General features: G+C 37.1%; 3 protein-coding genes, 1 non-coding gene and 1 pseudogene across 4 annotated transcripts; 3 read left to right on the forward strand and 2 right to left on the reverse strand.

Moving 5' to 3' along the window:
• Window positions 1-10,124: 10,124 nt before the first annotated feature.
• LOC127685580 (olfactory receptor 5W2-like) lies at window positions 10,125-11,063 on the reverse strand. Its single transcript, XM_052182886.1, has one exon. It carries the CDS (start codon window positions 11,058-11,060, stop codon window positions 10,125-10,127), a length of 936 nt encoding a protein of 311 aa, XP_052038846.1. The 5' UTR covers window positions 11,061-11,063.
• Window positions 11,064-18,067: 7,004 nt separating this feature from the next.
• Window positions 18,068-39,620, forward strand: LOC127684827 (olfactory receptor-like protein OLF2; annotated as a pseudogene).
• A 637-nt stretch (window positions 39,621-40,257) lies between these two features.
• LOC127686631 (U6 spliceosomal RNA) lies at window positions 40,258-40,364 on the forward strand. The gene has a single exon (XR_007978213.1). It is a non-coding gene; the product is annotated as a U6 spliceosomal RNA (small nuclear RNA).
• A 5,952-nt stretch (window positions 40,365-46,316) lies between these two features.
• On the reverse strand, window positions 46,317-47,252 carry LOC127685565 (olfactory receptor 5W2-like). Its single transcript, XM_052182871.1, has one exon. It carries the CDS (start codon window positions 47,250-47,252, stop codon window positions 46,317-46,319), a length of 936 nt encoding a protein of 311 aa, XP_052038831.1.
• Window positions 47,253-67,574: 20,322 nt separating this feature from the next.
• Window positions 67,575-68,519, forward strand: LOC127685578 (olfactory receptor-like protein OLF1). The gene has a single exon (XM_052182884.1). The coding sequence runs from the start codon at window positions 67,575-67,577 to the stop codon at window positions 68,517-68,519; it is 945 nt and encodes a 314-aa protein (XP_052038844.1).
• The last annotated feature ends 3,570 nt before the right edge of the window (window positions 68,520-72,089 follow it).

Here is a 72,089-nt window from a genome sequence, read left to right on the forward strand (position 1 = left end):
CTGTCCATTGGTTGGGTAAAAATATCTGCATCTGACTCTTTCAGCTGCTTGTTGGGTCTTCCAGAATGCTGTCATGCTAGGTCCCTTTTTGTGAGTGCTCCATAGCCTCAACAATAGTGTCAGGCCTTGGACCTAGCCTTGAGCTGGTTCCCACTTTGAGTCTGTAGATGAGCCTTCTATTCCTCAGGCTCCTCTCCATTTCCATCCCTGTAAATCTTTCAGACAGGAACAATTAAGAGCCAGAGTATGACTGTAGGATGGACCCCTCTCCTTCATTTGAAGCCCTGTCTTTCTGCTGGAGGTACACACTATAAGTTCTCTCTCCCTACTGTCAGACATATTGTCTGAGATCCCTCCCTTTTAGTTCTGTGAGTCTCTCACCTCCAAGGTCTCTGGTGCATTCTGGAGGATTCCCCCCTCCAACTCCTATCTCCCTAGGTTGCCTGTTTTCATTTTTTCTGCTGCCTCTCAGAGCTTTAGTACTTTTCCCTCCCCCAATGTCAGATCCGGTTCCCTTCTCTCATACTTTCCCCTGTCTCCCCAGTCCCCTCTACTTTCCCTCCCAGGTTCCTCCAGCCCTCCTCACTTGTGATGCTTTCTTCTCCTTCCCAAATGGGAATGAGGTGTCCTCACTTGGGCACTTCAGCTTGTTGACCTTTTTGACCTTTTTGAGTTCTGTGGACTGTATCTCAGGTATTCTGTAATATATATAATATATAATATATATATATATATATATATATATATATATATATATATATATATATATATATGTATATTGCCAAATATCCACTTATTAGTGAGTACATGCCATGCATGTCCTTTTGGGTCTGAGTTACCTCACTCAGGATGATATTTTCTAGTTCCATCCATTAGCCTGCAAAGCTCAGGATGTCCTTGTTCTTAATAGCTGAATAGTATTCCATTGTATAAATGAACCACATTTTCTGTTTCTGTTTCCAGTTTCTGGCTATAACAAATAAGACTGATATAAACATAGTTGCTGCAGACAGTCCCAGCTGGGAAGAGTAAGATCCGAGGGCAAACTCTGGATTTCAGGGGAGGAACAGCTTTGGTGGGATGACAGACAGAAACAACCACATACAAAGGCAATTTGAATCTGAACTTGTTTTTCTGTTTTGAGGCATGAGCCTTTAATCATGAGGGGTGGACATTTACATATCAAAAGATGTATCCTGTAAAGCAGGCCCAAGGAACAATTAGCATAACCATTTGGTACAAGGAAGTATAAAATCAACCAGGTAAAATGTTTTCCTGTGTAACAAATTTAGAAGCTCAAACACAGACAATATCAATCTTCTTGATAAAAACTTTTAAAGAGACTTTAAAGGACATTTTGTCAAACTCCTTGAGTCCAAATGAGCCTTTTTGAGTAATAGGTATGAACTGTATCCTGAATCACACCTGGATAAGTTAAGAATGTTGTTTTGGCCAAAGACTCCCTAGGTGGGGTCTGCAAGACAAAAACCGTTCCTCACAAGCTTCCATTGAGGCAGCTCTGAGCTTTGCACCAACTCAAATTTAATTATTTCTAATTTACCCAACACCCACCAGGCAAGGACATTGTATAAGGTTCCTCAAATGTAAATATCTTCTAATCTGAGCCTATTGTCTAAGACCAGACCCAAATCTACCTATCCTGCAAGGACATTTTATGAGGGCCAAATAATAAAAGGAACCTGTAATTTTAGGGTTTCTGGAAAAATTCTACTACCTGCTATTAATGCTTTTCCTACCATAGTGTCAGAGCCATACTTCATTTATACACTGTTGGGAGGTAAATGTAATTACATAAACAACGAGCAAAGCATTGCAAAATTTTCTGGCTAGTGACTTACTTCAAGATGGATTCTTTTATATCTTAATTTGCTTGGTTTTTCTTAGTCCCAGCCACTAAGAAGGAAGAGAGTTTAGAAAATTGCCAAGTGAGATTTATGGCTTTTGAATTGGGGTGTTCCAGAGAGCCCCAGGAGGTATTTCTCACTTCAGTCTGTAAAACTTTGTTTTATAGAGTTTACTGGGGCCACTGCAGCACCTAGTGGAACATGCTCCCCTGTGGCATGGTGGGGCATCTTTTGGGTGTATTCCAAGTGTGGTATAGCTGGGCCTTCAGGAAGATCTATTTTCAGTTTTCTGAGGAACTTCCAGATTGATTTCCAGAGTGGTTGTAACAGTTTGCAATTCCACAAGCAATGATGGAGTGTTCCTCTTTTTCCACATCTGCTCCAACATTTGTCGTCACCTGAGGTTTTGATCTTAGCCATTCTAATTAGTGTAAGGTGGACTCTCAGGCTTGATTTGATTTGCATTTCTCTAATCACTAAGGACTTTGAACATTTTTTAGGTGCTTTCCAGGCACTTGAGAATCCTCAATTGTGAAATCTTGGTTTAGTTCTATACCCCATTATTGATTGGGTTGTTTGAATTTTTTATGTGATTAGCTTCTTGATTTTTTTTTAATAAATTTTGGATATTAGCCCTCTATCAGATGTGGGGTTAGTGAAGAGTTTTTCCCATTCTACAGATTGCCGATTTGTCTTATTGTCTACATCCTTTGCCTTACAGAGATCCCATTTATCATTTCTTTCTTTCTTTCTTTTTTTTAACTCAGCAATTAAAAACAATGAATTCATGAAATTTTTAGGCAAATTGTTGGATATGGAAAATATCATCCTAAGTGAGGTAACCCAGTCACAAAATAATACACCTGGAATGCAATCTCTGATAAGTGGATATTAATTTGTGCAGAAGCTCTGAATACCCAAGGCACAATTAGCATAATAAATGACTCCCATGAAAAAGTAAGGAGAGGGTCCTGATCCTGGAAAGGCTTGATCTAGTATTGGAGGGGAGTACCAGGACAGAGAAAAAGGAGAGAGGTGATTGGAAAATGGTGGAGAGAAGAAGGTTTATGGGGCATATGGGGAGCGGGGGAACTGGGAAAGGGGAAATCATTTGGAATGTAAACAAAGATTATAGAAAATAAAAATATATCATAAAAAGATAAAAAATAAAGAAGAGATGTTGGAGTTTGAAAAAAAAATTTTGATCATAGAGGATGAGCCATTGGAGTTCTCTTTAGGAAGTTTCCCATGTGCCAATGAATTCAAGGCTCTTTCCCACTTTCTCTTCCATTAGATTCATTGTATCTGGTTTTATGTTGATGTCCTTGATCCACTTGGACTTGAGCTTTGTGCAAGATAACAAATACTGGTATATTTCTATTTTTCTACATACAGATAACAGCTATACCAGCACCATTTTTTGAAGATGTTTTCTTTTTTCCATTGTATACTTTTGGCTTCTTTGTCAAAGATCAAAGATGTCTGTAAGTGTGTGGTTTTATTTCTGGGTCTTCAGTTCTATTCCATTGATTAGTGTGTCTGTTTCTGTACCAATACCATGCAGTTTTTATCACTATTTCTCTGTAGTAAAGCTTGAGGTCAGGGATGGTGATTTCCCCCAGCCATTCTTTTATTGTTAAGAATTGGCTTTGCTATTCTGAACTTTTTGCCTTTTCAGATGACCTTGAGAATTGCTCTTTCCATGTCTATGAAGAATTGTTTTGGGATTTTGATGGGGATTGCATTGAATCTATAGATTTCCTTTGGTAGGATGGCCATTTTTACTATGTTAGTTCTGCCAGTCCATAAATAAGGGATATCTCTCCATTTTCTGACATCTTCTTAAATTTCTTTCTTGAGAGACTTGAGGTTATTGTCATACAGATCTTTCACTTGTTTGGTTAAAGTTACCACAAAATATTTTATAATATTTGTGGAGCAGGTAAACTATTTAAGCAGGCCTATATTGTACAAGGAAATAGAAGAAGTCATTAAAAACCTCCCATAAAAAAAATGCCCAGGGCTAGATGGATTTAGTACAGAATTCTACCAGACCTTCAAAGAAGACCTGTTGCCAATTTTCCTCAAACTATTCCTTAAAATTGTAACCCGCCCCGCGGGTCAGTTATTCCAGGGTTCCGAAGGGGTGCTACCTGAGGGTCAAAAGGGGGGAGAGAAGGAGGGAGGCCAAGCACCAAGAATGACAAGCCAATCTGGGTTGTGTCAAAGTCTCTCTTAATGTTCTGGGGTACACAGGTTTTAAGGCTTTCAGGAGGGGCGTACCCCAAGGCAAGGACAAAGAAAGGAAGGGCAATCTAGCAGTTTAGCAGGAAGAGATAAGGGTCCTCCGGTGGAGACAACAGGTGTTTGCACAGGGAGCCTGCCGCAGTTATCTCAGGACTTCCTTCCACCGCAATTACCGGAGTCAGCAGGTGATGATGCAGGCAGGATCATTCTGTAGTTATTTTCGAGACAATGGCTAAACCAATGCCCACGGGAAAGGCTCTAGTTGATTGTTCTTATATTTTAGCAGCCACCACCTTAGGGCCATGAGTAAGCAATAGTCCGAATAGCTCAGGATGGCTTCCCACATAAAATAGAGAGAAAAGGCACAAAGGAACACTACCTAGCTCATTCTATGAAGTTGTAATTACTCTGATACCTAAATCACACAAGCGCCTAACCAAAAAAGAGAACTTTATACTAATCTCACTTATGATTATTGTTGTAAAAATACACAATAAAATTCTTGCAAACAAAATCTAAGAACACACCAAAACTATCATTCATCATGATCAAGTAGGCCTCATCCCAGGGATGTAAGATTGGATTGATGTATGAAAATCCATTAATGCAATCCACTATATAAGCAAACTCAAAAAACATCTCATGATCATCTCCTTAGATGTAGAAAAAGTATTTGACAAAATATAACACGCTTTCATGTTAAAAGTATTGGAGACATCAGAAATTCAAAGCCTATACCTAAACACAATAAAAGCAATTTACTACAAACAAATAGCCAATTTCAAATTAACTGGAGACATACTTGAAGCAATCTCACTCAAATTGGGGACAAGTCAAGGATGCCCACTCTTCCCATATCTATTCAATATAGTATTCAATGTGCTAGCTAGAAAAATAAGACAAAAAAAGATCAAGGGGTTACAAATTGGCAAAGAAGAAATAAAGGTCTCACTATTTGCAGATAATATGATACTATACATAAGCGACCCCAAAAATTCTACCAGAGAACTTCTCTCGCTGATAAACAATGCCAGCAAAGTAGCTGGATATAAAATTAACTCAAATAAATCAGTAGCCTTACTTTATACAAATGTCAAACAGGCTGAGAAAGAAATCAGGGAAATAACTCCCTTCATAATAGCCACAAATAATATACCATGTATTTTATCATATACAACCACATTCTTTCAGTAAACTATCTACTTTCCTCCCACTTCTGACATTATATTCTTTCCTTTTCCAATTTTTGATAGAACATCAAGCCACCATCAACTATATCTCTGCTGCTAGTTCTAGAAACTCCTCAGTCTATGCCAGATGTTGAATAACTTAATCTTGTATAAACAACCACATTGTTGTGAGTTAACAATGGAAAGGATTTTGTCACTCCCACAAGATATTGTTTTGTCTATGTCTACCCCTAAAGTCCAATTCCAAACTCTTTTACCTTTTCATAATATTCCCTGAGATTTGAAGGACTGGGTATAATATAGAGGTGCTATTTATTGTAAATAATTAGGATGCACAGATTTCTATCTATTCATGCAATGAGTATATATTTTACTAAAATTAAAAATTTGTTGTTTTACAAAATTAAAACAACTGATATGGATAAATTTGGCTATACGTACATTTTTTCTAGACTTTTATAAAATCTTAAATAATATATAAGAGCAATAATGTTTTTGTGATAACTTTTAGTCTTTACTTCTTTGAGGGAAATGAAAAGAATGCTAAATATTTTATTTGATGGTAGAAAACATCTTAGTGTGAGACCTCAGAAACATATTAGTGTTGATTAAAGTCTCAATGGAGAAACAACTCATAAGAATGTTGATTTTGGTTTAAACCACTAAAATCGAGGGATGTCTAGAATATTAGCAAGCTTGATTTGGACAGATTGGATAGTGGTATCTCCAAGTACACAGGTCATGGAGACCTTGTTTTTTTCAACTGTTAAATCCATTGATAGATTCATCCTTCAGTTAATAGACTGTGTAGAGCACGTAATCCTTCTGGGATGTGGTCCTTGGTCCATAGAAATTGGTGACTGGGAATTATCTCTAACATAAATTTCTTGCTTTGCCACTTAGCTAAACTCTCTCAGCTACTTATCGGCCATGAAAACTTGCCTAATCTTTTTAATTCTGCTTAATAAAAAATTATAAAATGGTGGGCAAAATAATTCATCCTCTCTGATGTCATTCTTGCTGCTTTCATTGTCATATTAACAAAAAGCTGTTGTGTTAAAACCACACTTAAACTTGAAAGAAGAGATATTTCATCCATTTTGAAATATTTTCAGAATGGGAAAATTTAAACACAGAGCTGTGGAGCATGTAGTCTCAGTTCCCTCAGCTTCTATAATGAAAATGACGAGTGTATTGTCTAATATGTATAGACATTATCAATATTTTCTTAAAAGCTCAATAAGTGTTTCAATTGTTAAGAGAAACAAATTTAAGTTTAGATTGAAAATTAAAAATTTTAATGAGAGATACCAATGTGTGATCTTTTCTTTTTTTGGAAATAAATATATAGTTCATTAATTTTTATACAAAATGTTGTGTGTGTCTTTTGAAACTTATAGCTTTCCTAGTATGTAATAAGTCTGAAATTGTTTGTGTATATGTAAATGCTTTTGTACACTCAAAATATTTATATGTGCATTAATGAGTGTGTGTGCATGTGTGTGTGTTTGTGTACTTGTGTAAAATACACTACTTCAAGGTAATTATGTTTTTACAGCTCCAATGATACAACTAAAGTGTTAGGGTTTCTTGCACTATTTATTTTTTACGGTCCCAATTTATGAAAGTGATATTTATTACGTATATTATGCTCTGTCTTTGAGACATTTTTAAATTCTAAAACCATTGAAGATTGAATTCTAAGAAATAAAATCAAATTCCTGTACAATTATAAAATTGCCATCTATATTTTTATGTTACATCAAAATGTTTGTCTAACTTTCAGAACTCAAGGTTTTCGGCATGTGTGTGTGTGTGTGTGTGTGTGTGTGTGTGAGAGAGAGAGAGAGAGAGAGAGAGAGAGAGAGAGAGAGAGAGAGAGAGAGTGTGTTTGTATACAAGAAAGTAGTTAATGCAAAACTCCAAACTAATCAAAGTGTTAAGAAAGAGTATCTGGTTTGTTCAGACATAATTGGGACATGTATATGACACCTGATTTTCCCAAACTTAGAGAACATCTTGGAAGAGATGGAAAACTGACTAGAGCTAGACATTGTGGGAAGAGAGGAACAGCATTATTTTCTGGATAGGAAAGGATACCATTAATTCACAGCACTAGTGGATGCCTGCATTCAATATTCCAGCAGAGAGAAAAGAGTTGTCCAGGAACTCGCAGAATGTGGTAACAGAATACTAATCATTGATATTGATTGAGGAAAAATAATCAGTTTCTGTGAAGTGTATGTCCTCTGGTCAGTCAATCATGATTCAGGCAATGACTACATACCCATGAATAGACAGGTGACGCAAATGGGACTTGATGTGCTCTGAAATGTAGAAGCAGATGGAAGTGAAGAGCTGATGGGAGGGCTAAGAGTGAAGTCAAGAAAAGTGCAGTTATATACACATGAGGAATTTGAAAAATTGCAAAGTAAATGTTGAAAATAGGAAAATAAAAAGTAAAATAGCATCTTTGGGAGGACTAATTTTTGTGAATATTTAACAAAGGTAAGAAATGGGAAGGGAGAATTGTTTGTGAATCATACAGAAGTTATTAATAAGCAATGACAATGGGAAGTAGGAGGAAAAGCTGAGGTAATAATTGGCGGAACTGACGTTTAATTATACTAGAACATAGAGGCTTGTAACCAGTGCTGTCAAAATGTCATTTAAAACTTTGACCAACTGGATTTATTTGACCATCACAGAGAATTAGTAATAAGAATTTTTATCATTATAGTGATAAATCTGACCAAATGGTTTGCTTATGCTACAATTACTTTCTGGAAAGAATGTGTGTTTCCAGATTTATTGTTTAAACATGCTACCACCAGAACATAAACAGATCTTCTATGGTGAATGTGGAAGAGAAGAACTATGACAGAAATGTGGACACAAAACATTGCAATTAAAAAAGATGGTAACATGGATTGGCATTTAAGTCATTTATATAATCTGACAAAGAATTTCCTGTGATCAAAATGTGACACCATGCCCAGGAGTTTACTTTTCAAGGATTTCAACACAATTACAGAGAAAATCTGCTTAGTCCAGATAATATATAGCATGTTGCATTCCCTGCATAAATTATCTGTGAAGTCTCTCTGTTTAGTTCTGATTGAGAACTATCTCATGATAGTAGATGTGAGCAATACAGGGTATCTTCTGAAGAACACTAAAGGCAGTGAAGGTCTCTAGCCTAAGAGAGAGTCCTTGTCTGATGTAAACATGACAGATATCAGGTCAGGGTACACAAACATTTTGGAGATGACACTAGATGCAGGGGATGAAGGTAAAACATTTGGTTTTCTCTTGATGAGCTTTATCGATAACTTGGTCTGTATTTTTCTTGTTATGCTTTTGCATTTGAATTTTAAAATTTATTCTGTAACTTTTATATTTGAAATATATAACAAATCTTCTATTTTACAGATGATAACAGCTAAGAGACTTTGGAATTTTTAAAGGCAGTGGGACTGTTAACACTAAAGGTTTCCTAGAAGATATTCCAGATGCATTTCATTATGAGATAGATGTGAGCACATGTGGAATATGGGAGGACTGTTCTGGTAAAATGTCTAGCAAGTCTCACTAGATTGAACAATTGATTACCAAAAAGAGTGATTATTTGCATAGCTAAAGGTCTTTTCCAACAGCAATGTGGTGGAATGGGTGCCAAACCATGACTTTGAGGTTATAACCAATCCCTAATTAGAATTCTGTTTGTTTCCTGCCTAATTTCACTCAGGAGACCAGCACTGCAGGTCTGAGCTACCACAGAGAGACTAAACAATCTGTATGTGTCTCTCTGTGTTTCATTATTTATGAGAAAACGAAATAAATCTCTTCTTAAAGTTATTTCTGTCTATGATTTTGGCAACCTCAATTGGGAAAAAGAAACAAGAGTATAGACATCTTGGTCTGAAGCAAATTTTATTTGAATACTATCTCAGAAAATCTGTTCAGTAGCTACCTTCTTAATTCTGTGATTTAATAGATCCAGCCAAGAAACTTTTCCTTTACACATTAGGGTTATGAGATTTGACCCCAAGTTTTTTTTTTTTTTCAGTTGTATCTTCAGACTAATGATGATTCATTTAAGAGTCCCTATAATCAATATCTATCATATCCACTGGACACACTTTTATTTTGCTACTATTACCTATTGAATAAAGCTTAACATGAATAAAATAAAATGAAAAGGCTCTGGAGTATAGATGTATACAAGCTTATATGTATACATATATATGCATATTTATGTATATATAAGTTTTTAGGATACATGACTGACATTCACAGGGTTCTGTATTTCATTTCCAGAGCTAAAGAATACAATAAAATATAAAAATAAATTCATTTTTCATAATTGAAATATCACAAAATTGTATTTATATATGTTTTTATTTTTACTGAAAATAGACTACATCTATTTTCATCTCTCATAGAATACATCCTGACCACACTCTGTCCACTCTCCTCAGCTCTTTCCCATCTCCCCATCTGCCAGATCCACTTAGATTTTGTTTCCTCTTCAGAATAGATCAGACCTTCAATAGAAAACATCCAAGTAGGACAAAACAAGATACAATAGGACAAGGAAAAATCCCTCATATCTAGGCTGGAGAAGGCAACCCAATAGGAAAAAGAGAGTTCCAAAACAAGGTAACAATGTCCACATTAACAGCCATAATGTATATGCAGAGGAAATTCTAGAAAATCATCCAGTGAAGATAGTGAAGTATGTCATATATATATATATATATATATATATATATATATATATATATATATATATATATATATATATATATATATAATACAATTATTTTAAACACATTTTACTTCTTATTCTTTGGAGTGCCTCTTTAACATCTTTGTTCCTCAAACTATAAATCAGAGGGTTCAGCATGGGGATTACAAGTGTATAAAAAAGGGAAGTCACTTTATCTTGATCTAGGGAGTAGGAAGAACTTGGCCGGAAATACATGAAAAGCATAGTTCCTTGAAAAATTGCAACAGCAGTCAAGTGTGATGTACAGGTAGAGAAAGCCTTTAATCTTCCAGCAGCAGAATTGATCTTCAAGACTGATGAGATGATGTAACAATAGGAGACAAGAACTCCTGAGATGGTGCTCAGTTCAATGAAACCAAAAACGGTGAATATGACTAACACATTGACCTGTGTATCTGAACAAGACAGTACTAACACTGGAGGAATATCACAGAAGAAATGATTAATCTCATTAGACCCACAAAAACATAAGTGAAATGTCAATGTTGTATGTATCAAAGCATCTACTAATGCCACAGAATAAACACCAGTCAATAATTGGAAGCACACATTCCTGGACATGTCTGCTGCATACAGTAGGGGGTTACTAATGGCCTTATATCGATCAAATGCCATGACTGCCAGCAGCACACACTCAGCATCTATAAATATACAGAAAGTGAAAAACTGCATAGCACAGCCAAGAAAAGAAATAGATGTGTTCTTGGACAGGAGGTCTACAAGCATCTTGGGACCAACTGCAGTGGAATAGCAAAGATCAGAGAAAGAGAGGTGGCTGAGAAAAAAATACATTGGTGTGTGAAGCTGTGGATCCATTCTGATCACAATGATCATTCCAAGATTTGTCAGCAGATTAGTGAGATAAACAACTAGAAACATCGTGAATAAAAACACTTTTACCTCAGGGTTATCGGTAATTCCCAAAAGGAGAAATTCTGTCAGTGAGGAGCAGTTCCCTGTATCCATGATTCTTTGGTTTTGGTCTAAAAATTTACAAAAAAATAACAATGCAATAATACACTAGTTTTAATTTTTACTGTACAAGTATAGAACAGTATTTAATTTAATTAAGCACATTATTTAATAATTAAATAAATTTTTATAAAGTCTGAAAACATTTAGAAAAAATGTATAAATCAGGACACTGAAGTTATAAAAGCAGAATAGGAAGTTCATAGTCTTTGTATCTAAATATTCATAAAATATTTGATCTGTATAGCTCTGATTGTTCTCTTTCACTTATTATTAAGCAGCAAATTTAAATATATAAAACATGTTTCCATATCTGATAGGCTATAGGTGATGTTAAACAATATAATAATAATAATAATAGAAAGTGCTATATGCTGAATAAGGTTCTCAATTGGTATAGGCTATTAGTCATTGCTTTTGCTTCAACAGTATTTGACATTAACAGATATCTGTGATTTAATATATAAAAAGAATTATGGTACTATGTCATTACAAGTATGAATGATCATTTACTGAAATGTCTGTCATTATTTTCCATTATATGCCACATCTAAATATCACTTACATGAGCACAAGTGGCAAAAATCAAATAAATAAGTAAAACAGAAGAGGAATTAGTTGTGACAGAAAACAGCAAACTTTTCTGCTGGTTATTGATTTCTAACTTGGCTTATTTTAAGTTTTATTATTTGTATGTTTTCATTATTTAAAACAAATTTTAAGTTTAAATATATTTTGGTCATATTCTTCTTTTCTCCAAGTCCTTCCAGATTCTCTCACAATCACAATCCAACAGACTTTAATATCTTTCTCAAAAAAAAACATACAAAACCTTACCAAAAAACCAAAATTCCAAAATCAAGAAAACAAAATAAAATATCCTTCCCTATGAAAAAGCAAAACAAAACACCAAAGTGAAACCAGGTAAAAGTAAAGCAAACAACCAGCAGTGTCCATTATCTGTTTGTCATTACTGAACATGTGGCCAGTCCTGAAGTGGTTGATAGACCCTGTATCACTCTATTCAGAAAACTGTTTTTTTCTCTCCCTATAACAGAAATTGACAATTGCAGTGCCCTATTTATTTTGTAGTCTTACTTTTGTGTATTTATCATAGGCAGCTGTTTATCCCATTGATTTATATGAGAACTAGAATGTGTGCTGTGAATGGCATATTTTTACAGCTTCAATGGTTTTTTTGTACAGAGCCATTTTGGGGTGTCATGCCATTGGTAGGAACTTGACATTAGCCAAGGACAAGGGCTTCAGGCAGGAATCTGATCTTAGGGCATAATAGGGAAGTGGGCTACAGAAGGAATTTTTATCCTAGGGTGGAGTGCTCTGAGTGTACTTGACATTGGTCAAGGTGAACTTCTCCTAACCTTTGTTGAGCAGGGAATCCCTTACTAGTCAGGATCCTGCTCCACCTAGTGTGGAGAAGCTCAGAGAGAGGTTAAGCTCATTGTTCCTCCAGGTCTACAAATTCCTGAATTAAGCAGGTGACCCACCCAGCTGTTTGAAGGACAGGCCACTTCCTCGGAACTCAGCCTGGAGTCTGGGGGGAGGGACTTACCCAAACTGTTAAAAGGTCTGACCACCATTAAAGTTGGGGCCTTGATTGGTAAACTATTGTCCTGGCCTCGTTCTTTTTACCCCTTCCCATCTATCCCTCAGCTTCTGTTCCAGCAACCCAGTTTGTAGTAGCTGCAGTCAGCTACGGAATACAACAGTTTTGTTTTTTTTTGTTTTTTGTTTTTTCATGTGGGTTTTGATGAGCAAATATCAGAACCTTTGCTATGGAATGACCAGAATTATTTGAATAAGTCTAGAACAAAATTTAAATTGGCACATGGTGACCACCTGACAATTAGTATGTTTTCCTACAGGAACAAATAACTTGCATTCTGCATTGATATAAAACCATGTTTTGCTCTTAAAATTCTCCCTACTAATGAATGTAGAGATATAACATTTGTTAAGGTTGAACGAAGATTATCACTGACCATTAAATAGAACTTGTTTTCTCTCTCTTTCTCTCTCTTTTTGTCTAATAACACGGGGTTAAACAATTTATTTACACATTAATCAGCTTGAGTTTGATTGATTTCAAAGAAAATTAAATGAAATGTATTTTGTTTGTATGCACTTCATTCAGAAACCTACCTGAGATGAGTGTCTTCTTGTGCTATTCTCTTGTACCTGAGCAATAGATAGATACATTTATTTCCACTAGAGACTGTTGGGACTTAACTCTCTTAAGGCTCTTTCTCTACTCTTTCTCTTAATCAAATGTAATTAATTAGATGTCTGAGTATAGCTTCCCTTATGAGTCAGGAAACCTTTACCAAAGCTCTACATTTTCACCTTTATTAGTGATTTCAACTTTAGTCTTGATTAATGACAGGCATTGAATAGATTACTTTTACCAATGTGCTTTATGGTTATCATGAGCTGATTTGATTTTACTAAAAGTAGAAATTTAAAAAATATGAAAATACTTTGATAATGTTCATATTAATTTGTGCTTAATCTTTTTTAAAAAAATATTTATTTTTAAATGATTTATTTCTTTATTATAAGTAAGTACACTATAGCTGTCTTTAGATACTACAGAAGATGGCATCAGATCTCGTTGCTCATGGTTGTAAGCCATCATATGGTTGCTGGGATTTGAACTCAGGACCTTCAGAAGAGCAGTCAGTGCTCTTAACCACTAAGCCATCTCTCCAGCCCTAAGATATTTATTATCTATCTATCTATCTATCTATCTATCTATCTATCTATCTATCTATCTATCTATCTATCTATCTATCTAATGTATGTGAGTACACTGTTGCTATCTTCAGACACACCAGAAGAGGGCATCCAATCTCATTACAGATGGTTGTGAGCCACCAGGTAGTTGCTGGGAATTGAACTTAGGACCTCTGGAAGAACAGTCAGTGCCCTTAACCACTTAGCCATCTCTGCAGCCATCTCTCCAGCCCTCATGTTTACTCTATTTCTTTAATTTTGGCTGTTTCTTCAATTTTGAGAAAATGTTCCTGACCAAATAAGAAGTATGAGAGTCTTATAAGATTTGTATTGTCTTTGTTTCAATTATTTCCCTATCTCATTATGTCTTTAAAATCTCTTTAGCAAGTAGTATATTTTTTGATCCCTGTTATCCTATACATGTTAATATGCATTCTTACAATCCCTTGAAGAGATACCTGTGTGAGTAGATGATCATTAAAAGTGTATGCAACATATGTTTATATAAGTGAGCTAACAGATGTTCAAAAAAACCCACAAATAGATACACATGAAGTTTGTTTTAACAAAAACCTGAAAAATTTAAAGGTCTGTTCATTTTTCATCTAAGCTCTGGTTGTTCTTATTTCAGAATTTTGATAATTCAGATATACTACAAGCAGTGTGCCTAAATTATTTCATTTTATTTTTAAGATAATGTGGTTAAAACTTCTCCATCAACTTTTTTCCTCTGAAGTCTCCCACACACATAAGACTGTTTTTTTCTATCTCTGACCTTTAAAATAATTAATTTAAGCTTTTTAGTTATTCACTTTTCATTTTGTTCACTGCCCTCCTCTAGGTCACTTCCTGTTGCTGTAAATCTCCAACCCAAATGTGCTCTGGCAAATAAAACACAACTTACTTAATATGAATACATTCTGTGTGCCTAGAATGGGCAGATCAAACACTACACTACCATCTTCCCCATCTATGAGCCCCTTATAACTTGTGGTTTTGGCCAGATGCTTCTGCTCTGCTTTTCTTCTGTCTCCTCCTCTATTGCACTCTCTCTCTCTCTCTCTCTCTCTCTCTCTCTCTCTCTCTCTCTCTCTCTCTCTCTCTCTCTCTCCTTCCCTCCCAAAATCTTCAGCTCCACCTTCCTGCCTTTCTTTGCCCTTCTTTATCTGCCCAATCACTAGCTCTGGGCTTTATTTATAGATTAAGGTGGGAAGAAGGTTTACAGGAAATCACCTGAGTGCTTACTCATTGCTTGTTTGAAGCCCCTCACAGGAGAATTAATATCAAATACGATTCACCCCAGGGCTATCAACAACCTCCTCCAAATATCCTTCCCTTCTCCTGTGAGCAGGTGGGTGCCCCTCACGGGGTATCCCCATCACCCTTTCATTTCAAGTCTATGCAATCCCTCTCCCTCTGAGAGCAGACAGGAAGCCCAGGTAGTAGAACATACCCCACGCACAGACAACAGCTTTTGGCATAGCTCCTGTTTCAGGTATTCAGGATGCCCCAAAACATCAAACATCATTATCTGCTACATAAGAGCAGGGAGGACTAGGTATATTCTGTGTATGTTCTTTGGCTGCTGGTTCAGACTCTGAGATCCCCACAGGGCCAGAATACTTGACTCTTATCGTTTTCCTGTGGAGTTCCTATTCATTTCAGGGCCACAAATCTTCTTCCTATTTGTCCATAGACTCTTCCCAATTCCATCCATTTTCTGTGGGTGTCTGTATCGGTCTGGATCAGCTGCTAGGTGGAGGAGCCTCTAACAGGACAGCATGCTCCTGTTTTCAGGCAAAACAGTGTCATTAATAGTGTTAAGGATTTGGTGCTAGCTCATGCTACAGGTCTCAAGTTGGGCGGGTTATTGTTTGGTCATTCCTTCAGTCTCTGCTCCCTCCCTCATGTCTGCATTACTTGAAGACAAGATAAATTTTGGGTTTAAAGTTTTATGGGTGGGTTGGTGTCACTATCGCTCTACTGGGGTTCGTGTATGTTAGATTCCACAGATTCAAATAAGCTAAACAAGTAGGAAGGTACAGGTGAGGAAGCTTGATTTTCACTTAGAAGGAGAAATAAAATATTCATAAGAGACAGGTGGTGGGGCTGGAAATATGGCTTAGCCAATAAGAGCATCGATTGCTCTTCTTGAGGTCCTGAGTTCAATTCCCAGCAACCACATAGTGGTTCACGACCATCTGAAATGGGATCTGTAATGCCCTCTTTTGGTGTGTCTGAAGACAGCAACAGTGTACTCACCTATATAAAATAATTAAATAAATTATTTAATTAATCTTTTTTTTAATTGAAAAAAATTTATTGATTATTTTATTTACATTTCCTTTTTTAATTTGATATATTTTTATTTACATTTCAAATGATTTCCCCCTTTTCTAGACCCCCCACTCCCCGAAAGTCCCATCAGGCCCCTTCCCTCCCCCTGTTTTCCCACCCAACCCATCCCACTTCCCTGTTCTGGTTTTGCCCTATACTGCTTCACTGAGTCTTTCCAGAACAAGGGGCCACTCCTCCGTTCTTCTTGTACCTCATTTGATATGTGGATTATGTTTTGGGTATTCCAGTTTTCTAGGTTAATATCCACTTATTAGTGAGTGCATACCATGATTCATCTTTTGAGTCTGGGTTACCTCACTTGGTATGATGTTCTCCAGCTCCATCCATTTGCCCTCTATCTGATGTAGGGTTGGTGAACATCTTTTCCCAATGAGTTGGTTGCCGATTTGTCCTTTTGATGGTGTCCTTTGCCTTACAGAAACTTTGTAATTTTATGAGGTCCCATTTATCAATTCTTGATCTTAGAGCATATACTATTGGTGATCTGTTCAGAAACTTTCCCCCTGAACCGATGGCCTCAAGGATCTTCCCTAGTTTCTTTCTATTAGCTTCAGAGTGTCTGGCTTTATGTGGAGGTCCTTGATCCATTTGCAGTTGATCTTAGTAAAAGGAGACAAGGATGGATCAATACCCATTTTTCTGCATGCTGACCTCCAGTTGAACCAACACCATTTGTTGAAAAGGCTATCTTTTTTCCATTGGATGTTTTCAGCTCCTTTGTCGAGGATCAAGTGGCCATAGGTGTGTGGGCTCATTTCTGGGTCTTCAATCCTGTTCCATTGATCCTCCTGCCTGTCACTGTACCAATACCATGCAGTTTTTAACACTATAACTCTGTAGTATTGCTTGAGGTCAGGGATACTGATACCCACAGAATTTCTTTTATTGTTGAGAATAGTTTTAGCTATCCTGGGTTTTTTTGTTATTCCAGATGAATTTGAGGATTGCTCTTTCTAACTCTGTGAAGAATTGAATTGGGATTTTGATGGGTATTACGTTGAATCTGTATATTGCTTTTGGCAAAATGGCCATTTTAACTATATTAATCCTGCTGATCCATGAGCATGGGAGGTTTTTCCATTTTTTGAGGTCTTCTTCCATTTTCTTCTTCAGAGTCTTGAAGTTCTTGTCATACAGATCTTTCACATGTTTGGTAAGAGTGACCCCAAGGTACTTTACACTGTTTGTGGCTATTGTAAAGGGGGTCATTTCGCTAATTTCTTTCTCAGCCTGATTATCCTTTGAGTATAGGAAGGCTACTGATTTGCTTGAGTTGATTTCATAACCTGCCACTTTGCTGAAGTTGTTTATCAGCTGTAGGAGTTCCCTAGTGGAGTTTTTTGGGTCACTTAGGTAGATTATCATATCATCTGCAAATAATGATAGTTTGACTTCTTCCTTTCCAATTTGTATCCCTTTTACCTCCTTATGTTGTCTAATTGCCTGAGCTAGTACCTCAAGTACAATATTGAAAAGATAAGGAGAAAGTGGGCAGCCCTGTCTAGTCCCTGATTTTAGTGGGATTGCTTCAAGTTTCTCTCCATTTAGTTTGATGCTGGCTACCAGTTTGCTGTATATTGCTTTTACTATGTTTAGGTATGGGCCTTGAATTCCTGTTCTTCTGTTCTTTCCAAGACTTGAAGCATGAAAGGATGCTGAATTTTGTCAAATGCTTTTTCAGCATCCAACGAAATGACCATGTGGTTTTTTTTTCTTTGAGTTTGTATACGGAAATCTGTCAATGCAATCCACTACATAAACAAACTTTTTTTTTTTTTTTTTTTGTTTTTAAGAGAGAGGCAAATAGTAAGGGAGGGAGAAGGATGCAGAGAAGAATGAGGGATTCAGGATCTGGTGTGGGGAAGGATAGGAGAGATGGCTAGATAACCATGAAAATGAATGAAATTTTGGAACTGATGGGGGTTAGAAGGTGAGGGACTATTTCCAGGAAGAGACAAAGACCTGGGATACAAGAGGCATCCAAGAATCAATGGGGGTGATTTTAGGCATGACTCACTTACTGGAGAAATGAAACCTGAAGGGGCTATCACCTGTGGCCAGACAGGAACCTTCAGTGGAGAAATAAAGATTTTTTTTTAATATTTTTATTTTCTATATTCTTTGTTTACATTTCAAATGATTTCCCCTCTCAAGGATCCCCCCTCCCCATATGTCCCATAAACCTTCTCTCCATCCATTTTCCAATCACCTCCCTCCTTTTTCTCTGTCCTTATATTTCCCTCCAATGCTAGATCAATCCTTTCCAGGATCAGGACCCTCTCCATACTTCTTCATGGGAGTCATTTGTTATGCGATTTGTGCCTTGGGTATTCAGGGCTTCTGGGCTAATTAATATCCACTTATCAGAGATTGCATTCCATGTGTATTCTTTTGTGATTGGGTTACCTCACTTAGGATGATATTTTCTAGATCAAACCATTTGCCTAAAAATTTTGTGAATTCATTGTTTCTCATTGCTGAGTAGTATTCCATTGTGTAAATATACCACATTTTCTGTATCCATTCCTCCTTTGAGGGGCATCTGGGTTCTTTCCAGCTTCTGGCTATTATAAATAAGGCTTGCTCCAACATAATGGAGCATGTGTCTTTATTGCATGCTGGGGAATCCTTTGGGTATATGCCCAGGAGAGGTATAGCAGGGTCCTCTGGAAGTGTCATGTCCAGTTTTCTGAGGAACCTCCAGACTGATTTCCACAGTGGTTGTACCATCTTATAGCCCCACCAGCAGTGGAGGAGTGTTCCTCTTTCTCCACATCCTTGCCAACACCTGCTGTCTCCTGAGTTTTTAATCTTAGCCATTCTGACTGGTGTAAGGTGAAATCTCAGGGTTGTTTTGATCTGCATTTCCCTAATGACTAATGATGTTGAGCACTTCTTAAGGTGCCTCTCCGCCATTCGAATTAATTCAGGTGAAAATCCTTTGTTAAGATCTGTACCCCATTTTTAATAGGGTTATTTGGTTCCCTGGGGTCTAACTTCTTGAGTTCTTTGTATATATTGGATATTAGCCCTCTATCAAAGGTAAATATCCTTTCCTAATTTGATGGTTGCCATTTTGTCCTTTTAACAGTGTCCTTTGCCTTACAGAAACTTTATAATTTTATGAGGTCCCATTTGTCAATTCTTGATCTTAAAGCATAAGCTATTGGTGATCTGTTCAGGAACTTTTCCCTGTGCCCATGTCCTCAAGGGTCTTACCCAGTTTCTTTTCTATTAGTTTCAGTGTGTCTGGTTTCACATGGAGGTCCTTAATCCACTTGGAGTGAAGTTTAGTACATGGAGATAAGAATGGATCAATTCGAATTCTTCTGCATGCTGACCTCCAATTGATCCAGCACCAATTGTTGAAAAGGCTATCTTTTTTCCACTGGATGTTTTTGGCTCCTTTGTCGAAGATCAAGTGACCATAGGTGTGTGGATTCATTTCTGGATCTTCAATTCTATTCCATTGGTCCACTTGTCTGTCACTGTGCCAATACCATGCAGTTTTTAACACTATTGCTCTGTAGTATTGCTTGAAGTCATGGATACTGATTCCCCCAGAATTTCTTTTATTGTTGAGAATAGTTTTAGCTATCCTGGGTTTTTTGTTATTCCAGATGAATTTGAGAATTGCTTTTTCTAACTCTGTGAAGAACTGAGTTGGGATTTTGATGGGGATTGCATTGAATCTGTAGATCACTTTTGGCAAGATGGCCATTTTAACTATATTAATCCTGACAATCCACGAGCATGGCAGATTTTTCCATTTTCTGAGGTCTTCTTCGATTTTCTTCTTCAGAGACCTGAAGTTCTTGTCATATAGATCTTTCACTTGTTTGGTTAGAGTCAACTAATTGAAGCTTTGGACCAATTAGATCTAATAGATATATATATATATAGAACATTCTATCCTAAAGCAAAAGAATATACCCTTTTCTCAGCACCTCATGGTACCTTCTCCAAAATCGACCTTATAATTGGTCACAAGACAAACCTCAACAAATATAAGAAGATCGAACTAATCCCATGCCTCCTATCAGATCACTATGGAGTAAAAGTGGTCTTCAATAGCAACAAAAACAACAGAAAACCCACATACACGTGGAAACTGAACAATATTCTACTCAATGATACCTTGGTCAAGGAAGAAATAAAGAAAGAAATTAAAGACTTTTTAGAACACAATGAAAATGAAGACACAACATACCCAAATCTATGGGACACAATGAAAGCAGTGCTAAGAGGAAAACTCATAGCCCTGAGTGCCTCCAAAAAGAAAATGGAGAGAGCATACACTAACAGCTTAATGACACACCTGAAAGCCCTGGAACAAAAAGAAGCTATTTCACCCAGGAGGAGTAGAAGGCAGGAAATCATCAAACTCAGGGCCAAAATCAATCAAGTAGGAACAAAGAGAACCATACAAAGAATCAACAAAACCAGGAGCTTGTTCTTTGAGAAAATCAACAAGATAGATAAACCCTTAGCCAGACTAATCAAAGGGCACAGAGACAGTATCCAGATTAACAAACTTAGAAATGAAAAGGGAGATATAACAACAGAAACTGAGGAAATTCAAAATATCATTAGATCCTACTACAAAAGCCTATATTCAACACAACTGGAAAATCTGGAGGAAATAGACAGATATCTGACACCAAAACTAAATCAGGATCAAATAGATCAACTAAACAGTCCCATAACACCTGAAGAAATAAAAAGGGTCATAGAAAGTCTCCCAACCAAAAAAAGCACGGGACCAGATGGCTTCAGTGCAGAGTTCTATCAGACCTTCATAGAAGACCTAACACCAATACTCTTCAAACTCTTCCACAAAATAGAAACAGAAGGAACTCTACCCAACTCGTTCTATGAAACCACAATTACGCTGATACCAAAACCACACAAAGATCCAACAAAGAAAGAATACTTCAGGCCAATTTCTCTTATGAATATTGATGCAAAAATACTTAATAAAATTCTTGCCAACCAAATCCAAGAACACTTCAAAACGATTATCCACCATGATCAAGTAGGCTTCATCCCAGGGATGCAGGGATGGTTCAATATAAGGAAATCAATCAATGCTATCTACTGCATAAACAAACTCAAAGAAAAAAAACATGATCATCTCATTAGATGCAGAAGAAGCATTTGACAAAATCCAGCATCCTTTCATGCTAAAAGTATTGGAAAGAACAGGAATTCAAGGCCCATACCTAAACATCATTAAACCGGTAGCCAACATCAAACTAAACGGAGAGAAACTTGAAGCAATCCCACTAAAATCAGGGACTAGACAAGGCTGTCCTCTCTCTCCATATTTTTTCAATATAGTACTTGAAGTTCTAGCTAGAGCAATTAGACAACATAAGGAGGTCAAGGGGAAACAAATTGGAAAGGAAGAATTCAAATTATCACTATTTGCAGATGACATGATAGTCTACTTAAGTGACCCAAAAACCTCCCCCAGAGAACTCCTACAGCTGAAAAACAACTTCAGCAAAGTGGCTGGTTATAAAATCAACTCAAGCAAATCAGTTGCCTTCCTATACTCAAAGGATAAGCAGGCTGAGAAAGAATTTAGGGAAATAACACCCTTCAAAATGAACTCCATTTTCTAAGCCACAACTCCACCTGCTTTCCTGGAGGCCATGCCTATAGCAGCTATAAATTACCCCACTCCACTCCCTGGGGTCTAGATTCAGGTCCACTTCAGCAAAAGTCCTAGCATGTGATGTGGAGTCTTGTAGAACTTTTAATAGATTATTTTTATTTATATGTATGGCTCAATGGCTATGCTTTTTTTTTTTTTTTTTTTTAGGTTCTTTTTTTTTTTTTTTTTTTATTCGATATAATTTATTTACATTTCAAATGATTTCCCCTTTTCTAGCCCCCCCACTCCCCGAAAGTCCCGCAAGCCCCCTTCTCTTCCCCTGTCCTCCCACCCACCCCTTCCCACTTCCCCGTTCTGGTTTTGCTGAATACTGTTTCACTGAGTCTTTCCAGAACCAGGGGCCACTCCTCCTTTCTTCTTGTACCTCATTTGATGTGTGGATTATGTTTTGGGTATTCCAGTTTTCTAGGTTAATATCCACTTATTAGTGAGTGCATACCATGATTCACCTTTTGAGTCTGGGTTACCTCACTTAGTATGATATTCTCTAGCTCCATCCATTTGCCTAAGAATTTCATGAATTCATTGTTTCTAATGGCTGAATAGTACTCCATTGTGTAGATATACCACATTTTTTGCATCCACTCTTCTGTTGAGGGATACCTGGGTTCTTTCCAGCATCTGGCAATTACAAATAGGGCTGCTATGAACATAGTAGAACATGTATCCTTAGTACATGGTGGGGAGTCTTCTGGGTATATGCCCAGGAGTGGTATAGCAGGATCTTCTGGAAGTAAGGTGCCCAGTTTTCGGAGGAACCGCCAGACTGATTTCCAGAGTGGTTGTACCAATTTGCAACCCCACCAGCAGTGGAGGAGTATTCCTCTTTCTCCACACCCTCTCCAACACCTGCTGTCTCCTGAATTTTTAATCTTAGCCATTCTGACTGGTGTAAGATGAAATCTTAGGGTTGTTTTGATTTGCATTTCCCTAATGACTAATGAAGTTGAGCATTTTTTAAGATGCTTCTCCGCCATCCGAAGTTCTTCAGGTGAGAATTCTTTGTTTAACTCTGTACCCCATTTTTTAATAGGGTTGTTTGGTTTTCTGCAGTCTAACTTCTTGAGTTCTTTATATATATTGGATATTAGCCCTCTATCTGATGTAGGATTGGTGAAGATCTTTTCCCAATTTGTTGGTTGCCGATTTGTCCTCTTGATGGTGTCTTTGGCCTTACAGAAACTTTGTAATTTTATGAGGTCCCATTTGTCAATTCTTGCTCTTAGAGCATACGCTATTGGTGTTCTGTTCAGAAACTTTCTCCCTGTACCGATGTCCTCAAGGGTCTTCCCCAGTTTTTTTCTATTAGCTTCAGAGTGTCTGGCTTTATGTGGAGGTCCTTGATCCATTTGGATTTGAGCTTAGTACAAGGAGACAAGGATGGATCAATTCGCATTCTTCTGCATGCTGACCTCCAGTTGAACCAGCACCATTTGTTGAAAAGGCTATCTTTTTTCCATTGGATGTTTTCAGCCTCTTTGTCGAGGATCAAGTGGCCATAGGTGTGTGGGTTCATTTCTGGATCTTCAATCCTGTTCCATTGATCCTCCTGTCTGTCACTGTACCAATACCATGCAGTTTTTAACACTATTGCTCTGTAGTATTGCTTGAGGTCAGGGATACTGATTCCCCCAGATTTCCTTTTGTTGCTGAGAATAGTTTTAGCTATCCTGGGTTTTTTGTTGTTCCAGATGAATTTTATAATTGCTCTTTCTAGCTCTGTGAAGAATTGCGTTGGGATTTTGATGGGTATTGCATTGAATCTGTATAGTGCTTTAGGCAAAATGGCCATTTTAACTATATTGATTCTGCCGATCCATGAGCATGGGAGGTTTTCCCATTTTTTGAGGTCTTCTTCCATTTCCTTCTTCAGAGTCTTGAAGTTCTTGTCATACAGATCTTTCACATGTTTGGTAAGAGTCACCCCAAGATACTTTATACTGTTTGTGGCTATTGTGAAGGGGGTCATTTCCCTAATTTCTTTCTCAGCCTGCTTATCCTTTGAATATAGGAAGGCCACTGATTTGCTTGAGTTGACTTTATAACCTGCCACTTTGCTGAAGTTGTTTATCAGCTGTAGGAGCTCTCTAGTGGAGTTCTTTGGGTCACTTAGGTAGACGATCATGTCGTCTGCAAATAATGATAGTTTGACTTCTTCCTTTCCAATTTGTATCCCTTTGACCTCCTTATGTTGTCGAATTGCCCGAGCTAGTACCTCAAGTACAATATTGAAAAGATAAGGAGAAAGGGGGCAGCCTTGTCTGGTCCCTGATTTCAGTGGGATTGCTTCAAGTTTCTCTCCATTTAGTTTGATGCTGGCTACCGGTTTGCTGTATATTGCTTTTACTATGTTTAGGTATGGGCCTTGAATTCCTGTTCTCTCCAAGACTTTAAGCATGAAGGGATGCTGAATTTTGTCAAATGCTTTTTCAGCATCCAATGAAATGACCATGTGGTTTTGTTCTTTGAGTTTGTTTATGTAGTGGATTGTATTGATGGATTTCCGTATATTGAACCAACCCTGCATTCCTGGGATAAAGCCTACTTGATCATGGTGGATGATCGTTTTGATGTGTTCTTGGATTCGGTTGGCAAGAATTTTATTGAGTATTTTTGCATCGATGTTCATAAGGGAAATTGGTCTGAAGTTCTCTTTCTTTGTTGGATCTTTGTGTGGCTTTGGTATCAGCATAATTGTGGCTTCATAGAAGGAATTGGGTAGTGTTCCTTCTGTTTCTATTTTGTGGAATAGTTTGAAGAGTATTGGTGTTAACTCTTCTTTGAAGGTCTGGTAGAATTCTGCACTGAAGCCATCTGGTCCTGTGCTTTTTTTGGTTGGAAGACTTTCTATGACTCCTTCTATTTCTTTAGGCATTATGGGACTGTTTAGATGGTCTAGTTGGTCCTGATTTAATTTTGGTATTTGGTATCTGTCAAGGAAATTGTCCATTTCCTCCAGATTCTCCAGTTGTGTTGAGTATAGGCTCTTGTAGTAGGATCTGATGATTTTTTGGATTTCCTCAGTTTCCGTTGTTATATCTCCCTTTTCATTTCTAAGTTTGTTAATTTGGATACTTTCTCTGTGCCCTTTGGTCATTCTGGCTAAGGGTTTATCTATCTTGTTGATTTTCTCAAAGAACCAGCTCCTGGTATTGTTGATTTTTTGTATGGTTCTCTTTGTTTCTACTTGATTGATTTCGGCCCTGAGTTTGATGATTTCCTGCCTTCTACTCCTCCTGGGCGAAATAGCTTCTTTTTGTTCCAGGGCTTTCAGGTGTGTCATTAAGCTGGTAATGTATGCTCTCTCCATTTTCTTTTTGGAGGCACTCAGGGCTATGAGTTTTCCTCTTAGCACTGCTTTCATTGTGTCCCATAGATTTGGGTATGTTGTGTTTTCATTTTCATTGTGTTCTAAAAAGTCTTTAATTTCTTTCTTTATTTCTTCCTTGACCAAGGTATCATTGAGTAGAGTATTGTTCAGTTTCCACGTGTATGTGGGCTTTCTGTTGTTTCTGTTGCTATTGAAGACCACTTTTACTCCATAGTGATCAGATAGGAGGCATGGGATTACTTCGATCTTCTTATATTTGTTGAGGTCTGTCTTGTGACCAATTATATGGTCGATTTTGGAGAAGGTACCATGAGGTGCTGAGAAAAAGGTATATTCTTTTGTTTTAGGATAGAATGTTCTATATATATCTGTTAAATCTAATTGGTCCAAAGCTTCAATTAGTTTCATTGTGTCCCTGTTTAGTTTCTGTTTTCCTGATCGGTCCATTGAGGAAAGTGCAGTGTTGAAATCACCCACAATTATTGTGTTAGGTGCAATGTGTGCTTTTAGTTTTAATAAAGTTTCTTTTACAAAAGAGGGTGCCCTTACATTTGGGGCATAGATGTTCAGGATTGTCAGTTCTTCTTTTTGTATTTTTCCTTTGACCAGCAAGAAGTGTCCCTCAGGGTCTCTTTTGATGACTTTGGGTTGAAAGTCAATTTTATCTGATATTAAAATGGCTACTCCAGCTTGTTTCCTGAGACCATTTGCTTGTAAAATTGTCTTCCAGCCTTTTACTCTAAGGTAGTGTTTGTCTTTGACCCTGAGGTGTGTTTCCTGTAAGCAGCAAAATGTAGGGTCCTGTTTACGTATCCATTCAGTTAGTCTGTGTCTTTTTATTGGGGCATTAAGTCCATTGATGTTAAGAGATATTAAGGAATAGTGATTGTTACTTCCTATCATTTTTGACGTTATTTCTTAAATTTGAATGCTTAACTTCTTTTGGGTTTGATGAAAGGTTACTATCTTGCTTTTTCCAGGGTGAAGTTTCCCTCCTTGTATTGGTGTTGTCCTCCTATTATCCTTTTTAGGGCCGGGTTTGTGGATAGATATTGGGTAAACTTGGTTTTGTCATGAAATATCTTAGTTTCTCCATTTATGGTGATTGAGAGTTTTGCTGGATATAGTAGTTTTGGTTGGCATTTGTGTTCTCTTAGAGTCTGCATGAGATCTGCCCAGGACCTTCTAGCCTTCATAGTCTCAGGTGAAAAGTCTGCTGTGATTCTGATAGGTCTTCCTTTATATGTTACTTGGCCTTTTTCTCTTACTGCCTTTAGTATTCTTTCTTTGTTTAGAACATTTGGTGTTTTGATTATTATGTGACGGGAAGTATTTCTGTTCTGGTCCAGTCTGTTTGGAGTTCTGTAGGCTTCTTGTATATTCATGGGCATCTCTCTCTTTAGGTTAGGGAAGTTTTCTTCCATAATTTTATTGAAGATATTTGCTGGCCCTTTAAGTTGTAAATCTTCACTCTCCTCTATGCCTATAATCCTTAGGTTTGGTCTTCTCATTGTGTCCTGGATTTCCTGGATATTTTGGGTTACAAGCTTTTTGCATTTTGCATTTTCTTTAACTGTTGAGTCCATGGTTTCTATGGAATCTTCAGCATCTGAGATTCTTTCTTCTATCTCTTGTATTCTGTTGTTGATATTTGTATCTCTGTCCCCTGATTTCTTCCCAAGGCTTTCTATCTCCAAAGTTGTCTCCCTTTGAGTTTTCTTAGTTGTTTCTACTTCTGATTTTAGATCCTGGATGGTTTTGCTTAGCTCCTTCACTTGCATGTTTGTGTTTTCCTGTAATTCTTTAAGAGATTTTTGTGTTTTTTCTTTCATGAGCTCAGCCTGTTGACCAAAGTTCTCCTGTATTTCTTTAAGAGATTTTTGTGTTTCGTCTTTCATGACCTCAGCCTGTTGAGCAAAGTTCTCCTGTATTTCTTTAAGTGTTTTTTGCATTTCCTCCTTGTTGGCTTTTGTATTCTCCTGGATTTCTTTCAATGATTTTTGTGTTTCCCTTGCAAGGGCTTCTACCTTTTGATCCATTGTCTCCTGAATTTCTTTATGTATGACCTTCATGTGTTCCTGTACCAGCATCATGACCAGTGATTTTAAATCCAAATCTTGTTTTACTGGTGTGATGGGGTATCCAGGACATGTTGGTAGAGGAGAATTGGGTTCAGATGTTGCCATATTGCCTTGATTTCTGTTAGTGACGTTCCTGCGTTTGCCTTTTGCCATCTAGATCTCACTGGTGTTAGTTTATCTTGTCAGTGCTGGACTCACCAGTGCAAGCTGCCCCTTCCCAGTTGGCCTCTGGTGCACAGCTTACCTCCTGCACTGCTTGTAGACAGTGTGCTGCTGCCCAGGCTGTTCAGATCCCAAAGCAGGCACCCGAAGGCTCCCGCTGGGGCCCGCTGGATTCACTGGAGCACACTGACTTCTCCCAGCTGGCCGCCCGGAAGCCCAGCTAGCCACTTGCAGGACTTGGAGATGTAATGCTGCTGCCCAGACTGATCTGGATCCGGAAGCGGAGAGAGTAGAGCTAAGGGCTTCTGCCTGAGGCCTTGCCCCAGATTGTGTCTGTGGAGCAGATGGAGCCCGTGTGCACTCCCAGGGAGTGCCGACAGTGTATGCTACTGTGACCTCCCCTGAGTTCCGCTCACTCCGCTGGGCAGCCGATCTGCCAACCGGGCTATCGCACACAAGGTTAGCCTGGCCGCCCAGTCCCTGAGTCCAGGCAAAAGCCTGGGAGGCCAAGGTCCGAGCAAAGTTCCCCTACGGCTTTGACTGTTAATTGGGTTTGCCAGGTGACTAGGATGGCGGGCGTGTGCGCCCGCGCTCCCTGAAAGCGCCGGGAGAGTCTGCTTTGCTAACAATCACCTGGGCGGGTTGACTCACAGATGGCCCACCAAGCCGCCCACTTCTTGGGGTCAGTCCTGTGCCTTTTGGGGCCTGGACCCCCGCTTTGTTAGCCTTAGGCTATGCCTGTTACAGGTCTGCCCGCCTGAGCTCTCTGTCGTCCTGCAGGCAAAATGGTGGCGGCGCGCTCGCAGGCCTGGGCAAAAAACCTCCTGGTTGGGTTGGCACCCAGATGGCCCCCCGACCCGCCCAGGGCCTGGGTGCAGGCCAACGCCCGTCGGGCTCAGACCACCGCGGTGTTGGCCTCGGATTGTTTGTGTACCTCAGTCTGTCCGATTCCTGGAGTACGGAACCAAGATGGATCCTCCTCTCCTGACTGGTGGGAGGCCGAGTTCTGAAGTGGCCTCCGTGCAGGAAAGGCGCCGCACAACTGCAGCTGCTTGCTGTCCGGCTGGTCAGCGAAGGTCAGTGGTCGTGGGCGCAGGGCCTATCTGGTCCCTGTGACGCCTTGGTTCCACTGCTGATGGCCCTTCAGCTGGAGCAGCCACTGCTGCCGCTGCTGCCGCCGCCGCCGCCGCCGCCGATTGGCTCAATGGCTATGATTTGTGAGAGTAACATTCTACTTTAGCCTTGTCTTTCTGGAGTTCTAAGTATCTTTCCTGTTTGCATGTTTATTTATTCGTCCAGAAATGGAAATCTCTCTCTCTCTCTCTCTCTCTCTCTCTCTCTCTCTCTCTCTCTCTCTCTCACTCTTTCTCCCTCTCTTCCCCCCCTCTCTCTGAACTTCCTAATCACATTTATTTTTTATTAGATATATTCTTTATTTACATTTCAAATCATTCCCCCTTTCCTGGTCAATTCCCCCCTGAAAATCCCATAAGCCATTTTCTTCCCCTTGTTCCCCCATCAACCCTCTCCTGCCCTGGTATCCCCTACACTGCTCCATCAAGCCTTTCCAGGACCAAGACCCTCTCTTCCCTTTGATGTCCAACAAGGCCATCCTCTGCTGCCTATTCATTTGGAGCCATGGGTAACAACATGTGTACTCTCTGGTTGATGGTTTTTTCACTGGCAGCTCTGGGAGTCCTAGGTGGCTCATATTGTTGTTCCTCCTATAGTGCTAGAAACCCCTTCATTGGAAAACTATCTCATAATGTCTTTGAATACATATTCTGTATTTAGTTGTTTATTTAGGTCTTTATTTAAACACTAACTCATTATTATATCTTTACACATGATCTAAGTTTCTTGGATGTTCTAGTCCTAAGTGTTTTGATTATTGCTACTTAATAAATTTGGATTTTCTTAATTGAATCACAGTTGTGGTACTCTGTCATGTTCTCTTCCTGATATTTTTTTTTCTTCAAGATCTTCAATTTATGCAGCTTCTAATGTAATGTGATATATATTTATATATTATATGCATATTACATATAATACATATTATATGAATAAAATGAAGATGAGGCTATATGGTTGGGTTAACTTAGAAAACCTAGTTGTAAGTCTACCATCTAAGGCCTAAGCTTTGAGATATTAGCAGGTGTCTATGTAATTTTGGCGGAACAAGCTGGTTAAGGAGTAACTCATACCAGATTAATTTTCAGCATTAATTAACACACAGAATACTAATAACTAATTTTTATATAAGCTCCTGCTTGTGCTTGTCAACTCCTTTCCTGTCTTTCTTACATTGTGATCAATAATGAGGAAGCAAAGCCAAATAAATGCTTCCATTCCCTACATTTTTAGGTCTTAGGTTTTTATCACAGCAAACGTAACCATAACTAGGAAAGAAATTGAAACCAGGATGGTGCAGTATTGTTGAGACAGATCTGACATTGTTGTTTTGGCAAGGGTGGTGGAATGACTTTGAAGACTATTGAAACTTTCTGGGGAAAGAAAAGAGCCATTGAGTCTTGAAACTTCAGTCAGCTGTGATGTAGGTCCTTAGAATATAAGAGTAATAAAAGCAATGCAGATGACAAAGTGCTGACTTCTGAAATTTCAGAAGTGAACAAAGTCTGCACTGGGCCATTTGTATGAAGAGTCTGTGGTATCTGGTCAACTGTAGCTGAATAACTGGATGTGATTATCAAGAGATTAGAGCCACGAAAGTAAAACAGTTGTATTGTTGGAACAATGAAAACTGATAGTCTGGGGTTGATTATGGAAAGGCCCTGATCATTGAGATCAAATATTCTGGGAAGGTTTTTCTCAGAATCTGTAGAGAAAGTATAATCCAACAAAATGTCTTCTCTCCCAAAGGATCACATGCAAGAAAAAAAAATGACCCATCCAGAATGCTAACACCCCTGTGATAAAGCATGTTATGTTTGGAGAACAGACATATCTTTAGTACACGCCTTTAATTCCTAACAGCGAAGGTAGTGTTAGTTTGTAGAAGCCACATGTTTGAAAATGATGTCTATTTGAGCAGCAGCAAAATGATAAATCAGAGAAAGATTTGGCAGAATGAGGGTACAACCATCTTATACAAGAGGAACACATGAAAGACAGGCTATTTAAGATTAACAGAAGAATGGATACAGAAAATGTGGTACATTTACACAGTGGGATACTACTCAGCTATTAAAAACAATGAATCCATGAAATTCTTAGGCAAATGGATGGAACTAGAAAATACCATCCTTAGTGAGGTAACCCAATCACAAAAGAACACACTTGGTATGTACTGACTGATAAGTCAATATTAGTCTAAAAGCTCAGAATGCCCAAGATAAAGTTCATGACCAAATGAAGCTCAAGAAGAAAGACCAAAGTGTGGATACTTTAAGCCCCCTTCAAAGGCTAGCTCTATTTCTTAAAGAAGCAGATGGAAGTCAAAGAGGATAGCATTCTACCAATATTGAAGGAGAGGTGATTATTGTTTATAGAACATTTTGGTACTTTTTGATTGCCCACAATATTTCATTTTCCAATTTATAAAAAGATGCTACAAGTAATAACATTTTAGGATATAGAAAAATCTCCTTTAAAATAAACAATAAAGAAAAACCAACAAAAAGTTATTCCTAATGCACATTTTGAAAATGAGATAATCTTCATGTTGCACAGGTAGAACCATCCCCGCCACTCAGAGGATCACTCCCAGAACCCTCTAGCAGAAGTCTTCTGGTTTCTGTCTCCTAGTTGGGACCACCATCTGCCACCGCAGCCATATCCAAATGGTGCACAGAGGTAGTTAACCACACAGGAGTGCAGAGAGGCCAGACAGCACAGGTAAGACCACCCCTGCTGCTCAGAGGAAACAGCTAGAAACCCTGAGGACACAATAGCCTAGGAGCAGCCTGTGACAGGAGTCCTCCTATTTTCACCTGCACCTAGAGTTGGTCTAGGTCACAGAACTTCATACCCCAATAAAACCATAATAGAGCTGGTCTCACAGGAGTACCTATATACCTGTGTACACAGAAAGAATATCCAGGAGGATAGATACAGAGGCTTCCATGACAGATAAGGCACAGTCAGAGACAGCAACACCAGCTAATACCAGAGATAACCAGATAGTAAAAGACAAAAGCAAGAATATTACTAACAGAAACCAAGGTAACATGGCACCATCTAAACCAAGATCTTCCACAACAGAAAGTTCTGTATACTCCAACACACTAGAAAAACTAGATCTGGATTGAAAATTACATCTCCTGATGCTGATAGAGGATTTCAAGAAGGACATAAATAACTCCCTTATAGAAGTACAGGAGAACAGCAGTCAACAGGGAGAAGTCCTTAAAAAGGAAACACAAGAATCCCTTAAAGAATATAGGAGAACATAGGTCAACAGGTAGAAGCCCATAAAGAGGAAACACAAAAATCCCTTCAAGAATTACAGGAAAACACAAACAAACAAGTGAAGGAACCTTGAACCTGAACATCACCATCCAGGATCTAAAAACAGAAGTAGGAACAACTAAGAAAGCACAAAGGGTGACAACTCTGGAGATAGAAAGCCTTGGAAAGAAATCAGGAGTCATAGATACAAACATTGACAACAGAATACAAGAGATAGAAGAAAATCTCTGGTGCTGAAGATACCATAGCAAGCATTGAATCAACAGTCAAAGAAAATGCAAAATGAAAAAAGCTTGGGAAAGCATTTGGAATGTAAACAAAGAATATAAAAAATAAAAAAAGAAGATAAAAAAGAAAAAAAAGAAATTAATATATGACTAGAAAAAAAAAAAAAGAAAAGAAAAAAGAAAAAAAGCTTGTAACCCAAAACATCCAGGAAATCCAGAACACAATTAGAAGACCAAACATAATGCTTATAGGTATAGAACAGAACTAAGATTTACAACTTAAAGGGCCAGTAAATATCTTCAACAAATTTTAGAAGAAAACTTCCCTAACCTAAAGAGAGAGATGTCCAGGAACATATAAGAAGTCTAGAGAACTCCAACCATACTGGACCAGAACAGAAATACCTCCTGTCACATAATAATCAAAACACCAAATATACTAAACAAAGGAAGAATATTAAAAGCAGTAAGAGAATAAGGTCATGTAACATATAAAGGAAGACCTATCAGAATTAATCAGACTTCTCTGAAATTAACCAGAGTCCCTGAAAGCAAGAAGATCCTGGGCAGATCTCATACAGACCCTAAGAGAACACAAATGCCAGCCTAGACTACTATACCCAGCAAAACTCTCAATCACCATAGATGGAGAATCCAAGATATTCCATGATAAAAGCAAATTTACACAATATCTTTCCACAAATCCAGCCCTAAAAAGGATAATAGATAGAAAATGACAATATAAGGAGGGCAAATACACCCTAGAAAAAGCAAGATAGCAGTCTTCTTTCAACAAACCCAAAAGAAGATAACCACACAAACATAAAAATTACATCAAAAATAAGAGGAAGCCACAATCACTATTCCTTGATATCTCTTAAAATTAATGGATTCAAGTACCCAATTAAAAGACATAGACTAACAGACTAGATACATAAACTGGACCGAGCACTTTGCTGCATACAGGAAATGGACCTCAGTGTCAAAGACAAACAAAACTTCAGAGTAAATGGCTGGAAAACAATTATTGAAGCAAATGGTTCTAGGAAACAATCTGTAGTAACTATTCAAATATGTGATAAAATTGACTTTCAATTGCAAGTCATCAAAAAAGACATATAAGGACACTTCACACTGATGAAATGAAAAAAAAATCTACCTAGAAGAACCCTCAATTCTGAACACCTATGCTCCAAATGAAAGGGCATCCTCATTCATAAAGGAACCTTTACTAAAGTTCAAAGCACACATTGCATCTCCTATAATAATTGTGGATATAACTTCAAAACTCCACTCTCTTCAATGGACAAATCAGGGAAACACAAACTAAACAGAGACACAGTGAAACTAACTGAAGTTTTGAACCAAATGGATTTAACACACACACACACACACACACACACACACACACACACACACACACACACACGTGTACAAATATATATAATTTCATCCTAAATCAAAATAATACACCTTCTTCTCAGCACCTAATGGTACCTTCTCCAAAACTGACATTATCATTGGTCACAAAACAGACCTCAGCAGATATTAGAACATCAAACTAATCCCATGCCTCCTATCAGACCACTATGGGGTAAGGGTAGTCTTCAATAGCATCAAAAACAACAAAAGCCAACATACACATGGAAGCTGAACAGTTCTCTCCTCAATGATAATGTGGTCAAGGAAGAAATAAGGAAAGAAATCAAAACCTTTTTAGAATTTAATGAAAATGAAGACACAACATACTCAAATTTATGGAACGCAATCAAAGCAGTGTTAAGAGGAAAACTCATAGCTCTGAGTACCTCCAAAAAGAAGTTGGAGAGAGCATACACTAGCAGCTTAACAGCACACCTGAAAGCTCTAAAACAAAAAGAAGTTAATTACAGAAGAGGAGTAGAAGGCAGGAAATCATCAAACTCAGTACTGAAATCAACCAGGTAGAAACAAAAGGACTATACAAATAATCAACAAAACCAGGAGATGGTTCTTTGAGAAAATCAGCAAGATTGAAAATGCTTGGACAGCCTAACCAGAGGGCACAAAGACAATATCCAAAGTAACAAAACTGAGGAAATTTAAAAAACCATCAGATGTTGTAACTAGGAGACCGTCCAGGGTCTCAGCTCAGGTGTGCAACCCCATAGACCACAGCTTGATGAAAGACCATTGCAAAAGTGTGAGGTTTTAGTTATGAGGGTAGATCCACACGCTTGGGGTTGTGCCACCGCACAGGGAGAGGCAACAACCCCAAACGCAGAAAACATATACTTTTTATACTTTATAGAGGGCAGTCCCCAGTAATAGGGCTAGTTGGCTTAATCTGATTGGTGAAATAGAAGACAAAGGATCTCTTCAGACATTAGTTGGTTTATTCAAGTGGGTGTTCTTGGCTAAGTTAGCCAATTTTCCTCATCCAGCTCTGCACCTGGCCTTGAGAAGCCCTTGAGAGAGAGCCAGGTTAATAAGTTCCTTAGAGGGGGAAGAATTGGGTGGTCTGGGAGATTATGCTGACATATTTCCTTCTCCGAACTTATCAAGAGGAGGGGTAGGGGGAATTTTTTTCACGAACAGTTATATTTGTTTTGGCTAGTCTCAACTAGGCCTGACCACCCCAACCACCAAGCTTTGTGTTCATATTCCCAACACCTTGCTTTATAGCTATTTATGGAGCATGTTTCCTTCACAGATCCTACTATAAAAGCCTATATTCAACACAGCTGGAGAATCTGCATGAAATGGATGATTTCTTAGAGAGATACCAAATACCAAAGTTAAATCAGGATCTGATAGACCATCTAAACAGTCCCATAACCCCTAAAGTAATAAAAGTGGTCGTTGAAAGTCTCCCAAACAAATAAAAACACAGGACAAAATGGTTTTAGTGCAGAATTCTATCAGACCTTCAAAGAAGACCTAACACTAATACTCTTCAAACTGTTCCATAAAGTAGAAACAGAAGGAACACAGCCCAACTCATTCTATGATGCCACCAAAACCAAACAATAATCCAACAAATAAAGAGAACTTCACACCTATTTTCCCTTATGAATATCAATGCAAAAATACTCAATAAAATTCTTGCCAACCAAATCTAAGAATACATCAAATTGATCATTCACCACAATCAAGTTGGCTTCATCCCAGGAATGCAGGGATGATTCAATATACAGAAATCCATCAATGTAATCCGCTACATAAACAAACTCAAAGAAAAATAAAACACATGGTCTTCTCATTAGATACTGAAAAAGCATTTGAAAAAATTCAGCATCCTTTCATGTTAAAAGTCTTGGAAAGATCAGGAATTAAATGCCCATAACTAATCATAGTAAAAGCAATATATAGCAAACCAGTAGCCAACATCAAACTAAATAGAAAGAAACTTGGTCAATCCCACTAAAATCAGGGACTAGACAAGGCTGCCTCCTCTCTCCATATCTTTTCAATATAGTACTTGAAGTTCTAGCTAGAGCAATTATACAACAAATGGAAGTCAAATGATACAAATTGGAAAGAAAAGTCAAATTATCACTGTTTGCAGATGATATAATAGTATACTTAAGCAACCCAAAATCTCCACCAGAGAATTCCTACAGCTGATAAACAACTTCAGCAATGTAGCCTGATAAAAAGTTAACTTAAACAAATCCATTGCCTTCCCATACTCAAATGATATTCAGGCAGAGAAAGAAATTAGGGAAACAACACCCTTCACAATAATCACAAACAAGATAAAGTATCAAAAGCAATCTACAGACTCAATTCAATTCTGCATAGCCCTGACTGTCCGGGAAATCACTCTGTAGACCAGGCTGGCCTTGAACTCAGAAATCCAGCTGGCTCTGCCTCCCAAGTGCTGCCATTAAAGGAGTGAGCCACCATCGTCTGGCCCCAAAATACAACTTACATATCAAATCATTCCCAAGAAGAAGGAAGGAGAGGGCCTTGGTCCTGGAAAGTCTTGATGCAGCATTGTAGGGGATTACCACGACAGAGAACTGGGAGGGGATTGATTGGGGAATAGGCAGAGGGAAGAGGGTTTATGGGACTTATGGGGGGGGGGGGGAGCCGGGAAAGGGAAAATCATTTGGAATGTAAACAAAGAATATAGAAAATAACAAAAAAAAGAAAAAAGAAATGTAAATAAAGAATATATCTAATAAAAAAAGATAATCTCCCTATGTCCATGAAGTTAATGCCAGATCTTATGTAACAAAACACTGTTAAATGACCCCTTTCTCATGCAGTATCCCATGCTAGTAATAACACTTAAGATGATTTGTGTAATGAGATATGAGAAAATAGAAAAAAGTCTATCAGTTTCTCAAGAGTATACGTCATAAAACAATTAAAATGAGTATGTTTTGTAGGGTGTTTAAGAGTACATTCAGACAGTTATGAAAAACTATGTAGGATTATTATTATTTTAAATTGTAAATGTTGGAGATTATTTAAAGATTGGAGAGGTAGAATGAAATCAGCAGGCTAGGGATGTGATTATAGACAGGGAAATATCTGTTTCATTGAGTGTCACTATAATTCTCAATAAGTGTTTATCCCTTACCAACAGAAGTATCATGTGTCAAGTATGAAGATGATAGCCATGAATACAGTTGTTGAGTATTCCCCAGAAAATATTGAGCCCAGAAGCTAATTAGGATATACCAAATTAGAAAGGCTTGACCTGAAGGGAATTGTGTCCCATCAGTAGCAGTTGAACATAAGAGTGATCATCCAGTTTGTTCTGGAATTACAGGTAAAGATTGATAGACTCACTGGACTCAGGTAGGTTTATGAATGGCTACTTGCAAGTCTAGGAGAAGAACACTGTTATTTATTTGAATATGAACAACACAGTTGACAAAAGAATGACTTCATGGCTCATCTAGTCATGTGGTTACATAAATCATGCCAACTAAAGAACAGAGACAGGCATTTTTAGATATTTTTAATCTGACTGCCTTTACTTGCTTGTAGAAGGTTGGTAAATGTAGATGATATTTAATGTTTATTAAGGCAAATATTATCAGGCAATTTCCTTTTCTTTTTTTCTTTTTTAATCTTCTTTCCCAGCACTATATATTAACTTCTTTTTTTTTTTCTATATTCTTTGTTTACATTCCAAATGCTTTCCCCTTTCCCGGTTTCCCTCTTCCCATTGGTCTCATAAGCCCTCTTCCCTCCACCCATTCCCTAATCACCCCTCCCATTTCTCTGTCATGGTACTCCCTTGCAATGCTGGATCAAGTCCTTTCTTTCTTTCTTTCTTTCCTTCTTTCTTTCTTTCTTTCTTTCTTTCTTTCTTTCTTTCTTTCTTTCTTTCTTTCTTTCTTTCTTTCTTTCTTTTGTTTTTTTGTTTTTTTTTGTGTTTTTTTGGATTTTTAGTTTTTTCGAGACAGAGTTTCTCTGTATACTCCTGGATGTCCCGGAACTCACTCTGTAGACCAGGCTGGCCTCGAACTCAGAAATCCACCTGTCTCTGCCTCCAAGAGTGCTGGGATTACAGGCCGGTGCCACCATCGCCCAGCAAGCAAGTCTTTTCAGAACCAGGGCCCTCTCCTTCCTTCTTCTTGGGTATTATTTGATATGCTAATTATGTCTTGAGAATTCAGAGCTTCTGGGCTAATTAATATCCACTTACCAGTGATTGCATTCCATATGTATTTTTTTGTGATTGGGTTACCTCACTTAGGATGATATTTTCCAGATCAAACCATTTGCCTAAAAATTTGGTGAATTCATTGTTTCTTTCTTTTTTTTAAAAATTTTATTCTATATATTTTTTATTTACATTTCAAATGATTTCCCCTTTTCTGGTTTCCCACTCCCCGAAAGTCACATAAGCCCCCTTCCCTCCCTCTGTTCTCCCACCCATCTCTTTCCACTTCCCTGTTCTGGTTTTGTCTTATACTGCTACACTGGGTCTTTCCAGAACTAGGGGCCACGCCTCCGTTCTTCTTGTACCTCATTTGAAGTGTGGGAATTCATTGTTTCTAATTGCTGAGTAGTATTCCATTGTGTAAATATACCACACTTTCTGTATCCATTCCTCCTTTGAGGGGCATCTGGGTTCTTTCCAGCTTCTGGCTATTATAAATAAGGCTGCTATGTACAAAATGGAGCATGTGTCTTTATTGCATGCCAGGGAATCCTTTGGGTATATGCCCAGGAGAGGTATAGCAGGGTCCTCTGGAAGTGTCATGTCCAGTTTTCTGAGGAACCTCCAGACTGATTTACAAAGTGGTTGTACCATCTTACAGCCCCACCAGCAGTGGAGGAGTGTTCCTCTTTCTCCACATCCTTGCCAACACCTGCTGTCTCCTGAGTTTTTGACCTTAGTCATTCTGACTGGTGTAAGGTGGAATCTCAGGTTTGTTTTGATTTGCATTTCCCTAATGACTAATGATGTTGAGCACTTCTTAAGGTGCCTCTCGGCCATCCGAATTTCTTCAGGTGAAATTTCTTTGTTTAGATTTGTACCCCATTTTTTAATAGAGTTATTTGGTTAACTTCTTGAGTTCTTTGTATATATTGGATATTAGCTCTCTGTCAGATTTAGGGTTGGTAAAGAACCTTTCCCAATTTCTTGGTTGCCATTTTGCCTTTTGACAGTGTCCTTTGCATAACAGACACTTTGTAATTTTATGAGGTCCCATTTGTCAATTCATAAAAGGGAGTTTGGTAGTCAGTGAGTCGATTTCAAAGACCGGATTATCAGCCAGGCCATAGGAATCCCTGTGAAGAGAGAAAAGGAGGGAGTTCAGAGCAAACTGCTTCTTGAGAACCATCTTAAGTAGCTTGGTTTTTCCTGGTCTGGGTTACTAGGAAGGAGGAGAGTTTCAGAAGTATAGTAAATTGCCAAGTGAGATTATCAACTTCTGTACAGGGTGTTCTGCAAATTCTCAGGAGACATTTCTTGCCTCTGTCTGTAAAATTTTGTTTTACCGATTTCACTGAGTCGCTGCAGCAGATCAGTACAAGGACATCAGCAATGTCCTGATGTTTGTTACCAACTTCTGGCTGGAATTTATGTATTAGCAATGATAGATACTCTGATGCACAGTGTATTAACAGTTGGGTTATGTTTCTGTAGGTCAAATGAGAGTAATCATTTCTTATGTGATATTCCAACTATCCATTTATTATCTTGTTCAGATATACATGTCAGTGAATTAGCATTATTTGTGTTTTTGGGGTTTGTGGAGTTGTACACTATTTCAGGACTTCATGTCTCTTACTGTTATATTATCACATCAGTCTTGAAGATGTGAAGTCAATTATGATGAGGGCAGATTCAAAGATTTCTCCACCTGTGCCTACAACCTGACTGCAGTTGCAATTTTTCAAGGAACTCTGCTCTTTATGTATTTCTGGCCAAGTTTTTCATAATCATTATATCAAGATAAAACAATCTCATAGTTTTATACTCTGGTGATTCCTATGCTCAACCCTCTGATTTATAGCCTGAGAAACAAGGGTGTGAAAGAAGTCCTGTTCAAACCAAGAAGTAAAAGATCATTTAAATAATTGTATTATATCTGTGTATGTGCAATATATAGTAGGAGTGATTGTTGTAAAATTATACTGCATGAATCATAAAGAATCTGTGTCATCTAATTTATTTGATTAAAATACATATTTCTCTTATATTTTAGAGACAAGATAATGTTATTGATGTACCAATGATTCATGTTTCATTATTTATTATTTCAGTTATAAAAATAATTGTTTTTTATTCAATTTTAATTTCATTATGATTTCCTGAATTACACTGCTTTTCTTTTTATATTATATATATTTTTATTGAATCTCCAAGGAATCTCTTGACTCTTAAAAATGAATCTTTATTAGGTGAAAGAAGGACATTAATGGCATATTCTAAACATTCATAATTTTTAAGGAAAGAATAATATACCCTTTTCTGCTGTAAAATGTATTAGTAATCTAGAGCAAAATCTTTATACCCAATGTCCATAATAAAAAGTTTCTTGAATGAGGACCTGTTAAATTTATTTTTGACCTTCAGGGAAAATTGACAAGGGATACAAAATTGGTGATTATTAACTGGGGCCTGTGAGAATGCTCCCTGCGATGACATCAAAGAATTATTTTGAAAAATCTCTTGTGGGATCACAAAAGACAATTGAAAAAAGAAAGAAGGAGAGTGCTCGCTTCGGCAGCACATATACTAAAATTGGAACGATACAGAGAAGATTAGCATGGCCCCTGCGCAAGGATGACACGCAAATTCGTGAAGCATTCCATAATTTTTACCCATCAAAATCCCATCTCAATTCTTCACAGAGTTAGAAAGAGCAATTATCAAATTCATCTGGAATAACAAAAAACCCAGGATAGCTAAAACTATTCTCAGCAACAAAAGAAATTCTGGGGGAATCAGTATCCCTGACCTCAAGCAATACTACAGAGCAATAGTGTTAAAAACTGCTTGGTATTGGTACAGTGACAGGCAGGCGGATCAATGGAACAGGATTGAAGATCCAGAAATGAACCCATACACCTATGGCCACTTGATCCTCGACAAAGGGGCTGAAAACATCCAATGGAAAAAAGATAGCCTTTTCAACAAATGGTGCTGGTTCAACTGGAGGTCAGCATGCAGAAGAATGCGAATTGATCCATCCTTGTCTCCTTGTACTAAGCTCAAATCCAAATGGATCAAGGACCTCCACATAAAGCCAGACACTCTGAAGCTAATAGAAAAGAAACTGGGGAAGACCCTTGAGGACATCAGTACAGGGAGAAAATTTCTGAACAGAACACCAATAGCGTATGCTCTAAGATCAAGAATTGACAAATGGGACCTCATAAAATTACAAAGTTTCTGTAAGGCAAAGGACACCATCAATAGGAAAAATCGGCAACCAACAAATTGGGAAAATATCTTCACCAATCCTACATCAGATAGAGGGCTAATATCCAATATATATAAAGAACTCAAGAAGTTAGACTCCAGAAAACCAAACATCCCTATTAAAAAATGGGGTACAGAGTTAAACAAAGAATTCTCACCTGAAGAGCTTCGGATGGCGGAGAAGCATCTTAAAAAATGCTCAACTTCATTCGTCATTAGGGAAATGCAAATCAAAACAACCCTGAGGTTTCATCTTACACCAGTCAGAATGGCTAAGATTAAAAATTCAGGAGACAGCAGGTGTTGGAGAGGGTGTGGAGAAAAAGGAACACTCCTCCACTGCTGGTGGGGTTGCAAATTGGTACAACCACTCTGGAAATCAGTCTGGCGGTTCCTCCGAAAACTGGGCACCTCACTTCCAGAAGATCCTGCTATACCACTCCTGGGCATATACCCAGAGGATTCCCCACCATGTAATAAGGATACATGCTCTACTATGTTCATAGCAGCCCTATTTATAATTGCCAGGTGCTGGAAGGAACCCAGGTATCCCTCAACAGAAGAGTGGATGCAAAAATTGTGGTATATCTACACAATGGAGTACTATTCAGCAATTAGAAACAATGAATTCATGAAATTCTTAGGCAAATGGATGGACCTAGAGAACATCATACTAAGTGAGGTAACCCAGACTCAAAAGATGAATCATGGTATGCACTCACTAATAAGTGGATATTAACCTAGAAACCTGGATTACCCAAAACATAATCTACACATCAAATGAGGTACAAGAAGAAAGGAAGAATGGCCCCTTGTTCTGGAAAGACTTAATGAAGCAGTATTCAGCAAAACCAGAACGGGGAAGTGGGAAGGGGTGGGTGGGAGGACAGAGGGAGAGAAGAGGGCTTACGGGACTTTTTGGGAGTGGGGGGGCTAGGAAAGGGGAAATCATTTGAAATGTAAATAAAAAATATACCGAATAAAAAAAAATTAAAAAAAAAAGAAAGAAGGAGAAGGGAGGCGATAATCACATACAAACACACACACACACACACACACACACACACACACACACACACACACACACACACTCTTCTGGATGAATCAAGCTTCATCAAGCTTAAACAAGCAAGTTGCCCCCTCACCCCTGACACACATCTTATACACCCAAGCAAAATCATTCAAGCAGTATAGAAATTACAATGTGACAATATTTTATTTTTTTATTGATTGCCTATTAAAAAAAACCAGTATGTTTGCCCAATACCTTTACACGAATAAACATTATGTAGTACAGGCTTTAAAAAAGAACAGATTATTCCCAAGATCCCATATAAATTTGTAACAAAGCAGTCTGTTATAGGTAACAAAACGTGAAAAAGCAAGATAGTTTTCCCAGCCAGTTTTTCTTTTTTCTCTTTTTGCTTTCTTTTTTTATTAGATATTCACTTTATTTACACTTTAAATGTTAGCCCCTTTCCTCATTTCCCCTCTGAAAACCCCCTATCCCATCCACTTCTCCCTGCTTATCAAGCCACCTACTCTCACTTTCATGTCCTGGCATTCCCCTACACTGGGGCATCAAGCCTTCACAGACCAAGAACCTCTCCTCTCATTGATGTCTGGAAAGGCCATCCTCTGCTACATATTTTGCCGGGGCCCTGGGTCCCTTTGTGTGTACTTTCTAGTTGGTGGTTTAGTCGCTGAGAGCTCTGGGGGTACTGGTTGGTTCATATTGTTGCTCCTTCTATAGGCCTGCAAACCACTTCAGCTCCTTGGGTCATTTCTCTAGCTCCTCCATTGGGGACCCTATGCTCAGTCCATAGGTTGGCTATAAGCATCAGCTTCTGCATTTGTCAGGCACTTCTCCCAGTTTTTCTTACTGGCAGATAGCAATTTGTGGTTACAAAAATAGGATAAATGATTTCATTCCTTATCTTAAAATGTAATCTTATATAAATCTTAAAGGAATCACAAATTTAAACTTTTATAAAATGTGTATATTCTCCTTTATCAATTATAATTTAAATCCTCAGAATGCACATCTACACATCAGCAAGTTTTCTTAAATCACACCACAAAGCTGAGGGCAAAAATGGATACAAGGAAATAATCATCAAATAAATTGGCATTCCAGCCTCAATAAGACTCAGGGCAGCCAGTGCTAATCAGAGTGACATTGTTCCTGCTGCCTGACCTCAAAAATTCCCTCGTTCAACTATTAAGAGAATTTTTTAATTGGGATATTTGGGTTACTATTTTTTCTTCTTGAGTTCTTTAAAAATTGTGGATGTTAGCTCTCTGTCAAATGTAGGGTTGGTGAAGATCTTTTCCCAATCTTTAGGGTTTTTTTTGTCCTATTGACAGTGTACTTTTCCTTGAAGAAGCTTTGAAGTTTCATGAGGTCCCATTTATCAATTGCTGATCTGAGAGCCTAAGACATCAGTGTTTTAATCAGGAACTTGTCTCCTATACCAGTGCTTTCAAAGCTCTTTCCTACTTTCTCATCTATCACATTTAGTGTATATTGGTTTTTGTTGAGATCCACTTGGATATGAGTTTTGTGTAGGATTATAAGTATGGATCTATTTTAAGTCTTCTACAGGTAGATATCAAGCTGGATCATTACCATTTGTTGCTTTCTTTTTTCCATTGTAAGGTTTTGGCTTCTTTTTTTTTTTAATTTTTTTATTCGATATAATTTATTTACATTTCAAATGATTTCCCCTTTTCTAGCCCCCCACTCCCCGAAAGTCCCGTAAGCCCCCTTCTCTTCCCCTGTCCTCCCACCCACCCCTTCCCACTTCCCCGTTCTGGTTTTGCTGAATACTGCTTCACTGAGTCTTTCCAGAACCAGGGGCCACTCCTCCTTTCTTCTTGTACCTCATTTGATGTATGGATTATGTTTTGGGTATTCCAGTTTTCTAGGTTAATATCCACTTATTAGTGAGTGCATACCATGATTCACCTTTTGAGTCTGGGTTACCTCACTTAGTATGATGTTCTCTAGGTCCATCCATTTGCCTAAGAATTTCATGAATTCATTGTTTCTAATGGCTGAATAGTACTCCATTGTGTAGATATACCACATTTTTTGCATCCACTCTTCTGTTGAGGGATACCTGGGTTCTTTCCAGCATCTGGCATTTATAAATAGGGCTGCTATGAACATAGTAGAGCATGTGTCCTTATTACATGGTGGGGAATCCTCTGGGTATATGCCCAGGAGTGGTATAGCAGGATCTTCTGGAAGTGAGGTGCCCAGTTTTCGGAGGAACCGCCAGACTGATTTCCAGAGTGGTTGTACCAATTTGCAACCCCACCAGCAGTGGAGGAGTGTTCCTCTTTCTCCACACCCTCTCCAACACCTGCTGTCTCCTGAATTTTTAATCTTAGCCATTCTGACTGGTGTAAGATGAAATCTCAGGGTTGTTTTGATTTGCATTTCCCTAATAACTAATGAAGTTGAGTATTTTTTAAGATGCAGGTTTTGGCTTCTTTATCAAAAATTAAGTGTACATAGTTATGTGGATACTTCTCCACACAAGTACACAAATAGCTTCCTCAGGTCATTTTGCAGGGGAACCCAACATGACTCATGCCATCAGGACTCAACAACTTTTGGCAGTAAATATGGTTCAACACTTGAAATCTCAAGCAATAACTAGGCCAAATGTTATCAGTTGTTTAATAACATATTTTTTTTCCTCATTCTCCATGTTCAGTCAAATGCATAGATGTAATTCTTACGTTTCAGATAACTCATTCAGCAGTTAAAACAACAGGGAATGTTATAGGAGAAATAGACAATAAAATAATTGTTCAACAAAATACACGTGTCTATATATTTCCATTTTCTGGAAGTAGCAATTATATCTAGTCATTTCACTATACTGGCATCTTGAACTCTATTAATTGAAGTGTATGGAGAAGACACATAGGTGGGTGCCTCTGTATTTGTGTGTGTTTCAGCAATACACTTAAGGTCTCATTACCAGTGTCTCATATTGACTTAAAATATCATGTTTTTCTCTAATTTGCTTTATTGCTTCTTTCCTATTTTATCTACAATACAGACTTCATAGTATTTATATTGTAAAGCTGCAATGTTCAATCCTTCAACAAAATTTACTTCTCTCATTTGAGGATACATTTTTTAAAGCATTATTTGTACAGTGCTTCCAGGGCATTATTATTATCATAGTAGCATCTAAGAAGAAAAACTGGGGAAAGAAAAAGATTTTTGCCATTATGAAAGGCCGATAATGGTAAAGAAGGAAAGGAACCATGATGGATTAAGTCCAGTGTAGATGAATGTACACACACATGCCTAATGATTTCCACTGTTCTTCAGAATTTATTTGTTAGATTTGTTCATTTTCCAACAGGATTGGAGTAGTGTACCTTAACAGCCATGTAATTACAAGCTCTGTGACAAGATCCTGTTCTTTCTTACCAACAAACATTTCTTTAGATCCAAGAGTCCCGATTTCCTATTTTTAATTTTTTAAACATTTTTTTCATGGGCAGTATATTGTTTACCTACAAAATATTATGATTTCACTTCCAAAAAACACTCTTTACAGTACTTCCCCAACTCTCTTACCATTTGGATCCACACCCTTTCTGTCTTTCATTAAAAAACAAACAGGCATCTAAAGATCGAAAATAAAATAAGATAAATCACAAAAAAATAAATCAGAATACAACAAAAGAATCAAACAATTAGAATGGCAAATGAACCCAATAATAAGCGCAAAAAACACATGTAGATTCATAGACATACATATTTGTATTTTCACAATTTTCACAGAAACACTATGCTGAAGGCCGTATATGGAAATTCATTCTTCTCATTGGATATAGAGACCTTGTTCTAGATTATTATAAAATTCCTTTCTATCTCAGAATAAAACCAAATTTTATTCTTTTGTAAAAATTATGCATGTTCTGATTTATAGCAGATGTCCACATCTTTCAATTAATTTTATCATTCATCTTTATCAATATAAAGATATCTTTGAAATTTAATACAAAGGAAAATTATGCAAAAAGGCAACCACTGAAACTGAAGAATGCTTAATGCAATTAAAATTGAATGAAAAGAAAATATAATTATTCCACAACTGAAATGATCATGAAAATTTCTGTACATGTGTATCACATCTAACTCTATAGCAAATAATGAGGAATGAAACATTGGAATGCCTAAAACATTTTATTATTATTAAAATTATGTGAAATATTTATGCTAATCACTTAAATTATTTAGCACAACATTCCTATGGCGATTCAATATCATTTTATACAAATTACCATCATTACTTGAACATGTACACATAATACAGCTATTTGCACCACCTTTTATTTCCCAGTTTTTGCAAGGCCTCTTTCACATCCTTGTTTCTCAGGCTGTAAATCAGCAGGTTCAGCATAGGAATTACCAGTGTATAAAACAGAGAGGTCATTTTGTCTTGATCTAGAGAATAAGAAGTACTTGGCTGGAAATATGTAAAAAGCAGAGTTCCCTGAAAAATTGCAACAGCAGTTAGGTGTGAGGTACAGGTGGAAAAAGCTTTAAACCTTCCCTTGGCAGAATGGATCTTCAAGACTGATAAGATAATATAGCAATAGGAGACAAGGACTCCTGAAATAGTGCTCAACTCAATAAATCCAAAAATAGTGAATATCATTAACTCATTGACCTGGGTATTGGAACAAGATAGTAACAGTATAGGAGGTATATCACAGAAGAAATGATTAATCTCATGTGACCCACAGAAACATAAGTGGAAAGTTAATGTTGTGTGTATCAAAGCATCTGTCATTCCTACAAGGTAAACACCAGCTAGGAATTGGAAGCATACCTTATTGGACATGTCTACTGCATATAGTAAGGGGTGACTTATGGCTTTGTACCGATCAAAGGCCATCACTGCCAGCAGCACACACTCAACATCTATAAAGATACAGACAAAAAAGAATTGCAAGGCACAACCAACAAATGGGATGGTCTTGTACTTGCTGAAAATGTCTATCAACATCTTGGGTCCAACTGCAGAGGAGTAGCAGAGGTCAGAGAAAGAGAGGTGGCTGAGAAAGAAGTACATTGGTGTTTGGAGCTGGCGATCCATCTTGATCAAAATGATCATTCCAATATTAGTTATGAGAGTAATAAGATAGATAGCTAGGAACACAGTAAATATTAGCACTTTCGTGTCAGGGTTATTGGTGATTCCCAAGAGGTGGAAATGAGGTAATGAAGAGCAGTTTTCCTTGTCCATGATTCGTGCTTCTTTTCCTATGATGTTGTGGAAGTCAAAGGAAAATTGTTTATATTTCTTTTTCTGGTTATATTAATATATCATCTTTAAGACAAAAGACGCATTTGTTTAAGGATATACATCTAAAACTAGTGAGATAGAAGTAGTTTTGAAGAGACAAGGTTATATAAAAATAAAGTTCTACTTTAGGAAATTGAAGATAAAATTGGAATGATTTTGTAATTCATGAGACATTTGAACTGTCTATGTCTTCATCATTCATATTAGACAATGCTTTTGAATACATTTAATGGTGATTATTGTATCTAAAATGGTACAAAGAAACTCAAATTTCCAAAGACAATACAGAAGGTTTGTGAATTGACGTATCTTGATCTACAAGAAGTGAGATCATTACATATTCAAAACATATATGAGTCACCAACAGGTATATTGAAAGATAGTTACTAATCAGTATTATGATACCAATTTTGGCGTATATTAGCTAAAACTAAAATACAATTTGTTGATATTTTTTCCTTATGTCGTTATTTGAGGGTTTGACAAACTACTAAAGCTCCTCTGTGTAACTTGTTTGACTCCCTATATTAATAATCCTTTAAACAGCCAATGAGAATGAAATAGAAGCAAGAATTTATAACATGTATATTTAAGTTTTTAATGATTTTACTGACGTAAAATACAAAACATGGCAGTTATGACAAAGATTTATGGTTGATTTTTCTTTTGTCAATGGTAGTTATGAGTATACATCAGAGGTGCCTGTCTGTATTCCTAGCTGCCTATCCACCTAGCTACACTTTATTTGTCTAAATTTGAATGTGGGTAATTAGCTGTGAGAATTTCTAGATTAAAATATCATGGCATGTAGTGCATCTAGGATAAAAGTTACATATGTTAATATTTCATATCTATTATTAGCTGAAAACAATGAAAAAATGACCACTTGAATATTTGCTATATTTAACTGAATAATTAGACATTATTCCATCATTACAAAATCACCAATGTTGCATTTCAAAATAAAATAGCCTTTTTATTTCTTTCCCTATTTTTTAGATGCTGAATTCATTAGATACCTGAGATGAAAAAGTCCTTCCTACATTTTACTGGTGTCAGGAGTATATATCTTATTAATTTATTTATTGTAACTACTGACAACTGGGATTTACACACTTGAGCATATGCCTTCACTCTTCTGCATTATTCAAATGTGGATAATTAGATACACATTTTCTCCTGAGAATAACTGCACAAGATTTAGTAAAACTAAACTTTTAATTCTTTACTCTTTTCAGCAATTGATCTTTGAAAACTTTCAAGAGAATTTAATTAATTATAATTATTTTTATTTCATTATAGTTTAACTAGCTATAATTATATTATAAGTATAATTATATTATGACTATAGCAAACTATAATTTGCTATCATGATTCACCTTCTGCAAATGAACCCAAACATCCAGTGACCTCAAAATGCGACTTTTATGGAAACTTTCATTTACTTTATCCCTTCCCCTTTTCTTTTTGAATTTTCTTTTCCTTTCTTTTATTTGATTTCTGATACAGTCTTTTTAGTCTTGTAATATACACTAATGTTACCATACATATTTATCATTAATAAATATTTTATTATTGTCCTCAATGACCATGACAATCACTGTTTTTACTTTTGATTTATTGTCTTAGCTACTGATTTGACTGGACTTTTATTGTAACAGAGACTCAGACCCTACATCCATGGCTTTGAAACATGCCTTCATTAGTACACAGGTGTATAGGTAATTAAATTTTCAAAAATCACTGGTTGTCATTAGTGAAGTATATAATTTAAGGCAACGTAAAGAGTTGATTATATTTTTTTACATACTCATATATAAAATAAGTAAATAAAATCTAGCAAAACATGTTTAAGGATAATTATTACATTAAATAATGTGGTGTGGTCATGATGCAGTTATCATAACAAGGTTGTTTAACAAGATTATGACAATTGAGACAGAGTAAGATTTGTGGAGTAAATGAGGTAGGAATGTGTTAATAACTACAGAAGATATTTTTTTATTTGTGTCACTCCTTGTAGCCTAATATCCCCGAATTGACTACTTTTAAGATAAATCAGAGCTGTTTAGACTTTATTTATTTCCCTGAATAGCATGCTTGTTTTTTGATAATGAGTATCTCAATCCAAAGACCTCTCTCACACAGTGGGTTTAAAAATTACATTTTCCACTTTGAGCCATCATGATTTGTATTCTAGTACAATTTTAAAGCTTATATGAGCTAAAATTGTTTAATTAGTTTCTTCTTTTCCATTGTAGCATAAAATCATCTTTCTCACAAGCATAATATTTCCATGAAATGTAAAATTTTTGACTGTGTTAAAAATAACAGTGAGAGCTGGGTGAGGTGGTGTATACCTTTAATCACAGCACCAAGCAGGCCAAGTTGGAAGACAGCTAGGGCCACATAGAAAGACACTGCCTCCCCACACAAAAAAAGTAAAATCACATTCAGTAAACATATATTTAAAATGAAAGGAATAAGAAAATTTTAATGCAGATATGTGTCAGAAATTTTCTGCACAAAATCTACTACTACTACTACTAACTACTACTACTACTACACAAACTTTATATAGAGATGTATTTATTTATGTTTGTGTGTGTTTGTGTGTGTGTGTGAATGTGTGTGTGTGTGATTGAATGAGTTTATGTGCACCATATGTGCAAAAGATCCTATGAAAATAATAAGAGGGCATTACATATGCTTAAACTGGAGTTGCAGATAATTTTGAATTGACATCTGGGTTCTGAAAATTAAACTTTAGTTCTTTGCAAGAGAAGTGGATACCCTTAATCACTGAGCCATCTCACAATCCAAAGAAATTTGTTTTAAAACAATTTCTTTATTATACTTCACCAATACTTATAAAATTGAGTACTCAGTATGGCAAAACAAAAATGTTCCAATTAAGTCATTATATGTTCAATTAGAAAACAATAATCTTTCTGCTTGCTGAGTCCTCTGGAGTAAGCAGAGCTGTTCTGAGTAGTCTGCTTTCCCAGGGGCAACTCCATTCTTCCCCTACCACTTCACCCATGTTAATTAGACCAGTAGATCTTGAATCATGCAGGTATGTTTCCCTTTTGTCATCCAACAACCCTGATGACTGAGTCCTCTGGAGCAAGCCTAGCTGTCATGAGCAGCCTCTTAGTCCACTACTTCTATGCCAAACTTCATCAAATCTGTAAGTTCTGACAATATAGACCTGCTGATACTGAACCATAGAACTCAAAGATACCCATTAGAGGCCTGTCATACCAGGATCATTGAGAGTAACAACTGCCCACCCCCAAATTCTTACGACAACAAGAAGCAATGCCACCTAGATGGCTAAAAGCCCTTGAAAGAACATAATCAACAAAAGTCAGAACAACATGATACCTTCAGAGCACAGCTAACCTACTACAGCAAGCCATGAATATGCTAACATAAGAGAAGCACAAGAAAATGGCCTCAATCCAACCTTATAAAGATGATAAAGGTTTTTGAAAAGCAAATGAATGAACCCCTTAAAGAAATAAAGGAAAATTAAATAAAAAGTTAGAAGTCTTTAAAAAGAAAACAAGTACATTTCTTAAAGAGATAAAGGAAAGTGAAATTAATCAGATAAAGAGAATAAATAAAACTGTGCAAGACCTGAAAGAAGACATAGAAGCATCAAAGAACAAGAACAAAATACACAAGCACCACAACAGGAATACAGCAGATGGAAGAGTGAATCTCAGCCATAGAAAATAAAAAAGAAGAAATTAATATATTAGTAAAAGAAAATGTTAAATCTAAAACATTCCTAACACAAACATCCAGGAAATATGGGATAACATGAAATAATCTAAACTAAGATTAATAGAAATAGAGGAAGATAAAGAATCCCAGCTACAAGACCCATAAAATAGTCTCAACAAAATCATAGAAGAAAACTTTCCTAACCTAATGAAAGAGATGTCTATAAACATACAAGAAGTTTATAGAACACAAATTAGACTGGACCAGAAAAAATACTGTCACCACATTATAATCAAAACACAAGACCTACAGAACAAAGGTAGATATTAAAAGCAGAAAGAGTGGGAAAACAGGTAGTATACAAAGGCAGAACTATCAAAATCATACCTGGTTTTGCAACTGAGACCCTAAAAGCTAAAAGGTCATGTACAGATATCTTGCAAGCTCTAAAAACTAAAGAGTCCAACCTAGACTGTCAATCACCATTGACGGAGAATATAAGATATTTCAAGAAAAATAAAAACTCAAATAACAACTATCCATAATTCTAGTCCTACAGAAAATACTAGAAGGAAAACTCCAATCCAAGAAGGATAACTACCTTCAAGGAAACACAGGAAATGTGTAATTTCATTCCAGCAAAAATAAGAGAAAGATGCATGCACATGTGTGTGTGTACGCAAACACACCACACACCACACACACACACACACACACACACACACACCTACATTAAAGTGACAGGAAATAATAATCACTGGTCATTAATATCTCTCAACATCAATGGACTCAACTTTCCAATAAAAAGTCACAGGCTATTAGAATGCATTGGAAAACAGGGTTCGTAATGCTGCTGCATACAAGAAACACATGTCAGCATTAAAGATATACATTGCCTCAGAATAAAGGGATGGAAAAAAGTTTTCCAAGCAAAGGACCCCAAGAAGCAAATTGGAGTGGACATTCTAATATATAATAACATAGACTTTAAGCCAAAATTAATCAAAAGAGACGGGGAAGGACACTTCATACTCCTAAAAGGATAAATCAATCAAGGTTATATCTTAGATAAGAACATCTATGTCCTAAACACAAGGGTACCCACATTTGTAAAAGAAACATTGCTAGCACATAAATGATATATTGAACCTCATGCATTAATAAAGGAGACTTCAACTCCCCACTCTTACCAATTGACAGGTCATCCAGACAAAATATAAGCAGAGTAATAACAAAACAAACCGACATTATTAATAAAATGGGCCTAACATACAACTTTAGAATATTTTACTTAAACAGAAAATATAACTTTTTTTCATGCCTTCATGGATTCTTCTCCAAAATTGACCACATAGTCAGTCACAAAGCAAGCTTAAACAGATACAAGAGAATTAAAATAATGTCTTGTATCTTATCAAACCACCATTGATTAAAACTGGACTTCAACAACAACAGGAACACAAGAAAGTCTGGACACTCATGGGAATTGATTAATTCTCTACTTTTTGATATCTGGATCAGGGAAGAAATAATATTAAGGTTTTTTTTTAGAATTCAAAGAAAATGCAGGCACAACATACCTATTTTAGTTAGAGTTTTGCTGCTGTGAACAGATACCAAGAACAAGGCAACTCTTTTTTCTTTTTCAGCAACAATGGTAACTCAATCTCTGGGCACAACTAAAATTTAGTCCAGTAAGGATTATTAAATCTGATTCCTCTGGTGGTGAATAATGGTAGATCTGCCACGATTATGGGGAACTCTAGCAGCTATATCTTGCCCTTCCTCTATCCCCATTCCAAAAGCCTCTAACTCTCTACTCCTCTTCCTTCATCCAACCAAGTCCTGCCAAGTCAACTCTTCTACAGAAAACATTTAATTGGAGCTGGCTTACAGTTTCAGAGGTTCAGTCCTTTATCATCAAGGTGGGAGCATGGCACTGTCCAGGCAGGCATAGTGCAGAGGGAGCTGATAATTCTACATCTTTATCTGTAGGTTGCTAGCATAATACTGGCTTCAAGCAAGATAGGATGAGGGTGTTAAATCCCATGACCACAGTGACATACCTATTCCAAAAAGATCACAATTACTAAAACAGGGCAACATCTTCTAAGAGTGCCTTTTCCTGGGCCAAGCATATACAAACCATCATTATACCATAATTTATGGAACATAATGAAAGTAGTGCTAAAAAGAAAACTCATAGCCCTAAGTGCCCCCATGATGAAATTAGAAAGTTCTCATAACAGCAATTTAAATCTTCACATGAATGCTCTAGAAAAGAGAAACAAGCACACCAAAGAAGAGTAGAAGGCAGGAAATAAATAAGATCAAGGCTGGAATCATTTAGAAAACAAGAAAAAATTACAAGGAATCTACAAAACTATGTCATATTTATTTATTTATTTATTTATTTATTTATTTATTTATTTATGTAAAATCAAACATATAGACAAACCCTTAGTCAAACTAACCAGAAAGACAGTATCCAAATAATAAATGTCATAAATAAAAAGGTAGATATACAACAGACATAGAGGAAATTCAAAAAAATGAATAGGTCTTACTTCAGAAGCCTCCATGCACTTGAACAATCTTAATGGAATGGATTGCTTTCCAGACAGGCTCCACTAACTGAAGTTTAATCAAAATCCATAACTCCTAAAGAAATAAAAGCAGACATTAAATGTCTACCAACCATAAAAAGACCAGGGTCAATTGATTTTAGTGCTAAATTCTACCAAATTTTCAAAGAAGAGCTAATACCAATACAACTAAAACTATTTCATATCACATTAAATGGAGAGAAACTTGAAACAGGTTCATTTAAGCCATGAACAAGACAATGCTGACTACTCTTTCCCTGTCTATTCAATAGGGAATAGTTCTAGTCAGAACATTAAGACAAAAGGAGATAAAGGAGAAACACTTTGTAAAAGAAGAAGTCATAGTATTGATATTTGTGGATGATATTGTAGTAAAAATAAGCAACCCCAAAAATTCTACCAGAGAACTTCTACAGCTGAAAAACAGCTTTAGCAAAGTGGTTTGATTAAAAAAAAAACTCAAAGAAATCAGTAACCCTTCTTTATTCAAATGATAAATGGGCTGAGAAAGAATTTACAGAAACAGTGACTTTTTATAATAGCCAAAAATAGTAAAAGATATCTTGGTGATATTCTAACCAAGAAAGTGACAGATCTGTTTAACCAGAACTTCAAGTCCCTGAAAAAAGACACTGAAGAACTTATTAGAAGATGGGAGACCTCCTATGCTCATGGATAGGTAGCATTAAAATAGTGAAAATTGCCATCTTACCAAAAGCAATCTACAGACTCAATTCAATTCCTATCAAAATTCCAACACAATCTTTTTTTTATAAAACTTGAGAGAGAAATTTTCAACTTCATGTGAAAAACTAACACACACACACACACACACACACACACACACACACACACAAACACACACATCCAAAACAATCATGAACAATAAAAGAACTTCTGGGGGAATCAAAATCCTGAGCCTAAGCTGTATCACAGAGCAATTGTGATAAAACTGCACAGAACTTGTACAGAAATAGACACATTTATCAATGGAATAGAATCAAAAACCCAGAAGTAAATGCATATGCCTATGGACACTCAGTTTTGAGAAAGAAGTCAAAATCTTAAAATGGAAAAATAGAAATGGTGCTGGTCATACTTGATGTCTACATGTAAAAGAATACAAATAGATCCATATGTATTATCCTGCATAAAACTTAAGTCCAAGAGGATCATGGACCTCAACAGAAAGCCAGATACACCAAATCTCATAAAAGAGAAATGCCCTTGAATTCACTGGTACAGGAGACAATTTCCTGAATAGTACCTAAAGAGCTATCAGGCTCTAAGATTAAAAAAAAAAATTGTTAAATAGTATCTCATGAAAATGCAAAAAATCTGTAAGGCAAGACACTGTCAGTGGGAAAGGATCTTCATGAAACCTACATTGGACAGAAGGTTAATATCCAAAATGAATAAAAAAATCAAGAAGTTAAACACCATCAATCCAAATAAGCCAATTAAAAAATGGGGCACAAAACTAAACAGAATTGTCAACAGAGTTCCAAATGCCAAAGAACCATTTAAAGAAACATTCAAAGTCCTTATTTATCAGGGAAATGCAAATCAAAACAACTCTATTCCATCTTCTACCTATCAGAAGGGCCAATATCAAAATCTCAAATGATACCACATGCTGGTGAATATATGGAACAAGTGGAATGCTCCTCAATTGTTGATGGGAGTAAAAACTTGTAGAACCACTCTGGAAAATATTTGGGTGGTTTTAAAAAAAATGGGAATAATTTTCCCTCAAGACCCTGATATACCACTCTTGGGTATAAACCAAAAGATACTCTACCATCCCACAAAGACACTTGCTTAACTATGGTAATAGCAGCTCTCGTTTTCAGAAGCTCAATCTGGAAACAACCTAGATGTTCCTCAACTGAAGAATGGATAAAGAAATGTGGTACAATGCCACACTGGACTACTATCCAGCTATGAAAAACAAAGACATCATGAATTTGCAGGCTAATGGATTGATATTAAGAATATCATTCTTTGAGAGGTAACCTTGTCCCCAAATCCCTTTTTGCACGGTATGTATTAATTTATAAGTGGATATTAGCCATAAAACACAAAATGTCCATGCTGCACTCTAGATCCAAGAAGACTGGAAAAGAAAGAGGTCACAAGGGAGGATGCTTGAGTTTTATTTAGAAGGAGAAATAGAATGGTTATGGAAGGCAGATGGAAGGAGGAAAATGAATGGTTGAGGGGATTGATCAGGATGGGAGTGGGCAGGTTCATGTCTGGGGAGGGGCAAGGGGAATAGCCATGAGAATGAATGGAGATCTGCAACTGATGGGAGTGGGGAGATAAGGAGAATATCCCAGAAGAGAAGGAGACCTGGGATAGGCAAAGTACCCCAAAATCAATGGAGGTTTCTTAGCTATTGCATCATGGGGATATGGAGAATTTGAAAGCTATATCCTGTAGCAAGTCATGATTCCCCATGGAGGAATAAGGACATGAACCCACTCACAAAATTTTCAACCCCAAAACTTATTCTTTGTACAAGAAATGCAGGGATTGGGGATGGAGCAGAAACTGAGGGACCAGTCAACCAATAACCAATAACTTGCTACCCATCTCATTGGAAAGCACAAAACTCTGATACTATTAATAATACTCTGTTTTCCTTGCATACAGCAATCTAGCATGACTATCCTCTGAGAAGCTACACCCATGAGATAACTCAAACAGATACAGATATCCACAGACAAAAAGTGGATGGAGTTTGGGAACTCTTATGGAAGAATATGAGAAAGGATTCTAGGCACTAAGATGATAGGAACTCCACAGGAAGACCAACACAATCAACTAACCTGAACCCTTGGGGCTCTCAGAAACTGAACCACCAACCAAAGAACATACAAGGGCTGGATATAGGCATCCTTGTACATATCAGATATGCAGATTAGTCCTCATGTGATTTCTAAGCAATTATAGTGGGGGCTATTTCAAAAGGTGTTGCCTGTATATGGGATATATTCTTCTAGCTTTGATGACTAGTCCAGCCTTAGTGGGAGAGGATGTACCTAGCCTTGTGGATATTTGATGTATCAATGTGAGGAGATGCCTACTGGGAACCAATCCACTCAGAGGAAAAGGGGAGGGGAAAGGGGGAAGGAATTGTGGGAGAGGGTCACCAGGAGGTTGGAAGTAGGCAGGATGTAAAGTGAATAAGCAATAGTAGTAGTAGTAATACTAATAATAGTAACAATAAATTAAAAACAAGAAAATAGTAAATTTGTAGAGAAATATATGATAAGCATGACACTCTGAAAAGTTTTACTTGTAATCAACTAGGAAGACTAGATTCTAAGGACCTTAAACCTTCCCTAAGCATAGTTGATCTTTAATATTAATAAATTAGTAAATAAATAATGAATTAGAAGATATTTTTTATTCATTATCTTAATATTTGAATAAGACATCAATGTGAAAAGGTACCCCTTTTCACAGAAGAGAATTCTAATTTCACTGTGCCCATGGAAACATAGATGGAAATACAATGTACATCAAAGTCTCTGTCATTTTACTTAGTTAACTCAAAATGTGAGCTTGGCAATCAGTCCCTTAATATGGACAGTAGAGTATTATTTCTTGGTGACCACACAAGCCACTGTTTCAAGAATTGACACAATATGTACATCTCTCATGATGATCCTAGAGCTGATATATCCATTCAACAGAGTAGTAATATAGACAAAATTAACATACAAAACCCTGTAACCTTCCTATAACAATAAAATACATACAGAAAAAGAAATCAGAAAACTAATCCTACCCAAAATTGCTTCTAAGAGACAATAGAATAAACCTAACTAATACAGCAAAAGACTCGCATAATACAAACTTAAAGACATTCAAAAAAGAAAGTATAGACAGTACCAGACAGTGGAAATATACTTATGGATTGGTAGGTTAAATGCTGCGAACATAATCCTCCTTCCAAAAGCTATTGAGAGATTTTTCACAATCCATTCCAAAATTGCAATTAATTGTTTTATGTAAATTACAAAGATAGCAATAAATATCATTTTGAAACAAATGACAACAACAACAACAACAACAATAACAACATAAAAAAAAAATCCAGGATAGAAAAAAAATTCCTGAACAATAAAAGCTAGCAGTATTACCATCCCAGAATTCAAGTTAGATTGCAGAGCTATTGTAATAAAAACAGCATGATACTGTCATAAAACAGATGCATTGAGCAATGGAAGAAATTTGAGAACCAGAATATAATTTGACAAACTTACGGCCATCTGAGTTTTTATAAAGAATCCAAAAATAACTGGAAAAAGGCAGTGCCTTCAAAAAAAATGGTACAGGTCAAACAGGATATTTGCCTGTCAAGGATTGAAGCTGGATTCTTGTCTCTCATCTTTCAGAAAATTCAATATCAACTGTATCAGGGACCATAATGTATGATTTGATACCCTTAAACTGATAGAGGAGAAAGTAGGTAATAGCCTTAAATTTACTGATCACAATCCTGACAGCACAGGCACTAAGACAAACAACTGACACATAGGACAATGTAACTAGAATGACTCTGTATTACAAAAGTTCTGTAATTCACATGTTGCAGTTGCCTGAGGAATGGGGAAAATGATTTATCATCTATACATATGCTGGATGAGTATTTTCAAAATATACAAGAAATTAAATTGGCAAATATTAAGAAAATATAGGGATATATCTTTCCACCTACTTTAATAATCATTCAAACCTCCCTCTATTCCACCACCCACCAGACATTGTGGAAAAGCAAGATTATTAGGATACAGGGGAAGTGGACCTGTTTAGAAATAGTTCTTTGGAGCATTTATAATTTTTGCTATTCAGTCCACTAGCAAACACCAAACATCAATCAGCAGCTGCAGACCAGATCATACAGCAGACAACACACATGAACCAGCAAGAGCAGTTCAATCCAGATAAAACTATGAGGCTCACAAAACCAGCCCAAGTTTTGGGGAAGCAGGCAGAAGCCACAGGAACATCACAAAAAGTTCTTTATCAAGTTTCTCTATATGAAGCCACCACAAGTGAAGCTCAGCAACACAATGCGAGATGAACAAATAAATACATGCATGTTGTCAGCGAAGACTAAAGAGGAGGAGCAATTTTCTGAGGAACCGCCAAACTGATTTCTAGAGTGTTTGTACCAGCTACCCAAGGACCCAGCTATACCACTCCTGGGCATATACCCAGAAGATGCTCCAACATGTAATAAGGACATATGCTCCACTAATAGCAGCCTTATTTATAATGGTCAGAAGCTGAAAAGAACCCAAATGTCCCTCAACAGAGGAATGGATACATAAAATGCAGCAATTTATATAATGGAGTACTACTCAGCTATTAAAAACAATAAATTCATGAAATTCTTAGGCAAATGGATGGAATTAGAAAATATCATCCTGAGTGAGGTAACCCAATCACAAAAGAACACACAGGGTATGTACTCACTGACAAGTGGATACTAGCCCAGAAGCTCAGAATACCCAAGATACAATTTGCAGACCACATGAAGCTCAAGAAGGAAGACAAAAGTATGGATACTTCAGTCCTTTTTAGGACTGAACACCCATGGGAGGAGATAGAGAGAGTGTGGAACAGAGTTTGAAAGAAAGGCTATCCAGGGACTTTCCCACCTGGGATTCTATCTCATATACAATTACCAAACCCAGACACTATTTTGGAGGCCAACATGTGCTTGCTGACAGGAGCCTGATATAGCTGTTTCCTGAGAGGCTCTGCCAGTGCCTGACAAATACAGAGGTGGATGCTCTTAGTCAACCATTGGACTGAGCACAGGAGCCCCAATGGAGGAGCTAGAGAAAGTACCCAATGAGCTGGAAGGGTTTGCAGCTCTATAGGAGGAACAACAATATGAACCAACCAGTACCCCCAGAGCTGCCAGGGACTAAACCATAAACCAAAGAGTCCACATGGAGGGATCTATGGCTCCAGCCACATATGCAGCAGAGGATGGTCTTCTGGAAATCAATGAGAGCAGGGGCCCTTGGTCCTGTAAAGGTTTGTTGCCGAATGTAGGGGAATGATAGGACAGCGAAGTGGGAGTGAGTGGGTTAGTGAACAGAGAGAGGAGTGATGGGATAAGTGGTTTTCAGAGGGGAAATGAGGAAAGGGGATAATTTTTTAAATGTAACTAAAGAAAAATATCTAATAAAAAGAAGGATAGATGAATAAAAAAGAGGAGGAAAAAGACAAACCAATGCCTGATCTCCCACTGTCTGTGGGGTCATACTTGCATTCTTTCTAAACATCACATGTACTTTCTCATATCTACTACAGCAAAATATCCTTTCACCCGTGTCTGCTTCAGTAAAACATTCTTTTACATGTCTGTTTTAGCAAAACATTCTTTCATTTACCTGTGTGCTCCAGAAAAACATCATTCAACATAACTGACTTTCCAAAGAAAGCAGAAGTTTCCTCTTCAAGAAAACAGCACAGTTATAAAATGAAGCACAAACCCAAGCAAAGAGTTTTCAAAACCTATAATATTAATGAATGAGGAAGAGTTAAAAATGTTCAACATATTTAGCCGTTAAGAAAATACAAATTAAAGTCACTTTGAGATATAGTTTGTCTCAGGTCAGAATAACTAAGATCTAAGAATGAAATGACTACCAATGTTAAGATGTATGCGAGACTAGAAGAGCCTTTATCTGCAACATGTAGGTGTGAAAACTGGTAGACCAACATGGAAGTAAATGTGGAGGATTCTCCAATACATGAAAACAGTGTCTTAGTCAGGGTTTCTATTCCTGCACAAACATCATGACCAAGAAGCAAGTTGGGGAGGAAAGGGTTTATTGAGCTTACACTTCCACGTTGCAATTCATCACTAAAGGAAGTCAGGACTGGAACTCAAGCAGGTCAAGAAGCAGGAGCTGATGCAGAGGCCATAGAGGGATGTTTCTTACTAGCTTGCTTCCCCTGGCTTGCTTAGCCTGCACTCTTATAGAACCCAAGAGCACCAGCCCAAAGGTGGAACCACCCACAAGGAGCCCTCCCCACTTGATCACTAATTGAGAAAATGCCCCACAGCTGGATCTCATGGAGGCACTTCCCCAACTGAAGCTCCTTTCTCTGTGATAACTCCAGCCTGTGTCAAGTTGACACACAAAACTAGCCAGTACAATTGACCCCTTTTGTCAACTTGACACACAAACACATCACTATTAAGCCTCAACCCTTACTTTCTTATTCATCCCCAAGATCTAAATTACTTTAAAAGTCCCACAGTCTTTACATATTAAAAGTTCAATCACCTTAAAATGTCCAATATCTTTAAAATTCAAAGTCTTTTAAAAGTTCAAAGTCTTTTAACTGTGGGTTCCACTAAAATACTTTCTTCCTTCAAGAGGGAAACATATCAGGGCACAGTCACAACCAAAAGCAAAACTCATACAACAAATGTCCAATGTCTGGGATCCAACTCATGATCTTCTGGGCTCCTCTAAGGGCTTGTGTCACTTCTCCAGCTCTGTCCTTTGTAGCACACAGCCTGTCTTCTAGGCTCCAGCTGCCTGTACTCCACTGCTGCTGCTGTTCTTGGTGGTCCTCACATGGTGCTGGCATCTCCAAAACGCTGCTATCTTCCTGTAATTAGGCTTCACCAATAACCTCTCATAGGCTCTTATCAGGGTGACAAGCCTCTGCTCCTATGCATGACCCTTTCAAGTCCTGGGCCATCAATTGCAACTGAGGCTGCACCTTCACCAATGGCCTTCCGTGGCCTCTCACTGTGCCAAGAGCCTCAGCTGCTCTTCATGACCCCTTCATGCCTTCAAAACCAGTACCATCTGGGTGACTCTTACACAGTACCAAGTCTAGTCACAGCACAAAATACAACTGTGGCTATCTCTGGAACACACTCTCTGTGCTCTCAGAAAACACTTCCAAGAAGATTTCATCTCAGTGATGCTGGTCTCTTCTTAATCACTGCTAATTTCTTAGCTCCAGCTAACCAGCATTAATAGTCCCAGTAACACAAAGGTTTGCTTTAGTGGTTCTGGTATCTTGTTACTTACAACTGATTCTTCAGCACCAGCTAACCAAAACCACAGAATCTTCACAATCAAAACATGGCCACTTTAAGAGTCTTTAATCTTCCCTCTGAAATTTCACAAGCCAGGCCTCCATCTTTTGCACTGTTAACATTGTCTTCCAAGCTCCTACAGAACTTTCCACAGCTTTTCTAGCTCAAAGTTCCAAAGTCCTCCACAATCCTCCCCAAAACATGGTCAGGTTGACACAGGAATACCCCACTTCTGGTACCAATTTGTCTTAGTCAGAGTTTCTATTTCTGCACAAACATCATGACCAAGAAGAAAGTTGGGGAGGAAAGGGTTTATTGAGCTTATACTTCCACATTGCAATTCATCACTAAAGGAAGTCAGGACTGGAACTCAAGCAGGTCAAGAAGCAGGAGCTGATGCAGATGCCATGGAGGGATGTTTCTTATTGGCTTGCTTCCCCTGGCTTGCTCAGTCTGCACTCTTATAGAACCCAAGAGCACCAGCCCAAAGGTGGAACCACCCACAAGGAGCCCTCCCCACTTGATCACTAATTGAGAAAATGCCCCACAGCTGGATCTCATGGAGGCACTTCCCCAACTGAAGCTCTTTTCTCTGTGATAACTCCAGCCTGTGCCAAGTTGACACACAAAACTAGCCAGTACAAACAGATATAGCTCCACATCCACCTATATTAGTCTTTGGTATATAACAAAAAACCTGTGCATTCTTCTATGAAGGCAGTTCTCAATCAATGTTCCTTGTTGCTCTATTAATAGTAGGTAGTAAATTAAAACGCCATATATATTTATGAAACAATCAATAAGTAATTGAAAATATGGCAAAAGTACACAATGCAATATTATTCCTTTATTTAAAAAATAATTTTACGGGGAATTGGTAGAGTTAGGACCAATCATCTTGAGTGAGGTAATCTAAACAGAAAGATTCTGCATATTATCATTGAATCTTCAGGTATGTTCATTCTATTTATAATACATTCTGAAGTCAGAGAATTAGTAAGTTGCCATGTCTTTCTTGCCAGGGGATAGGATAAAGTATTACAAAGGGCGAAATAGAAAACATGGATTAGAAGGGTTTAATTGGTATGAAGGATGGGCACATGGAGAGGTCTAACTAACAAGAAAAACCTTTGAAAAAGCCTCATGGAAGTCAATTACAATAGAAGCTTCCTGAAATTTTAGCAGATCCTTACATATAAAAGTAATGTTATAGGCAGTTTCTGCCCCCACTAAGTAGCTTCTATTGGTCATAAGTAACAGATGCCAGGGACCCAAAAGCTTCCCAGGACCAAAAGAGAGGACAATAGCTAAAACAACAAAGGGGAAATGGAACCTATAGAGGCCATATCCAGTCGGTAGGCATGGCCCCCGGTTGGGGAATGGGGACACCTGCTTACTAAAAATGTTTTAAGCCGGAATTCCTCTTGTCATAAGGAATTGCAAGGACAGAGTGGAGCAGAGGCTGAAGGAAAGGCTATCCAGAGACTACCCAACCTAGGGTCCATCCCATATGCAGACACAAAACCCAGCTGCCAAGAGAACTTGTAGACTAGAGCATGGTATTGCTGTCTCCTGAGAGGCTCTGCCAGAGTCAGACCAAGACAAATGCAGATGCACACAACCAAACATCAGACTGAAAACAGACCGACCAGTGGAGAAGTTAGGGCAAGGACTCAAGAGGCTGAACGGGTGTGCAATACCATAGAAAGAACAACAATGTCAACCAGACCTACCCTCCAGAGCTCCCAGGAACTAAACAACCAACCAAAGAGTGGTTGGGGGGACCTATGGCTCCAGCTGGATATGTGATAGAGGATTGCCTCAGGGTCATCACTGGGAGGGGAGCCCCTTGGCTCTGTGGAGGCTTGATGACTCACTGTAGGGGAATACTAGGGCAGTGGGGTAAGAGTGGGTATGTGGATGTGGGAGCACCCTCCTAGAGGCACCAGGGAGGAAGAAATGTATAGGGGGTTGGTGGAGGGTAAATTGGGAAGAGGGATAACATTTGAAATATAAATAAATAAGAGACAGATAAAATTCAAATAAAGAAAAAAGTTTATTCATGTTTCTTCTCACATGTAGATTTACCAGTTGTCAGTCACACTCCTTAACTATTTGTTAGTATTTGTCCTTGTTTCCTAATTGTCTATAAGGACTTGGATCTCTTTGTATTTCTAACAAGTTATATAATTATTCAACAGTTGCATTATCATTGTTTTCTACAAATAGGAAGTTTACAAAACTGATCAATATTTTTATCCTATAAAGTATGAGTAATATGACTCTAAATGTTCATATTTTTAATTTAAATTCATAAAATTTTAACACAAATATCATATTCAGAAAATATGTAATGAGTAAATTATCATATATTCAAAGCAATTGAATTATGTGATTCAGTACATATTAAATTTTTCTAAACATATAAACTAAACTTAAAGATTTTCATTCATGTGTAGAGTTGTCATGCACAATGCTTACTAATCTGCTTCTTCAGTTACAATAGTAGGCTAATATATGTATAGACAGAGAAATTGCACTGAAAATGATAACCAACAAGAAATATGATTTGAGCTGAAGATTTTGAATGGTTACAATTTGCAGAATGACAGCAAGCTCTGGGATCCTTCCTGTGAGCAATAATTGCACTGAGATTTGACAGAATTGGTCGTCTTTTAGTACAAATAGCTAACTATTGAAATGCTGTTGTTTCCATGAAACTATTATGGGCAATGTAAATCAGCCAATTAAATGTTTACTGGCTCTGCTATGAAATGGTTTTATGTCACTTCCCTCTTCTCAAAACCACTTTTTCTTAGTAATGCTTACATAAAAGCTTCTAGATATGGCCTCAATGGCAAAAACTCTGAATAGAGAGTATTGACATTTTCAGTAACATTGTTACACTTGCCTGTGACATTTGAAATGATTTAGTTACAAATATTTAAATCCTAAATACTTTAGTAAATACAAAGAATTTTTACTTAGGAAAGATATTCTTTGTAAGATTCCAAGCCATTAAAATTAACCCCAGGACCAGCATGCTTTAACTATGCATTGTTAGAGCGTATTTGTCTGTCATGCTTGAGTCCTTAACATTAGCTCCAAGTTTAAAAGAAAAAAAAAAGAAAGAAAAGTATACAATCCAAATATTATCGAGAGTGATAATTACCTCTACAAATAATTATCACTGACAGTATTTTTTCAGTAATTACCAATGCGATTATATGAACACATACCCCAGTGACAGTGATCCCATTTGGGATCCCCAGGATCCCTTGGAAAAACACATTAGGGATATCAGTTATCTCTTTCCCAATGGCAGGAGAATGTAGTAAAAGCCCTTCATTATTCTGTGAAATTATTCATTTAATCTATTTGAAAACAGTCCTATCCTTGGTGAGTAATTTTTAGGGGAAGCTAAAAGGACATCTCTTGCATAAAAATTAGGTTTTGTGTGTCTGAGAAAAATGAAATTGATGAATCATGACTAAAACAGAAGGAAAAGATAAAGTGATCTGGTTTGCAGAAGTAAATGTTTTTCACTTTTTCTATTATTGCACAATAATTTGTAACATCTTTGTGTAAATGAACTTTTTTTTGTTATAGATATGAAATTACCTATGCTGCTTGGCTGAAATTTTGAAATATTTCATGTTGCAATTGAACATTGCTTGTTTTATGGATGGAATGATTTTTTTTGAATTTCATTTATATTTAGATTTCTGAGGACTTAAGGATTTCTGTCTTGTGCTTATTCTCTTCATGCCTTTTTCCCTCTGTTACTATGACTACCATGAGGCATGTTTTATCCCAAGTTCCCAATAGTGGCTGCTGTTCTTCTCTAGGACATGAGAAAATCTTTTCTCCACTCAGCCTGTCTCAGTGTGACCTAACTAGGAAGTCTTGACAACCCTGATGTTTGTTCTTTCCCTGTATCTTTGACTAATAACACATTGCTATGTGAATCATGTCTGTCACCTCTTAGCTGAATGTCTTTGAAGGTTATTCTAAGCATCTAGCTGACATGTAATAGGAAAAAGAAGGTAGATTATGCAAAGGTAATAATACATCATACAATTTGGGGGTCATAATTATTTTAATCTCCATTTTGTTTCAATTTCCTCTTTAACTTCAAATTTTCTATTTCTTTATTTTTCCATCTATAAGATAAGGTTAATAAGATCAGGTTGATAATGACTGTAAGTTTTACATATTTTCTTAAGTTGTTTTAGTTGCAAAAAGCTACAAGAAAAATATTTGGAACTTTATATGTGAGAAGTCTTATACAGAGAGTAGTTACTGTTTTTAAAGCTGTGTAAACATAATTAAAATACTATTTTCTCCATGTTTTTCTGTTTTAAAATGATGTATAAGGAAGGAAAATAGAAAATGGAGTAATCAAGAGATTACAGACAGATGATAGACAGACTGACAAGTGATTGATATATGGTCAGATATATAAATATGTCTATAATTCTGTAACAACACAGAACCACAATATGTTTCAATACTGCCTTATAGATTGTACTGTATAATGTCTCATAAACTTGCATAACATGAATATAGCCAAAACAGATTCTATTTTATTTTGCACTAACTAAAAGCTAATGTGTCAGTTAATATGATAATACTTTAAAACCTGAAAAAAGATCAGAAATACTTTACATTATCCTGAATGTGTTATACTTTTACACTCTCTGTTTATCGCTTTTTCTCTGATAATGAATGTTCTGGTCTCTGATGTACACATATTGTGAGGAAGGCTTTAATTATTTAATACAAAAGACATCATCCTAATTGGTGACACTACCTTAGCACTTATTGTAGTGAATTATCTAGAAGCTGCAGTTTCCCTTAATGAGGCTTTCAGATAACATTAATATAGGCATCAGATGCTTCATTAATTTATTTACACTTTCCAAAAATAATTTTCAAGATTATGCATCTTAGAATTACTATTCCTTTAATGAATTACTACATCAAAAACATCTTGGGAAGGATTTATTGGGCTTATATTTGCACTTTAATGTTTATCATTAAAGGAAATAAGGATAGAGACTTAAAGAAGACACGAACATGGAAGCAGAACCTTAGGAAGAGACCATTGATGAGTACAAAATACTGGCTTGTTCCTCATGGCTTGCTCAGAAAGTTTTCTTATAGAACCCAGGAAAAATGTTTTAGAGATAGACTTATCCAAAATCAGTTGGACCCTTCCACATAAATCACCAATGAAGTCAATGCCTCAATGTCTTGTCCACAGTCCAATATTATGAAGAAATTTTCTCTTTTAAGGATCCCTTCTACTTTCCATTGAGGCTGTGTCAATTTGACAAAAATATCAGCCAGCACATGATGCATGTAATTTTTAAATATTGAGGTTTGGAGAACAAAAAGAAGGGAATTAAACTTTTCTAAAATTCTTTATGGAAAAAAACCTCAAGGTGTCAATTTAAATACAGCTTTTCTTTGAACGTAGTCAGTGTTTCCAACAATGCTTTCTTCATTCTTATCAAGATACTATATACTTATCTTCAAAATGCAAACAAAACCATGCATTGTTTAAACATAGTACAGAAAATGACAATTGTCCAATATCAAAAAGGGTTATGAATCAGATATACAAAGACATCTTTAGCTACTGGCATCCACAAAAATTTGAAATATATCTCTGAAATATTGTGTTTGGAAATAGTTTGGGCCTATCTTTTTATTTCTTTATGAGCCTGTTTAAAATCATGAAATAACCTTATTCTGAATTAGCTCACTTTTTCCACTTGTACCTTTTTTTAAGACTTTAATTTCTCAAAAGGTAAAATCTACATAGTCATGGAATTTACAAATGGAAACTACACCTTGGTCACTGAATTTATCCTGCTAGGATTTCCAACATGTCCTGAACTCCAAATCATCCTATTCCTTGTGTTTCTGACATTGTATGGAATGATTTTGATAGGAAATATTGGTTTGATGTTGTTAATTAGGACAGACCCTCACCTGCAAACTCCTATGTACTTTTTCCTCAGCAACCTCTCCTTTGTAGACCTTTGTTATTCCTCAGTCATTGTTCCCAATATGCTTGTCAATTTCCTCTCAGCAAAGAAATCTATCTCTTACCTCGGCTGTGCACTGCAATTTTATTTTTTCTGCACATTTGCAGATACTGAATCCTTCATCTTGGCTGCCATGGCCTATGATCGCTACGTTGCCATCTGCAATCCTTTGTTATACACAGTTGCAATGTCCAGGGGTCTCTGCACATGGTTAATAGTGCTGTCTTATGTTGGTGGCAACATGAGTTCCCTGGTTCACACATCTTTTGCTTTTATTCTAAAATACTGTGACAAGAATATCATCAATCATTTCTTCTGTGACCTCCCTCCTCTTCTGAAGCTTTCCTGTACAGACACATCTATTAATGAGTGGCTACTTTCCACTTATGGAAGTTCTGTGGAGGTCATCTGCTTCTTCATCATCATCATCTCCTACTTTTACATCCTTCGCTCAGTCTTGAAAATCCGCTCTACAAGTGGGAGAAAAAAAACCTTCTCCACATGTGCCTCTCACCTGACCTCTGTGGCTATCTATCAGGGCACACTTCTCTTCATTTATTCTCGGCCCAGCTCTCTTTATTCTCCCAATACTGATAAAATCATCTCAGTGTTCTACACCATTATCATCCCAGTGCTGAACCCATTGATTTACAGTTTGAGAAATAAAGATGTAAAAGATGCTGCCAAGAAAGCTCTAAGGTCTAAAGTACAATCCCCATGACAGAAAATTCTTCGAGATTCATCTCATTCCAACTACAGATGCCTATGTGGGAACTTCAGGCAACATGAGCAGTAGATATATATTCAATGGACCCAACTATTCAAACACATGTTCAATAACACAGTTAAATATATTTTGTAATCCTTACTCATGGTACACTTTAAGGTGTTAATAGTGAAGCTGGGTGTGATATGGTACATCATAGTAATTTAACGGTTCAGCGGGCAGAGGCAGAAGCAAAGACAGCGGTAGAAGCAAAAGCAGAGGCAGAGGAGGATCATAATTGTGCAATTAGAGCCATTTCAGAGCTCCTCATCCTGGGCTCCTCTCCTCTCCTTTCCTCTCTCCAATTCCCTGTCCCCCTTCTCTAACTCCTTTCTGATGGTTTGTTCAGTATGCCTATAAAGTGTCCAAGGGATACAAGATGTCTCTGTACTTAAGGTAGTGCAATCTTAAAGACCTGGGTTCAGTTTCCTAGAAGGAGAGAAGCAAGATCTGTGAATTTGTCCTCTGTATGTATTGTAGCATATGAATTTCAAGACTTGGCATATACACAGAACACATAAATAAATAATTACATAAATAAATAAGCAATAGATGATAGATAAATAAAATGAAAAATAATTTTCAACATATTTTTCTTAGGTAATTAATATCCATAACAACTTAACATATCAGAAATACAAATTAAATCTACCCTGAGATTTCATTGCATACCAGCTCTGGTTATTATCATCATCATCATCATCATCATCATCATAATTTGAAAATAATAATAATAATAATAATAATAATAATAATAATAATAGTAATGGTTGCAAGGATGCTAGGAAATGGAAAATTATTCATTATTGGTAAGAGAATAAACTGATACAGCCACTGCAGAAAGTTGTGAAGTTTCTTAAAAAGCTAAAACCAGAGCTAAGATCTGACTCATGGTATCATTCATGGGTATAAACCCAAAGCATTACATACAACTTTACTTACCCTGTACAACCATTTCTTCCCAAACACTGAAATGAAATCAGCATACCTGTTCATTAGTAGAAGAAGAGATACTGAAAATGCTGTGGAAAGATATGATGGAACTTTATTTTGCTGTATAGGAAAATAGAATTCCAAAATTCCCAGAAACATAAATTGATCTAGAAATTATAACATTATATGAGGTACCTTAGACTCATAATATGCATACTACATGTCCTCACTCATAATAAGCAGGTTCTAGATTTTAATTTTCATATGTATGTATACATGTGCGTGAAAGTGTAGGTGTAAGTCATTAGCTAGAAAAAGGGGAAAGAGATTTTGAGAATAAGGAATAGAGAACAGAATGTATGTGACATTGAAATGCCTAGGGGCTTTTTATATGGAAGCAGATAAATGGAGGGGAGAGGAAATTTGAAGAACAGAGTCAGGGAGGATGAACAAAACAAGTTACACATGAATGCTTAAATAAAATCAAACCTCAACATGCAAAACCCTCACAAATTTGTAAGGAATGTGAAATTAGCTTGGGGAAGAATATGGAAAAAACTTGGTAAGAAAAGTCTTTTACTATAAATAGCTTAGTGGGCTATTCTAGTCTAAACTTAGAAGACAAGAATATCAAAGTAAAATCTGGCACTGGTGGCCTGGGCTATAAAGTTTTCAGAAAAGAAGAGGATCAATCCATGAAATGTGATGGGTACTATTCATGCCATATCTTGGCTGAGAGTCTGACTTCACTTTGCCTATGTTCTGAAAATGGAGTAAAGCTGAATTCTGACATGATGAACTAGATTTCACCATGGTACTGACACAAAGAGCACTGAGAGGTAAGAGATCAGCACCACAGAAATGATCCACAATACACCTGAGAAAGATGAGTACACTTAGGTAAACTTCATTCCAAGAAGCTTCCATTGTGTGCAGATCCAGATTTATTTAAAGGATAAAGGCCGAAGCTCAAGAAATTTCCTATTCTTTTTTTTATTTTTTCAGACATTTTTATTAGATATTTTCTTTATTTATATTTCAAATGCTATCCCCTTTCCTCATTTACACTCCAAACCCCCCCTATCTCATCTCCTCTCCCCCTGCTCACTAACTTACCCACTCCTGCTTTCCTGATCTGGCATTGCCCTACCCTGGGACAATGAGCTTTCATGGATTCAAGGACCTCTCCTCTCATTGGTGTCCTCTGAGACTATCATCTGCTACCCATGTGACTGGAGTCATGTGTCCCTCTATGTGTACTCTTTGGTTGGTGGTTATGTCCCTGGGAACTCTGGGGTTACTGGTTGGTTCATATTTCAGACCCCATTGTTCCTCATGTGGGTCTGAAAACCCCTTGAGCTCCTTAGGTCCTTTCTCTAGCTCCTCCATTGAGAACCCTGTGCTCAGCCTAATAGGTGGCTCACAGCAACCATCTCTGTATTTGTCAGACACTGGCAGGTCCTCTCCAGAAACAGCTATATCAGGCTCTTGTCAGCAAACACTTCTTGGCATCCACAGTAGTGTCTAGGTTTGTCAACTGTATATGGGATGGATCACCAGGTGGGTCAGTTTCTGGATGGCCTTTCCTTCAGTCTCTGCTCCACATCTTGTCTATGTATTTCCTCTCATGGGTATTTTGAACCCTATCTAAGAAGGACTAAAGTATCCATACTTCGGTCCTCCTTCTTAAGCTTCATGTGGTCTGAGAATTATATCTTGGGTATTCTGGGGTAATATCCACTTATCAGGGAGTATATACCATGTGTCTACTTTTGTGATTAGGTCACCTCCATTAGTTCCATCCATTTGACTAAAGAATTTCATGAATTTATTGTTTTTAATAGCTGAGTAGTACTTCATTGTATAAATGTACCACATTTTCTGTATACATTCCACTGTTGAGGAAAATCTGGGTTCTTGCTAGCTTCTGACTATTATAAATAAGAACAATTTCACAGGAAAGTGCACAAAACGGTTGATACAACTGTGGTTCAATAAAGGCAAGCAATAGTTGGAAACATGTTGAGGGAGTCTTGGATGGTATCTAAGGGTAAGAAATATTTGGCATTGCATGAATATGTATATATGTATGTATACATATGTATACATATATTTAAATTTACATAACAGACAGCAAGATACCATGGAAGACATGCCATCAATTAAAGAATTGCTGACTTTAGATTGGTAATATCTATAAGCAATGGCCTTTAGTGATATGAGAATGGGAGACACTATCCCTGGATTGGGTCTGGAATGAACAAGAAATCTAGCTGAACCTGAGACTAAATGATTCAGTAAGTTGCATTCCTCCTTGGTTAATGCTCCAGTTCTCATTTGGGTTTTTGCTCTGCATTCCATTCCAGGACTATGGCCTGAAAGGAAAAGCTTCAATAAGCCCTTCTCTTCCATCGGTTGTTCTCAGACAATGTGCTTTACCACCAAAAGAGATAAAAAAGTAGAATAGAAGTTATTATAACGGCTAAGTGTAAATTGTAAAGAGAGTCTAGGATATTCAAGAGTCTTGAAACTCTTGAGAGTCTAGAAACTCAAGCCTGGGACACCTGCTGAAGAGAGCTTGCCTGAAAAAGA

The sequence above is a fragment of the Apodemus sylvaticus genome, chromosome 5 (assembly GCF_947179515.1).
Source record: "Apodemus sylvaticus chromosome 5, mApoSyl1.1, whole genome shotgun sequence".
NCBI lineage: Eukaryota > Metazoa > Chordata > Mammalia > Rodentia > Muridae > Apodemus > Apodemus sylvaticus.

What these genes read in the sequence shown, in the direction of transcription:
- LOC127685580 (XM_052182886.1), bottom strand. Translation starts at nt 11,060, where the DNA reads ATGGATACAGGGAACTGCTCCTCACTGACAGAATTTCTCCTTTTGGGA.
- LOC127685565 (XM_052182871.1), bottom strand. Translation starts at nt 47,252, where the DNA reads ATGGACAAGGAAAACTGCTCTTCATTACCTCATTTCCACCTCTTGGGA.
- LOC127685578 (XM_052182884.1), top strand. Translation starts at nt 67,575, where the DNA reads ATGGAATTTACAAATGGAAACTACACCTTGGTCACTGAATTTATCCTG.